General features: G+C 44.4%; 1 protein-coding gene across 1 annotated transcript; it reads right to left on the minus strand.

Moving 5' to 3' along the window:
• Positions 1 to 26692: 26692 nt before the first annotated feature.
• On the minus strand, positions 26693 to 28952 carry LOC126195796 (uncharacterized protein FLJ40521-like). Its single transcript, XM_049934432.1, has 3 exons — positions 28914 to 28952; positions 27872 to 28799; positions 26693 to 26772 (listed from the first exon to the last, which is right to left on the minus strand). Exons 1-3 carry the CDS (start codon positions 28950 to 28952, stop codon positions 26693 to 26695), a joined length of 1047 nt encoding a protein of 348 aa, XP_049790389.1.
• Positions 28953 to 72089: the final 43137 nt, after the last annotated feature.

The raw sequence follows: 72089 nt of genomic DNA on the forward strand, positions 1-72089 counted from the left end.
GCTGTCACAATACTTTTGCATTGTGATGCCTATATCATCGATCCCACTGTCACATAGTCAACTCAGACATGTACACTATCTTCTTTGTAAATTAGACATACATTTCTGCATAGCACCTTAACGCCATCCACAGTATTAAGTGTTCGCTATGAAACACATCAGTCTCACTTGTCTGTGTGTACAGCTACAATGCAGTGAGGCTGGTTCACTGATGCCAGTGGCCACAGATGAATGCCATCAACAGCTATTTGGATGCCCACAGTGCTATGTTTGTCACATTTGCAGTCTGCTGTAGCCACTTGAACTGCAGTAATTCACGACTGTAGTATGGTGGCTAACAGACTGTGTGCTAACACACACACACACACACACACACACACACACACACACACACACACACACACACACACACACACACACACAAAATACATATTTTCACATAGTGGGAAAATAACTTTCTGGATCCGAACCAACACTGTACCTTGAACTGTCTACGTGCATCAGTAAGAAGCAACCTAAAAGGGTTGCATGACCCTCTATCTTAAGTATCCGTGACCACATCATCAACATGCTCCAGGACAGGTAATAGCATGTTAGATTCAAACATATGAACCCTGATGATGAATTATTCTAAGATGCAATACTCTGGGACTGGTCAGTCTGTCCATAAATAGACAAATCCTATAAAATAATAATGTAAAGTTGAGGTCAGTGTCCTCCAGTTGCATAGGTATGCACTCATTACATTATTTGCAAAAAGATAACATTGCTGTGATCGGGATTCACAGTGATCATGTGACCTTTAGTGCTTCTTCTCAGCATCACACTGCCAATAAAAAAGAAAGGGATTGATATATGAAGTTACAGTTCTAAGCTACCAAAACTCTACTACACTGTGTGGCGTATGTCTTGTGATGTCTGCTAAATGGGACTAGAACCACCAAGCCTCAAAAGTTAGGGATCTGTTGGTGATCAGTAACCTGGAATACAATGGAGACAATTATGTGATATATCATCTCCTACTTCCTACCTCCTGACTGACAACCTGTAATTTTATAATGGTCTGTTACTCCTTTCCCTTTTCATGATCTCTTGGACTATTTCACCAGGTCATAGCTGAGGTAGTGTTCATTTTTGCAAACTATACTGTATTTGTCACTGGGAGTATGCTTACACCAACCTTCAAACATCTGGCAGCTGAGGTCTGCATTCCCACCATGCTGACTTGCATTTCCTGGCCACCTTTGTCTGCTCTGTGACAGTGGCTGTACGTGGCAGCTGGCAGCTCTAGTGAATTCACATAATTGAGTTCACTTGAAACTCAAATATTTTGTGATTATTCACTTGGATCATTATGCAGTTTTCATAAATGTCACTTCAATAAACTTTCACATCTATCTACTTGTATCTGCACCTGATTTGTTATCTCCAATACTATTTTAATTTACCATCTTACTAATACAGAGATGAGCATTGCAGTGACATGACATACTACTGCCATGTTCAAAGGCGTTTGATTTACACTTAAATTCAGTTCATATATATTATTATTGTTATTGTTGTTATTATTATTATTAATATTATCTTTTTTTTTCAGCTCCCTAAAAAGATACGGATCGAGGAGCTGTTGGCAGGTGAGGCTTTTTGCTTTCTTCAGTAGCTTAATTATACATTAATGACTGCATGTAAATGTTTTCTTCTGTGGTACTTCCTTTTTAGTCTTCTTCTTTGACTTTAATCCTTTATTTGTGGTATGCTAAATTAGTTTAGTGAAACAGTTGTTCAAAATTTTATACTTAAACTTGACACTGGATATTAATTATCTAGTGCATAATTCATAGTGTATAATTGGCAGTGTCATCATAACTACAACAGATAGTTGTGTCCATAATGTATACTGTGGTAGACTGCGAGGGAAATGTGATCAAAGATAAAGAAGAGAAATTGTTAAGTATCAAACTGACATTTAAAAATAGCTCACAATGAAGGTAAGTAATGATTGCCAATTGGCACACTACGATAAGCAGCAATGTTTAGACCCCACACACTTTATTGTGTAATCATGGCACATATTTAGCTCATCATCTTGAGGTAAATATATTTAAGCATACAACTGCCACTCAACATAGCTGAGATTCTTGAAGAGGATAATTTCCAATATTATTGGGGACTGGAAAAAGTCAACCACATTCATAGCCAGTGATTTGAAACCTCATTGTCATGTCTTGAAATGAAGAATAGCGTCCCTGTAATCCTTCTTCTCTCCCCCAAACCAGTATTTTGCCATGTGACTGATGTCTGAAATAGCCTGGCCCATTTCTGAACCACAATTGCTCTCAATCCGCATACGGCAAGCATGCAATTGACTACGCCGTGACAACATGCTGTTGTGCACAAGATGCCTGACTTGTTGGCAGCTTCACAACCTGTGGCCTGGAGACTCCACTCCCATACCAGCTTTCCTTATTTAAACATACGGGAATTCCCCTTAACCCATCCTTAAGTTACACAATCCTCCTTGCCTCAGTACTCACTATCACCTATCCTGACCTTTCCTGCACATAGCTCCATCCTGACCTTCTCACCTGAACTGCCCAACACAGGTCCTCAAGTTGATGCACAAGAATATAGTGTTGTCTTAAAGTTCAATAAACATGGTTATGCATAATGGAGGCTTCTGTCATCATCAGTAACATAATCTGCTTCACTGTTTACTACAGTCTATAAATACTGGGGTAACATTCTGAATTAGCAACTCTAGAAGTAATGTGGTTTTGTAGTGGAGAACTCGTACAATGATGTTCACAGTGTATTTTCACTTAAAAAGGAAGTTTGGTGAAGGTCATTTGACGGAGCAGAAAAGGTGAAAAAATCAGGTGAAAAAGGTGGGTGCAGAATGAATTCTGAACCCAACTCTGGTATAGTGTTCGTCAGTCTAGTAGAATTCTGGTGGGTGTTATTGTGGACTAGCTAATAGTCTTCCTGGTTGTTGTTCTTGATTGCATCTGCAGGAGGTCTGTTGTAAACAATAAATGTCAGCAGTGAAGATTACACCTCGGGGAAGGAATTTGTAGAAAAAAACATTATCTCTTTTCCACCAGATGCATAACATTATCTTTTGTGGATGCACACCCGTTTTTGTATGGGGAGTTTCTCCTTTGCTCAGACTCAAGCAGTCCTTTCCATTCTTCCACTTACATTAAGCATAAAGACAAAATGTTTAGTCACCATTAATGGTAGAGGATAGGAATGGTCAGTGCTATTCACATTCTAATCAATAACAAGCAAGTGGATAGGTCACATTCGGCCACCCATAGCAACCAGAACACCAGCATGCAAAACAGAAACTCTATGAACTTATGTACCAACCTAATATTGTTAATTTTTTTTGAGGCTGTAACTCAAAGGCAATTAACATTTTAAAGTTGTTTTACCCATTCAGCCATTTTCAGTTAAAATCTAGCAGTGCCTTGTCAACATAACATCCATAGGTTGACTATTTGCTGAAGAGTGTTTGCCCACATTATGTGAGAACAAGGTAATGTAATTTATAAAAATAGTGGAAAAGCACACTGTAACCTTTGGACTGTAGGCATATGAACTTGTTAGATCATGTGTAATGCCCCTAACAATAAAAGCACAAAGAATGGAAAGGCTGACTTCAGGCATGAATAATTTGCTCACCATTATTGGTATCAGCTGCATATATAGCAATAACAGATTTAACAGGATGCACTAAAGATGTATCTCTTCTGTGTTCCAAAACTTGTCAATCTAATGGTGTACCAGCATCATAAAATATTGATGTTTTTTTGCACTAAGATATGTACAAAGGAAATACAATTTGTGACCAGACTGAGGATATATTGGTAGGTAAGACACAGCCTAGAGCTTCACAGAACGTAGTAGAAGTAACTTTAGATGTGCTCTAGGGAAGTGTGTGGCCCTTGCTGTGGATGTATATTAATGATTTGGCACACTATTCTCCCACTTTTCTTTTTCCATTTGGGTCTGCCAGTGACCACATGCAGTCTTAATGCTTCCGCCTTTGTTCTTCTTCTTTCTTCTTCCTCCTGGTTTCTTTCATCTTCTCACTACGTATCCTTTTATCTCCTCAGACAATTATGACCCTGTTCTCTTCTCCCTCCTGCCTTGTATCCTTTCATTTGCAACAATTTCTTCTTAAGACTGTCTTTATGTTGCATCTTTATACTTATGCTTCTTTGCAAATCTTTGCCAACTTCTTGAATCCATGTTGTTGTTGCTTTCTTGTTACAAATATATTTAAAAATCTATTTGGTGAAGCTGCTGCTGTTTATTCAATATAAGTGTCCAAAAATAGCGATCACCTCTTCTGTAGCATTTTAACTATGTTTTCTATGTTGTGATTTAGTTATTTGTTACTTCCCAATATCTACACCTCCATATTTCTTAGCACAGTGAGCATGTTTCAAATGATTCTTCTATCTATGACTTAAAATTTGTGTAATTTGTTATTCAACACTAAACCTTCACCTGGCTCTGCAACTGGGTAGTAGTGCTATATTTTCAAATTGTTAGACAGAGACCTTGTGTTGTAAACATTCATGGTTATACCACATGGTATCTCCATTTATCATTTGTCCCAAAAATTTAATTGCCTTTTTAAAATATATAAATGTTAAAGCTATGCCCTTAGAGTTTGTAAGTGTGGCAGATTATGGACTTGATATTGAAATTCTGTTCTGAGGAAGATCTGCCCTTTCTAAATCCATTCTGATATTCTCACAAGTAGCTATCAAGTGTTGCTTCTACCTGCTCACTGACAGTAGAGACACATCTCTGGAGCTATTTACATTATGCTTATTGCCTTTTTTGTGCACAGGATGGTTAAGAGCCACTTTAGAGCCTTTTGGCATCTTTGCAGTTTCCCATATTTCTTAAAATACGGTCTGAATTCATCTTTTTTGGTTGAGACCATTTTATAATTTTCTCCGCTGGCTTTGTTGTTTTTCAAGGTATTTATTGCCTTTTTTTATAGATTTCCTTGGCTGTAGGTGGTGGATTTGCTTCTGTTTTTCCATGAAGATGTGGAAATTATAGCTGACAGTTCAGTTCTCCAGAGTTCGAGATTTGTTGAAAGTACCATACTTTCTCATTAATTCACAGGTTATTTGCTTATTTTGCTTATTTTACCATTTTATTTTCTGAAGTAAATACTTAAAGCTTGGCAGCCCTTTAGGTGATTTTTAAACATCCTATAGAAATTCTGGGTGTGATTTTTAACAAAGCTGTTTTGCATGTCAAGAAGTTTACACTTCCCAAAAGACCATTTAGCATCCTTTGTTATTCTTTCAGTTTCTTTCCTTTGCACTTCAAATTCATCAGAGTGCTTAGTCTTCCAAGAACATTGCCATTTTGTTTCTGCAACTGCTTTTTCACAGGTTTCATTCCACCAGACTTTCTTCTTTTTTGTTGTACCAATAGATTCTTCACTGCCCTGTTGATTGCTTTGGATAATTCTTCCCATTTTCCTGATTTTCCTATTTTAATTTCTTCTTAAAATGTTGTATTGTCTCTTTTGAGCCTACGTAAATTTTGATATTTTGTCTTTAATAAGTTATCAAATGCTGCTACTTCTCTCATATTTTTCTTATCATCATTAATCGGAATGTGTCAATTAAAAACTATACTGTTTATTTTTGCATTTCACGGTGAGAAGTGTGTCTTTCTGAATGGGATTGAAATTGGCACATCATATTCAAACTTTTTGTGAATATAGAATGCAGTACCAATTATTGGCATACCTTTTATAATTCTTATTGCTGGTTTCTCCTCAAAAAATTTTGTTGTTTTCTTTGATTATGTAACATTTTTGTCGAAAAATTCTGTTTCTTGTACTGCTAAAATTTGTATGTCGTGCTTGTCTAAGAGAATTCAAAGTTACTCCTGTTTACCAAATGTTAGTAATGAGTTCACATTCAAGGTGCCTGTGAAGAATTTCCTTCTGAACTTAAGATTGGAAGAACACCAAGGATGCTCTGACTCATCCTTCATGCTGTCTTTGTTGTTTTTGTTGTTGTTGTTGTTGTTGTTGTTGTTGTTAATGATGTTGTTGTGGTAAATAGATGAGTTTTAGGACTTATTCTTTCATGTACTAAATGATTTATATCTTTGGTTTACACCATAAGGTGCTTCTTTCTTGATATTCAACAAGTTATCCCTGATTTCCAACAGTTGCTATTTTTAAGTAACTAAACAATTTAAATTTTTAATAATTTTAGCTCAAAGATTTAGCTTTATCTTTAGCTTTAGCTTTAGCTTTAATAATTTTAGCTCAGAGCCAAATTATTTCGGAAACGTACGGATGCCACCATGTGCAGAAAATTGCAGACTGCAAGTTATCAGAATTTTAGGAAAGTGTGACAGTGTACAGGGATAGGTGGTGACTTGAAATAGTATCTTAAGTAATTAATGACTTTTGAACTACATAAGTAATGTATACATAATTACTACTTCAGTGTCAGGAACAACTGACTTACAAAGCTGACTGGGTTGTTGTTTCTCAAGATTAAATTGTGACACATGTATTATTTGCTTAGTAACAAATATACAGTATATTGAAATTGTATCTTTTATGAAATAATGAACAAAACTCCACAGACATACATCTAGACATTGTTCTGGGGTCCCTAAGTATTTTGGTATAAGGAACACACTGTCTACAGCAGCTTGTCGCACAGTAAGTTTGATTGATTTAGTCTGTTACCCATATTACAATGGTTTCTATGAAAAACTTTTGCAAAAATGGAAGAGTTTGCGTATTTAAACATCAAAACACAAAACGCAGGTTAATGCCACTACACATTGATGAAACTGTGGTGTGGTGGCCTTTGCTGTGGGAATAGTTCAGCACAGTGTAATCATTCCACAGCATTCAATGAACCCATACCAAAACTACATGTCGGCCAATTCTAAGTGAGCTACGTTATCCATAGTTGTGTGTGTCACTGTTCATGTAGAACTAATAGCGGTGGAAGAACAATCCTGAGACAAAACTGAGCAGTACTGAATGCAAGCTCAAAGATGAAGAGTAAGATATGCATTATGTTGCTAACAGCAACTACTGTTAATGAATGGATCAGATTTGTTTCCAAACACAAGACATGGCAGACACCATTGATATGTGGTGTTGTGCTGATGTATTCAGTACATATGAAGTGCTGAGTGTGCACCTAGATCTATTAATCATTGGCCTAGTTCTTTAAAACCTTCACCAGAAACAGCATTATAAGGACTTGTACCTTTAGCACACATGCCTACACCCTTTGTTGTTAACCTATTGTTTAATATGTTCAGTATCACTGAAGGAGCTGTGTCAATGTGGGTTTTCTTACAAATGCATTCCCTTAAATGAGTAGTTCCTGACTGGAAACACAATAATGCAAAGCAGTATATGTACATAGTTGACTTCCTGTTTCCTCACTTTACATGAGTGGTCACCTTAATTGCTCTGGCTGTCAGATCATGTTTCCTATCTAACCCAAATCTCCATATGATGGACACTACAGCATGTTGTTCCCAGTATGTTGTTCTACTTTGCTTGCAGGTCTATTGTGTTTCTGTGAAATAAGACAACATCGTGCATCTGGACTGAAAGGCAAATATGGCATTAGGCACGTGGATTTATAAAGGTATGGTGTCTGTTGTTATGGATGTGTGACCAAAAGAACAGACACTATATCTTTAAATTATCTAGGTTTGCCACATTTTCTGTGCTTGGCTATGACAGGTGGTGTGTGCAGACTAGATCTACATCTACATCCATACTCCACAAGCCACCTGACGGTGTGTGGTGGAGGGTACCTCTAGTACCTCTATCGGTTCTCCCTTCTATTGCAGTCTCGTATTGTTTGTGGAAAGAAAGATCATCAGTATGCATCTGTGTGGGCTCTAATCTCTCTGATTTTATCCTCATGGTCTCTTCGCGAGATATATGTAGGAGGGAGCAATATACTGCTAGAGTCCTCGGTGAAGGTAAGTTCTCCAAACTTCAACAAAAGCCCGTACTTCCTTTGTTTTCAGATTGCATTTCCTTAGGATTCTTCCAATGAATCCGTCTGGCATCTGCTTTACCAACGAACAGCTTCATATGATCATTCCTTTTAAATCACTCCTAATGCCTACTCCCAGATAATTGATGGAATTAACTGCTTGAAGTTGCTGACCTGCTATATTGTAGCTAAATGAGAAAGGATCTTTCTATGTACTCGCAGCACATTACACTTGTCAACATTGAGATTCAATTGCCACTCCCTGCACCATGCATCGATTCATTGCAGATCCTCCTGCATTTCAGTACAATTTTCCATTGTTACAACCACTCAATATACTACAGCATCATCTGCAAAAAGTATCAGTGAACTTCCGGTGTTATCCACAAGGTCATTTATGTATATTGTGAATAGCAACGTTCCTACAACACTCCCCTGCGGCACAACTGAAATCACTCGTACTTCGGAAGACCTCTCTCCATTGATAATGACATGCTGCATTCTGTTATGTAGGAACTCTTCAATCCAATCACACAATTGGGCTGATAGTGCATATGCTCTTTGTTCATTAAACGACTGTGGGGAAATGTGTTGAACACCTTGCAGAAGTCAAGAAACATGGCATCTACCTGGGAACCCGTGTCTATGGCCCTCCGAGTCTCATGGATGAATAGCGTGAGCTGGGTTTCATACGATGGTCTTTTTCAAAACCCATGCTGATTCCTACAGAGTAAATTTCTTGTATCCAGAAAAGTCATTATACTCAAACATAGTACGTGTTCCATACTTCTACAACTGATAGACGTTAGAGATATAGGTCTATAGTTCTGCACATCCGTTCGATGTCCCTTCACGAAAACGGAGGTAATCTGTGCCCTTCTCCACTCCTTTGGAACGCTATGCTCTTCTAGAGACCTACGGTACACCGCTGCAAGAAGGGGGGCAAGTTCCTTTGCATACTTTGTGTAAAATCGAACTGGTTTTCCATCAGGTCCAGCAGCCTTTCCTCTTTTGAGTGATTTTAATTGTTTCTCTATCCCTCTGTCAACTATTTTGATATCTGTGCAACAATCTAGAGGGAATTACAGTGCAGTCTTCCTCTGTGAAACAGCTTTGGAAAAAGACATTTAGTATTTCAGCCTTTTGTCTGTCATCCTCTGTTTCAGTACCATTTTGGTTACAGTGTGTCTGGACATTTTGTTTTGATCCACCTACCGCTTTGACATAAGACCAAAATTTCTTAGGATTTTCTGCCAAGTCAGTACACAGAACTTTACTTTCGATTTCATTGAACACCTCTTGCATAGCCCTCCTCACACTACATTTCGCTTCATGTAATTTTTGTTTGTCTGCAAGGCTTTGGCTATGTTTATGTTCGCTGTGAAGTTCCCTTTGCTTCCGCAGCAGTTTCCTAACTCGGTTGTTGTACCATGGTGGTTCTTTTCCATCTCCTATGACTCACTTGGCACATACTCGTCTAATGCATACTGTACAATGGTTTTGAACTTTGTCCACTGATCCTCAACACTATCGCTACTCGAGACAAAACTGTTGCATTGAGCTGTCAAGTACTCTGAAATCTGCTTTTTGTCACTTTTGCTAAACAGAAAAATCCTCCTGCCTTTTTTAATATTTCTATTAATGGCTGAAATCATCGATGCAGTAATCACTTTATGATCACTGATTCCCTGTTCTGTATTAACTGTTTCAAATTGTTCGGGGCTGTTTGTCACCAGAAGGTCTAATATGTGATTGCCACGAGTACGTTCTCTGTTTAACTGCTCAAGGTAGTCTTTACATAATGCACGTAAAAACATTTCACTGGATTCTTTGTCCCTGCCACCCGTTACAAACGTTTGAGTCTCGCAGTCTATAGCCACCAAATTAAAATCTCTACCCAGAACTACAACATGGTCAGGAAATCTACTCAAAATATTTTCCAAATTTTCCTTCAGGTGCTCTGCCACAACAGCTGCTGAGCCAGGGGGCTTGTAGAGACATCCATTTATCATGTTTGAGCCCACTTTAACCATGAACTTCACCCAAATTATTTCACATTTCAGATCTCCGTCTATTTCCTTCGATACTTCTGTACTTTTTATCACTATAAACACACCTCCCCCTTCACTGTCGAGCCTGTCTCTGCATTATACATTCCAATCTGAGTTTAAAATTTCATTCCTGTTTACATCTGGTTTAGCCAACTTTCTGTCCCTAGTACTATGTGGGCGTTATGACCATTTATTAATGAGAGCCGTTCTGGGACCTTTCTATAGACGCTCCTGCAGTTTACCATTAGCACATTAATATTGCTGTTCCCCCCTTGCGTTTTGCCTACTACTATAAATTTAGCCTGTGGTCACTTAATATCACATTTTGTGCTCACTTGCTTAGTTGTGCAAGACGCCAGCACCTGTCTCACTCCTCTGTCAACCACAGCTTCAGTTTCATGTCTTTTTTTCTCCTAACACTACAGTCAGATGTGTTGTGGTGTAACTATTTAGTCAAATGACAAACTATCTTCTTTACCTTATCTTCTATACTTTCCTGAAACCCTTTTAATAATTACTTTAAAATACATAATTAATGTCTTTGCTACGTCACATTTTTATAAATAACTTACTGTATTACTTTTGATTTAACAAATTATACTTTCACACACACACACACACACACACACACACACACACACACACACACACACACACACACTCTTTCTCACTCGAAGCCACTGCAATAGGCGTCCACTGCTGAATGTGCATATTGTCCCCCGACATATGTCACCACATACAAAACACAAATAAATCTAATGAACAATATCTGTACATTTATGTATGATATGTTGTTTAAGGTCACTATTTTCATACTGTATTAATAATATTACTTTTTTAAGTATATTGTTAATAGGGCATAGTTCTGCGCATCATTCCTCGGGAGTATCATGTATAAGCACAGTTCATAAAATGTGTGTCCCGGAGAACAATGCCAAAAGCTTTCTTTCTTTCTTTCTATCTTTCTTTCTTTCTTACTATTTCACAAACATGCAATGGTCATGGGTCTCTTTTTCTTAATAATGGCTGCTGAAATGAGTTGTAGGCTCACTACACTTCTGTGTATGATAAAATATGCTTAAAAGAAAGATGATGAGACTTACCAAACAAAAGCGCTGGCAGGTCGATAGACACACAAACAAACACAAATATACACACAAAATTCAAGCTTTCGCAACAAACTGTTGCCTCATCAGGAAAGAGGGAGAGGGAAGGAGAGGGAAAGACGAAAGGATGTGGGTTTTAAGGGAGAGGGTAAGGAGTCATTCCAATCCCGGGAGCGGAAAGACTTACCTTAGGGGGAAAAAAGGACAGGTATACACTCGCACACACACACATATCCATCCACACATACAGAGTGTATACCTGTCCTTTTTTCCCCCTAAGGTAAGTCTTTCCGCTCCCGGGATTGGAATGACTCCTTACCCTCTCCCTTAAAACCCACATCCTTTCGTCTTTCCCTCTCCTTCCCTCTCCCTCTTTCCTGATGAGGCAACAGTTTGTTGCGAAAGCTTGAATTTTGTGTGTATATTTGTGTTTGTTTGTGTGTCTATCGACCTGCCAGCGCTTTTGTTTGGTAAGTCTCATCATCTTTCTTTTTAGATATATTTTTTTCCACGTGGAATGTTTCCCTCTGTTATATTCATATCATTAATTTGAACCCAACAATGACGTTTGTTATTGTCACTGTTACATTTCGAAGTCTTTTCTGTCGTCTTATTTCCTCCTTCTGTTTTTGCCAGTAGTTTCCCTTTGTATTCACCTTCTCCTGGTGTCTGTATGTGTGGATGGATATGTGTGTGTGTGCGAGTGTATACCTGTCCTTTTTTCCCCCTAAGGTAAGTCTTTCCGCTCCCGGGATTGGAATGACTCCTTACCCTCTCCCTTAAAACCCACATCCTTTCGTCTTTCCCTCTCCTTCCCTCTCCCTCTTTCCTGATGAGGCAACAGTTTGTTGCGAAAGCTTGAATTTTGTGTGTATATTTGTGTTTGTTTGTGTGTCTATCGACCTGCCAGCGCTTTTGTTTGGTAAGTCTCATCATCTTTCTTTTTAGATATATTTTTTTCCACGTGGAATGTTTCCCTCTGTTATATTCATAAAATATGCTTATACGCATCATTGGAGGTATAATAGGAACACATCATTAAAGCAGTAGATAAAGATTTTAAAAGAAGTTTTCCTCTGTGTGTTTACAGCTGGAGGTGCTGGGGCTAAGACCAGGCAGCGTCATCTGGAGCCGGAGCCTGGCCCCAGTTCCAGGTCTCCAGCTGCACACACACCAGGTGAGTAACAATAAGAGCCCACAGTTGGAGGTTGGTGTTTCTACTCTACTCTACTCTACTCTACTCTACTCTACTCTACTACTCCTACTCTGGAATCAAATGTGTTTGAGCACCTATTAGTGGACTTCAAGATGAGGTGTGTCCACACTTCTCCTTTAAATGATTGAACTCATGTGGGGAAACTTTCATCCATTTTTCCTCGATAGTCGATACTGAAGAAGACGGAAATAGTGGACATTGGGTTTGGGGTGAAGCCACCTTCATATCTCATCCCTAAGATGAACCATTGCTTTCATGCTGGAACATGGGCAGAAAGGTACACTTCAGGAATGTCACTGTCCAGAAATAATTTTGTCACAATTCTGCTTCATGACAGGTGGCATTGTTGAACTGATTCAAATGGTCATTGTCTCTGCAATCTTCCTCAGCTGTACACATTACACAGAACTGTCAAATATATGCTTATCCTTCTGCATTTAGCATTTTTGAAAGTGCAATAAGGGGAGAACAAGTTAATGTGAATGTCATTGTTTGCACAAAGATAATGGCAGGTAAAATAAACATCAGGTTTTTCAAACTGAACCCAGCCATCAGATTGCCATGGAGCATGATACAGGGCTGGCCGCTATCTAGAAATATAGCAACCGAATTTTATTGACAATGTAACATACTTGGTGTGGCTCTGGAAGCTTGCATAAGTTAAAAATTGATTTTCATGGTATTGTTATACTAACCCAATTTTATTGTTATTTTAAAGGTGGTTTGACATGAAACTTGACAGTTTGAGGAATATTGGAGATAAACAAAATGTGCTCATTGGGATAAAATAAAGAGTATATGTAATTTCTTATTAAAACACTAACCACATCTTTACAATTGCAATCGGTTTATGCATGACGATTTGTATCCCTGTAGGAAGAATTGTGATAGTGCAACTATCCTACAGTACAGGGTAAAAATGTAAACGTTATGCACTTCCTCAAAACCAGGAGATCAAATTGGTTGGTTCTTTTGTCTTAGGTGTGGTATAGACAGGACTTTTGTTGCTTTAATATGCCATCTTTTCCATGTGGGAATCCTGAGAAGCTGCAAAATCCCCAATTTCTTCTGTACGAAAAGAAAAAAACTGTGGGGATGTCCACTTTTGCAGTTTCTTTTGATTGGAAATAAGGGAAAATTTTACTGTTGGTTCTAAAGATGATATTCTCAGGGAACATCAAAACATTTATTTATAACATTACTTGTTGCTAAGAACCAGTGGTTCAGAGTTGTCATACTTTCATTGCAAATTATGCATGTAATTACTGGTCTGATGCATAAATATAGTTTTGTGTGATGCCGTGGACGTGTGGCAAGGGTTGTAGGGTCATGAATGATTACTCAGGTCACAAAATTATTTTTTTAGTCATACTTTTTTCACCAGTTATGCTTCATGGTCAGTCGCTCTAAACAATAGGCACTGGATACTTACACAGATATGGCTAGAGTAGTATTGCAGTAACAAAACATAGGGTAACAAGGATCTTAATATACCTGGGAAGAGAAAGATGGTAAAAATCTTGTAAAAACTGGGAAGACAGGAAATTCAGTAAAATATTTCTAACAATTTTACTCTTGTTTCCTGATTACAATCTACAAATTCCAAAAACCAGTCAAGTGTTTGACATTTATCAGTATCCTTATCACAGTAAATATAATGCAGGGTGAATGTTGTTTGTTCAGTGTGATTTGAATCTGGAGTTGCAGCAACAGTAATTGAGAAATATGTTTTATTTTCTCTCTGTTCCAATATGGCACCAGTGACATGACAACTAGAAATGTGTTCATTGTGAGCATCGCATATCAGATAATGCACATGTAAAATCTTTCCAGACACTTGTTGGTATCTGACCTTGCTTATGTATTGGATCATTGTAGAAATAAGGGTACTAATATTCACAAGAGATTTTCTTTGTTTGTATCTGCTATTTCCTGAGCGGAACCTCTGACTGCCAAGCCTCTTTGACCAAGAAATAATATCACATAAAGTAACATGAGAGCTCCAATGCAAGTTGGCTATTCTACAGATGAACAGAAAACATTACGTCTCCACTACCAAGCACTCTTCCTTGTCATTTCACTCCTTCACTTCCATGATTCTCCCATCAAAAATATTTAGAAATGGGAGTATTCCATTTGAAGTTTGCTCTTGGATGAAAAATATTTTCTATGTACTCATTTTTCATTCATTGAGGACGATTTGAATTTCAAAACAGAATATTTTTGTACAGCCTCTTAGGGGAGAAAATGACATTAAATATTGGGGTGTGAATCTAGTTTGACACGCTGTAGTTGATAAATTCAGCACTACCCTATGAAGTATTTGGTACCAACATTTTCAGAGGCTCCCTTAACTCTTCTGTGAACCATTGGACTTAAGGGACCTGCCAGAATGTTTGTTTCTGAGTCCACACATCTGTAGGAATGTCAAATTTCTGTGTGGGACTGTGATGTGTTGTTGAGTTTGCGTACTATCTGACCACACAGGCTGACAGTTGGTGTTAGAAATGTATATTTCTGCTGTATTTCTACAGAACCGAGCACTGTATGTTTTGTGGAAGGAGCTTCTTATCTTTCCCTTCTTTGTGGGTGGCAAAGTCAGTGAAGGTATTATACTACAATATTTGCTACACTTCTAGTCATGGATGTATATGTTCACTGATGACTTATTATGAAAGAGAACTTATGTCTGTGTCTTGTAAGTAGACTGTTCAGAAAAATTAACATTCTGACCATTTCTTTACATCAAAAACTGTTTCTACATTTCTCATAGCTACCACAGCTAACACTAAGTATCAATGGCTGGACATGTCTGGCATTGCAGTAATAGGCTATAAAAACCAACCTTGCTAACTCACCCGTGTGTCTATTAATGCAAAACCATGTGAAAATCCTGACTGTAGTTTTAGATTAGCCCTCACAAATGTACAGATACTGTATCCAAAGATAATGTACATACAATAACACATCTTGTCCTCTTGATTTATGTGGGATGCCATTGCCTTTGCTCATAAAATTTTTCCCACTAAGCCTTTCTCTACAGTCTGTTCCCAGACCAATGTGTTTGTCATTCTGCCTCATCTTCTATAGGGAGTTAAACAAGGAATTCCCTTGCCCAACCTGCCACCCACACTCATGGTCCGATGTACCACCAATTCTGGATGATCCATGCACAAGAAAGAAATGTGCTCAGGTAGCCATGAACATTAGAATATCATTGCAACACGGAAGGAACAACATAATACTCAGCAAGTGAAACCACTTACTAGCAAAAGCAATGCGTAAATAGTCCTGACAGGCTGTAATGTTGTCACTAAAGAGAATCATTCATGAAGGTGCAAGTAGGGCACTGCAAGGTGCACTGGTGATGTCCTAGATTCCAATGTTGTGTGCTGTACTCAGGGGTAAAGTTGTCACTCAAAGCAGCAAAAAATATGAAAACTGTTATTCCCATGGAGGAGATGGCAGTGCCATCAAGGAGGTGCAGACCTGGAAGAAAATACAGCAATCAGGCCAGGACATCTTGAAGGAGGGATTGTGTGGTGTAATGACACTGGCAGGAAGATACCAGAATGAAGGGATGAAGCGGCACAAGACAGGCACAAGATAAAACAGGTAAGAATGAGGCAAAGAATCACAGAACATGAGAATACAAAAGTGTATAGTCATCTGCAACCCAAAGGAAACAAAAGCAATGTTTTTTTAAACATGGAGCAGAACCATCAAGCTTGGTGTGGAAGCACATGAACACAGATCGGAATGCTACCTGATGGAACACAAGACAATGGAAATAAATTTTCAGAGACAGAAAAGTAAGGAAAAGTGCACAAGAAGAGAGATGTTCCTGAATAGGCTTCATTGCAACACACACATTGTACACGGTAACATGCAGCAAATGAAACAGCTTTCCAGTGAAGGCAAGGTAGACATTGTCCTGATCCACTAAAAGATTGGCACTAATATGAGAACTATTGTTGAAGCTTACATTCCTGCACTCTGTCTTCTAACAACTGACAAACACTGCTGTAGGCACCATCAGTATAGGCTGCACTTGAAATACCAATATTGTGTGCTGCACTGCTAGGAATATAGTCACAGCACTCCAAAGTAGATAACTGGAGTTGTGCCTGGAACTTGGATTGGGTGGTGCTCCACTCTGCAGTGACCTATAAAGGCTGATCATTGGAGGAATGCTTGAAAGTTGTCCAGTGTCACATGGCTCATGGATGGGAACTATGCTGTGGCTGTCACAGGCAAGATCATAGGCATTGAGTTTGGATTTCAGGCTTCTTAACATGGCAGCAACAGACAGCCATCTGTTGTGTGGTATAAGGATGGATTTTAAGGCAGCAGTCAGATGCTACATCACCCACTTGCACCTCAATCCTATTGTGTCTCCTATTCCGTCATGTTGTCATAACCATCCGCTTTTCTTCCTGCCCCACTTCTACAAAGAATCCAGCTGAGAAATACCCCACCCATTTGCCACTCATTCTCCTGGCTGCATCTACTCATCAGTAAGTAAAGAAAGGAGAGTTACATTGTATGTGTTTGGTGTGGCAATTTTACTGTGTGAACAGCAAAAATCTTGTAAGCGATAAACATTTTTCCTATAACTTTGTGTTGGGTATACCTGAGAAAAATTCATGATAGTTTGAAATTGTGGGTGAAGCTTTTTGCTAGTCACTATGTTCTCTCTTTGCAAAAGACTGGATTAATATAGTGTGAGTATATGCATGCAGTGAGTGAGGCTGCTTATACAGTCTTATTCACTGTTTGTAACTGTAGAACTTGGCACAGTGAGTTAACTCTGTAACATAAGGTTGTGTGTTTTAATAGGCAGATGACTACAGGATTTAAAATTTTAAAATTTGTTCAGTACTGTTTTGAAATGTTGATGGTAAATGTTTGTTTGCCTTGAAGGTCTTCAGGTAGCCAGCCTCCAACTGGAGTAAAGTTCTGGCTTTCTGGAAGTTTGTTAGTAATATTGATTCTTGTGTATAATTGAGTAGATTAGATGCTGATCATTCACTTATCAGTAGGGATTTGAAAAGACTGACATAAATGATTCAATTATCTTTCATTTTGTGTTGAAACAATCTTATTTTATTTGGTTGCTTTAGGTTTGCAGGTAAAATGTTCGTTGCATTAACTGCCAATTTCTTTTTCTGTCAATCAGGACCTCTTCAAGAGGAGCTGTCCCCGATACTGGGGAAGAGGGGACAGTCAGGCAGCACCCCTGCGCCTGGCAGAGCACATGTGAGTTTCACCAGGAGCAAGAAAGTTAGATTTTGTAGCATATAATTCACATCACATTGCTTCCTGACCTCTTTCCACAAATTTAATCAGCCCAGAGGTTTCAGCCATTACAATACTTCCTGATTTTGTGTGCTGCCCTGCACACTTCCAACTTACTTAATGAAGTAAACTTCTTTCTGCTCATCCTATTTACCACAACTTCAGTAACATTATGTCCAGCACTCTAGTTGGTTTCCTGACCCCAGAACCTTTGCAACTTCTTCTGCACTGGTAACTGAAATGTTACCTAAAGTCTAAATTCTCTATGAACAATCCAAAATGTTTATCAAAGAATACTGACATACTGCATCTTCATCTAGAAGAGAATCTCTCCTTAACAACTAAAGGCTGTACATAGTATATGGAATCTTAGTGACAATCAACTTCATTTTCATTCTATTGATGTAATGGCAGTACTCACAGTGCTCACAGGTCTAAGGGCATGGCACATAACTGAACCAGATTGAGACGGCATGGAATAAACAACTCAAATCAGCAGATACAGTGAAGCACGATAAAGCAGCTATTGTCCCACCTTGCAGAAATGCTTCATTCACCTGCACCAGATTTCATGCACAAGAGAGAGAGAACTCCGAAAGCATATAAAAGTGTAAATCCTTTATTTGAACTTAAAAATAACTTTATGGTAGCCACTGTCATTCATACACATTGTGAAATATATAACATTACCAAAGTAATAGGTTATATGACAGTTTGTGTTATATATATATATATATATATATATATATATATATATATATATATATATATATATATATATATACACACACAGATTACAACCCATGAGCGAACAAAAAATTTTATTTGGTGGAACTAGGCCACCACTTAATTTTACGGAAAGATAAACTTTCTTCAAAACCAAAAGGTTTCTTCTCCTACCAAAATTTTATAACAAGCCAAAGAATATGCCACCTTATTGAATCGAAATATTAACAACTGAACTGAATTTACATTCTTTTGTTGGGGTTTTCTCACAATGTTTTCTGGCAGATGACAAGGAAGTACAGGGGTGCAGTGTCTGGGGTTGGTGGCTGGCATAGTAAAGATGTGGCACCTGGATGTTCTGGCTGCATTGAAGTATATTCCAGGTGACAGTCTGCGGCAGGTTGAAGGACGCCGGTTTCCCTTTCTTGCGGCTATTTAACCCAGCAGCTCCAGTCTTCCTCCGCTGATTCCAGAGTGATGATTGGCAGCCGTTGGTGAACCCTGACTGGCAGATGGTCATATCATAGTGTGTTTGTGTGCCTGCGCACGTCACGACAGTTAGTATTCATTAAACATGCCAATTGCCACTTACAGTTTACAAAAATATTTATATGTATTGCAATTACACACCCAAGTACTTTTCTAAAATGACAGAAGAGCCACTCCTCTTGATACATTTGTGGCCGGACAAACTTCCTAAAATCTTCTTAAAATACTTCACTGGTTTTTAAATCAATATCGCACACACTTCATAGACAGGTCTTATTGTCTCTGGGTATCAAGAGTTTCACACACATGTTGCTTAGTAATTCAATAAAACTGCCTTCATGTTTTTAAGCTCATGTATCACAGCTTGTGCAGTATAATGTAAAAGTAACTTTGTAGCTATGTAATATTCAGATAGGTCTCTGGTACATGAAACAGAATCAAATGATGATTCTTTTGACAATCCACCAGTTCTTGTACTGACTTCTTTATGCTGACAGGTGTCCCTCCAGCAATGACTCTATGATCAACACAGCTGCTGTCTGTCATAAAAATTACACTGTATAGTGTCTGCCACAAGGAGTGCAATTCTAAAGGCAAGGGCTCATTCCACATTAACTTAAATTGCCATAGTCAATGTCAAATATCTTGCATGTGCTCACAATGTGCCTAATTAATCCAAATGAATAAAAATGTGACAAAGTGACAAACAATACAGTGCATTTTATGAAGCTGTAGACATCAGGGGGTGGTTTGACACTGTTCACAAGATGCTGGATGCTAGAGTAAACCTAAAGTTTTAAATCCTCATTGTTGTCAAGCAGTAGAGGTAATTGTGTTTCTTGCGCCACTGAGGGGATATTTTCGAGTAGTCACACTGTTGCTGCACCATTTCTATAGTGAGGATCCACCTTTCATAAATATCCTTGTGAGATCTTGCTGGAGCTTGATTGCTGGCCTTACTGAATCACAACGAAAGATTGTCCACAGAGAAACAATTAGTGATGATGTTTGCTGCTTCAATGTGGTCACTCTCTTTGTGAGCTGGTTGTAACAGACACCATTCTGCAAGAAAGGTTGCACAAGCCGTTTGTCATGTGACTGTCTTCAGTTGGTATTCCTGAAGTGTTGCACATACCACTATTCCACAATATTTGTTGGTAAGCATGATCTTAACCTGCTACCAGAACTTGTCAATATGTCTTCTCTATATCTGCTGTGAAGGCAATGCAGTGCATTCAGAAACACAATATTATGGATTACAATTCCTGTTGAATGATTGGTCCTGTCATTAGCAAACTGTTTAGTTACTAATCCATGTTCAATATGGTAGAAAAATCAAACACTACTCTGTCAGTAGTTGATCTGTCTTCCTCAGAGACAGTACGATGCACCATGTAACACAAAATGGCATCTGTAATGACTACTGGTAGCTAAGTCTTTGTTCTCCCTCATAAACTCGGCATAGCTTTCTTTAAACTTTGGTTGTCTCACAAGTTTCTATTCAGTCTGAGAGAAGCATTTTGCTGCAGTGTGAAAAGAATTGCGTACTGACTCATCTCTTCCCAAAACAGAAGACAAACAATGAACCTGCCTGTGGAATCTATATTTGTGTGTTTTTGCATTGCTGCTCTTCTCATCATTACAACATGATTTAGTTCTTCTGACTCCAAGAATCTGTTCAAGGAAGTTTGAGCATCAGTGTAAGTTTTTGCAAAGCATAACATGACTGAACACCTTGATGAAATGTGCTCTACCATTTGATACTGCCCTGACATATACTGAAGCACAGGACGATCACTTCCCATGGAGACAATCCTTGCCTTCTAATAGCAACTTAGATTTGTCTCCAATGACCTAAGTGCTTGGCATTGGAGGAATACTGCTGTTTGTTCCCAGGTGTGCTGTGCCATGGTGGTACTGTAGTCTTGTGATCTGCAATGATTCACATTTATTTTTGAGGAAAGCACTCTCTCTTCAGATGACCGGGAGCTATTGGGACTCAGACTGGCTTCAGATTTTGTTCTTACAGACTGGTCAACTTTTTCTTTCAGGGGCTGAAACATAATCATGTCTTGCAGGGATGCATCTAGTTGTAATGCCACCGGTGCATGCACAATTGCTTGGAGCCTTGTTAAGCATTGCATGAAATGCACTTGCACATGCCCTTGTCATTGATGGGAGTGCTAAGTTTCTTCCCACGTGTTGATGCAAGAAACTGAGTGTTATTGTATCTGTTGCAAACCATATTAAAGGCCACATTAAAGTAAGTGCTAGTCACTAGAATATGAGCAGTGGCATTGTGAGCTTCACATTATTTAACTAAGCAAATGATAATGCTTAGCAGTGCCCTGTAATTCCTCATTATTTACCACAAGACTCAAAATGTCATAAAAATGCCTGAACTGCATTACATCATCATTAAATGGTGGCAGTTAAGTGATGGGCAACTTGATGGTACTTTCGATGTACTCAAGTCAGATCCACCATCTAACGGAACCTTGTCACATGCATTGGCACAACACACTCACTGCAGTCTCGGGTAACTGAGACCACTCTGATACCATTACATCCTACCCTAGATTTTCATTGTTTGAATGTAGATCTCTAATAAGACCCCGATGGTTCATTGTAATAAGAAGAATTATGTTTCTTTTACTGGGGATTTCTTCATATTGTGCTCTGCCATAATTAATTATTGTTTTTGAGACAGCTGACACCTGTGAACACCTCATTAGCAGGTTCATATGGGTAGATCCACAATATAAACCTTGGAACCAGAACATATCTTTTGGCAGATTGTTTAGCTTTTGCTAAATGAATAATATTTAAATAACATTCAAAACGATAAATTACTAGCTTGCAGGACAAGGCTGACAATATTTATTTCACTGATATTGCCAAAAAGTTGGCACAAGTTGCAAATTAAATAAAGGATTTATTGGTAAACACTAAAATATATTTAGTGTGGACAAGGTGTATTGCCACTTGACCCTTTTTCAGAGACAAAAAGAGTTCAGATTATTGCTGGTGATCATGGTGAGAATGTAACAATAGTTGAATGTGGAGATGCTGTAATTGCAAGTATAATTCTGTTCAGAGGAATGCTGTGTAAAGATGAAAAGCATTAAAAGTTCTGTGATGACACCTGTTTCAAAATAACAGAAAAAGCTCAATGACAGCCAGTATCCTTGCAAAACCTTCCTACTTCTTAATGGAGCTAAATCACATCAGGATGCCTAGTATTGTTGCTGCTGCTTAAGAAAACAAAATATTCTATTGCCTATAAAGGAACTAAATGTGAATGTATGCCAATTGATAAATGTGTTTTCAAAACATGTGAATCTTCTGGGATGTTGCTGACCTAATTCCTGGACATCTGGAAAAGTTAATAGTTATAGATGTGATATTTGTAAGTGCCTGGCTGAGAGAAACTACACAAATGAGCCTGACTGCTGTTTCGAAGAAACAGAAATCTTTCCTTCCAATCTCGTAAGTGATTCACAAGTCTAGATTTGCACCTTCAGTTTTTGCTGAGCATTCTATTGAAACAAATTTCAGCCAAGATGCATCTAACTTACCATGTGATGATTCAGCAGTTGACAGTTCTCCCTAAGCTATTGATCTAATGTAGGGGGTACTCAATAGAATCACGCAGGGAATACTACCAAAGTAGTAGTAGTATTTAGTAGTAGTAGTATTTAGTAGTATGGTATTCTGCCTTACAGCAGCTCTTATCGTGGATTAAGCCTCTTCCACTTTCGTCTGTCGATAGCCAGTCTTTTCATTTCTGAATATTTGCCTCCTTTCATATTGTCCAACATTTGATATCTTCTTTTTCCTCTTCCCCTTGTTCCCTCCATTATTCCTTCTATTCCTTCCTTCAATAAACAGTCCCTCCTTAAACAATGTCCAATCCAGTTCCGTTTTCTCTTTCAGCTGACTTTGAGCATGTTTCTTTCTTCTCCAACTCACCTTAATACTTCTTCATTCCTTACTCGGTCTTCACAGTTCACTTTTTCCTTTCTTCTCCATATCCAGATCTATAGTGCCTCCAATCTTCTTTCAACTTCCTTCCTCAATGTCCAGGTCTTCGCACCATATAGTGCAATGCTCCAGATGTGACATTTGGCAAGTCTTTTCCTCAGATCTTTGTTGAGTTGTCCATAAAGTAATTTGTTTCCTCTTGAATCCTTCTTTTGCCATTGCAATTCTTTTCCTAATTTCTGTTGAGCAATACATATCATCCATTATTACAGTTTCCAAGTAATTGAAGTTATTCACTTGCTCTATTTCCTCTCCCCCTATTTTCATACAGAGTTTTGTCCCCTTTTCTCCAATTACCATGCTTCTTGTTTTCTTCTTGTTAATTTTCATTTGATATTTTCTAAATTTGTGTTTAGATTATATAACATTTGTTCCATCTCTCTTGTACTCTCTGCCATCACAACCATGTCATCTGCAAATCTTATACGCTCCACTCTCTGACCCCCTATATAAACTCCTCCCTGTCCATCAAAACTTTCATTAATAATTTCCTTCAGGTATATACTGAACAGTGTTTGTGATAAGCAACCACCTAGTCTTACACCTCTTCAGAGTTCAATTTCTTCATTCATCACACCTACTGTTACTCTTGCTCTCTGGTTCAAATATAGATTTTAATTAGCCATCTATCCATTCAGTCAGCTCCATGTTTCCTTAAGATTTCCATCAGTTTGTCCCATCTGACAGTGTCAATAGGCTTCTCAATATCAATGAATGCAATATACACCTTCCTTTTCCTCTCCATGTACCTTTTCCCTATCACCTTTAGTAGCACAATGGCACCTGTAGGCCCCACTCCTCGCCTGAAACCAAATTGTTCATCTCATAGTATGCAATTCAACTGTCCACATAGCTTTGTGCTGAGCATCCTCAGCAAGACTTCCGCTGCATGTGTATCAGGCACACTGTTCTATGTTTCTCACACTTTTTGCTGTTCTTTTTCTTTTCTACAGGTATTAAGATTCTTTCTGTAAAGTCCATTGGCTATTTTCCTGTCATGAATATTTGATTACTAGACTCTTAAATCTCACTAGTTAGTATTGCATTTCCTTTGTCATCATCTGCATCTTCTTCTTCTTCTATCCCAATGTCTTCTTCACTTTGTCAGCTGTTTACAGCATATAGCCATTTTATATATTCTTCCCATTTTATCATAATTTCTTGGGGTTCACTCACCATTTTACCATCTGCTGCCTCTACTTCCTTCAGTCCATTGTCGTTTCTCTTTTCCCCTGAATGTCAAATCCAATCCTTCTTTGTACATGAAATCATATTTTCCTTCTTTCTCTAATTTCACTGTCTTGTCACACTCTCCTGTCAGCCATTTGTCCTTTGCTACTTCTGTAGTTATGCTTCCCTTCTTCTGTGTCTACAGTTTTCCATTTCCTGCAATCACCAATCTTGGTTATCATAACTGGTGTTACCCATTCTTTTTTTTATTATTTTCCTCTCCTTGACTCAGTGTTTCCTTAGCTGCATTTTTGATCCTATTTTTAAAATGATCCTGCCTTCCTTCTGTGCATTCCATTTCCTGACTTTTTATTATGATTTCACAATATGCATTCTCCAATTTTTCACAATTGCCTTTGTCTTTGTTTCTCAAAGTTAATGTGCTCTCTCTTCTGTCCTTCCAAGGTTCCTTTCAATTAAACTAGAACATCAGCTATTACTAATATATGATCTGAATAAGTATCTGCCCCTGGATAGCTTTTGAGACTCTTTAGGCAATTTTGGTGTCTTTGTTGTATCATTATGTAATCAATTTGATACCTTTTGTTGTCAAATCGAGGTATCCAAGTACACTGTCATCTTTTGTGGTTACCAAATAGAGTATTTCCAACTACCATGAAATTTTCATTGCAGTATTCCAAAAACATTTGCCTTTTCTCATTTCTTTCACCCAGTCCATATTTTCCCAGAGCTTCTCCTTCTGGTCCTTCACCAACTACCACATTCCAATCGCCCATTATAACAATACATGCATTTCATTTCTCTCTCTGCTAAGTTTTCTATCATCTCACAACATTCTTATACCTCTTCATCTGAATGATCACTTGTTGGCATATAGACCTGGATGATAAGTAAGTCTTTCTTTTTCTCTCTGTCTCATCATCAATATTCTTCCACTAACATATTTAACCTTGATTACCTTGTCCTCCACCTGTCAAACTTTCAACCTCATTCATTCCATTTTTATCTTCACTTGAATAGTACAATCAGAAGTCATCACTTTCTAGTTTTCCACAACCACCCCATCTCACCTCACACATACAGAGTATACCCAATTCGTTTCTTGTCACTTCATGTTTGGCGTTTTCTAATTTCCCTTCCTGGAGAAGGGTTAAAACATTCCAGGTACCAGTCCTCAATAAGTCTTCCTTCTTCTCCTTCCTTCCTTTTCCATTTTCCCAAATCTCTGGACTCCTCATTGTATTCGCCTCCTGGAGAACCGATTGAGGGGAAGCTTTACCTCTGGAATATTTTACAAAGAGATCAAGCCCAAGAACATCTAGGGAAGCAATTCCAGTAGTGGTTTCCCATTTCCTTCCACTGTCCTCCATATCCTGTCAGCTTGCTGACCCAGTTCACCACTGGGGTTGGTTACCCAACCGTCCACTGGGTTGCTCAGCTTAACAGGACCATGATGTGTAGGTAGGATTGTGGAGAATTAAGGTGAGAGAGGCTAAGAGAACTCTCTTGTGGCATTCTTGTATTTGCATCTCACCCCCATTTTCAGCCAGAGTCACAAGGTTGTAGCAGTGATTGGCCCAAGTAATCTCCCAGGTCTACCAAAGGATGACAGATAACTTCACTTCTCCTGATAATGAGGATGACCTATAAAATAAAGTTGCACATTGCGTTATCAACTTAACCTGGAACTTTCATTTTTCTGCTTCCATAATTATTTTCCTCTGTAAATTCTAACTGAAATTAGTATCCTTTAAGTAAGGTCCATGTGATGAATAACTCTGTTGTTTGTACCGGAACAACTATGAAGTTCATAATTCACCTTCTCTACCCATCAAAGAGAGAGAGAAATTGACTGGCTAGTACCGTAGGAGGATTGCCATGAATTTCTAAATTAAAGAGTCAGAATGTACTGGCCTCAAAGTTCCTTGCTGTATAATGTCGAGACTTACAGAAGGGGTAGATTGCTGCTCATTGTAAATGTGACACATGACCTACTACAGGAAAGTGGAACACCCTGCACAACATGGAGATAAACATAGCATGCCCAATTTCAATGGCTGCTTCACAACCCAGGCAATCTGTGTTGTCGCATACATCACCAGCTTTTCTGAACTCTGGAGACTGGAGTTACCCTTAAAACACATACTCTGCTCCTGAAACCATCCCTGCCTCAACCTACAGTAACCTACTGTCTCCCTTCTTCTGCCAAAATGTTCCCTCCCACCCTCACCCCACTGTTCTATCATCTCCCAATTCACATCCCCACTGTGCACGGCTCTCTGCAAGTGCATCAACCAGTCCCTTCTACTTTCGTGTGCTCCTTTCCTTTCTGCTCAGTTTTTCCCCTCCCTCCCTCCCTCCCTCCCTCCCTCCCTCCCGATTCTAAATCAGACAGCCTCATCTGCCACCTCTAGTCCCTGCACACTCTGCTAAGTTGCACTGTTTCCTCCTCTTCAACCTGTGTGGGATGTCCCTCTACCTGCTCTGCTCCACTATGGATTGTTAGTTCTGTTTAATATATTGGTCTGGCCTGAGCAGCTAGAGATGTGGTGGTGGTGGTGGTGGTGGTGGTGGTGGTGGTGGTGGTGGAGCTTCTTTTTCAGTAGTTGTAGTGGCAACTGCCTGTAACACAATTTTGTTCTTGTAACATCTGTGAATATGGCCTTGATGTGCTGGTACCATGAACAGCTGAAATCGTGGAGAAACTACAGCCATTCCTTTTTTGTTGCTGTGTAGCTCTTCTGTGTGACTTAACCCATCAAACCCAATTTATTTTTGGTCCTTATATATTCTGTATTTTTAAGAAACTGTGTCCTCACATAAAGGTATCAGTAACACTTTCTATCATGACGACCTCATTGTTGGGCACCCATGAGATTCGCACACACGAGGGGACCAGAGTAAGTGTTCAAACTCAAAGGAGTGTTTTCGGAGTCACTCAGCAGCAGTTCCGGGTATGTGGAGTGTCACATTTACCTGCTGGAATTGCTGAAGTCTGTTGGAATGCACAATGGACATGAATGGATGCAAGCGATCAGCCAGGATTCTTAAGTACATGTCACCTGTCTATCACATCTAGACATATTAGGGGTGTCCATCCCTGGTATTTCCCCCCTGCGGATCCGGGGATTAGAATAGACCCGAGGTATTCCTGCCTGTCATAAGAGGCAACTAAAAGGAGTCCCTCCCCCTCAAGGGGGTAGTTAGCGCATGCGTCCGGAGACGGACGGTTCCACGACCTCTATTTGCTGTCATTTTGCTTTTTCACTTCTCGTTTCTTCCTTCCTTTGGTTGGTTCCTTCCTTTGGTTGGTTCCTTCCTTTGGTTGGTTCCTTCCTTTGGTTGGTTCCTTCCTTTGGTTGGTTCCTTCCTTTGGTTGGTTCCTTCCTTTGGTTGGTTCCTTCCTTTGGTTGGTTCCTTCCTTTGGTTGGTTCCTTCCTTTGGTTGGTTCCTTCCTTTGGTTGGTTCCTTCCTTTGGTTGGTTCCTTCCTTTGGTTGGTTCCTTCCTTTGGTTGGTTCCTTCCTTTGGTTGGTTCCTTCCTTTGGTTGGTTCCTTCCTTTGGTTGGTTCCTTCCTTTGGTTGGTTCCTTCCTTTGGTTGGTTCCTTCCTTTGGTTGGTTCCTTCCATTGGTTGGTTCCTTCCATTGGTTGGTTCCTTCCTTTGGTTGGTTCCTTCCTTTGGTTGGTTCCTTCCTTTGGCTGGTTCCTTCCTTTGGCTGGTTCCTTCCTTTGGCTGGTTCCTTCCTTTGGCTGGTTCCTTCCTTTGGCTGGTTCCTTCCTTTGGCTGGTTCCTTCCTTTGGCTGGTTCCTTCCTTTGGCTGGTTCCTTCCTTTGGCTGGTTCCTTCCTTTGGCTGGTTCCTTCCTTTGGCTGGTTCCTTCCTTTGGCTGGTTCCTTCCTTTGGCTGGTTCCTTCCTTTGGCTGGTTCCTTCCTTTGGCTGGTTCCTTCCTTTGGCTGGTTCCTTCCTTTGGCTGGTTCCTTCCTTTGGCTGGTTCCTTCCTTTGGCTGGTTCCTTCCTTTGGCTGGTTCCTTCCTTTGGCTGGTTCCTTCCTTTGGCTGGTTCCTTCCTTTGGCTGGTTCCTTCCTTTGGCTGGTTCCTTCCTTTGGCTGGTTCCTTCCTTTGGCTGGTTCCTTCCTTTGGCTGGTTCCTTCCTTTGGCTGGTTCCTTCCTTTGGCTGGTTCCTTCCTTTGGCTGGTTCCTTCCTTTGGCTGGTTCCTTCCTTTGGCTGGTTCCTTCCTTTGGCTGGTTCCTTCCTTTGGCTGGTTCCTTCCTTTGGCTGGTTCCTTCCTTTGGCTGGTTCCTTCCTTTGGCTGGTTCCTTCCTTTGGCTGGTTCCTTCCTTTGGCTGGTTCCTTCCTTTGGCTGGTTCCTTCCTTTGGCTGGTTCCTTCCTCCGGCTGGTTCCTTCCTCCGGCTGGTTCCTTCCTCCGGCTGGTTCCTTCCTCCGGCTGGTTCCTTCCTCCGGCTGGTTCCTTCCTCCGGCTGGTTCCTTCCTCCGGCTGGTTCCTTCCTCCGGCTGGTTCCTTCCTCCGGCTGGTTCCTTCCTCCGGCTGGTTCCTTCCTCCGGCTGGTTCCTTCCTCCGGCTGGTTCCTTCCTCCGGCTGGTTCCTTCCTCCGGCTGGTTCCTTCCTCCGGCTGGTTCCTTCCTCCGGCTGGTTCCTTCCTTTGCTCTTCTCCACCTCACTGTCTTCCTTACTCTTTCCCCTGCAACATCTCATTGCCTTCTTCTCCTTGCCTTCTCATTGCCTTCTTCTCCTTGCCTTCTCATTGCCTTCTTCTCCTTGCCTTCTCATTGCCATCTTCTCCTTGCCTTCTCATTGCCTTCTTCTCCTTGCCTTCTCATTGCCTTCTTCTCCTTGCCTTCTCATTGCCTTCTTCTCCTTGCCTTCTCATTGCCTTCTTCTCCTTGCCTTCTCATTGCCTTCTTCTCCTTGCCTTCTCTGGTCTCCGCCTCGGCGTTTGAGACAGTCTGTCCTCTCCCTCCCTCTCTCTCTCTCTCTCTCTCTCTCTCTCCTTTTTCCTCTTCTTCCTTCCTCCCTGTGCGTGCCTGAAGGCCGACCCACGTGTTCGCACGCGTAGCCGGTGACGGGGTAACGCGTAATTCCCCGCCCTGGGTAGTCATGTAAGGCACGCGCGTACCCCCTGGTAAAGGCCAGGCCCGGCCCGGGGTGGGGTGATTGCCTGAGCTGATACCTTCTGACCATGCCGATTGGTCCCTCTGTCTGTTTCTCGGGAGGTGTGACCTGAGGTGTAAACATTCACCTAAGGTGGGAGTGCCCTCTGAGAGGGTCCCCACAAGGAAGGAGCACGCCATCGGAGATGCTGGCAATCATGGGGGATTCCTCCGCAATGGATTTCACTCCATCTCTCTCGACTTCTGTCCAAAAAGGGAAACTTGACCAGCTACCAGTGACAAAAGTACTACCGCCTGCCCCACAGTTCCTCGTCGTTTCTCAATCTGAGGAACGAAAGGGTTTTTCCTCTGTCAACCCTTTCGTTTTCCAGAAGGGCGTCGATGCCATAGTCGGATCTGTCAAATCTTGTACCAGGTTGCGTAACGGTACCTTATTACTCGAAACTGAGAGCGCCTTTCAGGCACAAAAACTGCTTCGGGCTGCACTCCTGTACACATTCCCTGTCCGGGTGGAGGCTCACCGAACTTTGAATTCGTCTCGTGGTGTGGTCTATACTAGATCCCTCGACGGCTTGACTGACGAGGAGATTCAATCTTTCCTCGCTGAGCAGGGCGTGACGGCTGTCCATAGGGTCATGAAAAAGGTCAACAATGACCTTGCGCCGACCCGGACACTTTTCTTGACCTTCGATAGTGTTCAGCTGCCATCGCGCATCAAAGCGGGCTACGAGGTTATTTCTGTTCGCCCCTATGTCCCGACACCTACGCGCTGCTACCAGTGTCAGCGTTTCAATCACACTCGCCAGTCTTGTTCCAGTGCGGCTAAATGTGTCACTTGTGGCAGGGATGCCCATGAGGGTGACTGTCCACCTCCGTCTCCTCGTTTTGTGAACTGTCAGGGTGACCATGCCGCATCCTCCCGCGACTGTCCTGTCTATAAGGAAGAACGCTGTATCCAAGAAATTCGGGTCAAAGAGAAAGTGTCCACCTCGGCTGCTCGCAAGCTATTGGCTAGTAGGAAGCCCACGCTGCTCCCAGCGGGGAAATACAGTACTGTCCTCGCCTCTCCTCGGACTACCAGGGAGGTGGCAACCCAGACATGCGATCTGACCTTCAGCACCACGGTCGTCCGTTCGGCCAGTGCTAAGATCGCACGGTCGACGTCTCCTCTTCCTTCCATCACCCCACAGACACCAGCCCCTTCATCAGCTTCTGCTAAGACGAAGACCCAGAAGTCAGATGTACGGGCCTTCAAGAAGGAACCGTCCCGTGCAGACTTCCTACATACCTCAACCTCCCAGCCTTCGACCGGTATTTCCACCAAACGACCTTCCAAGAAGGCTCATAGGAAGCACAGTTCTCCTTCTCCGCCACGGCGCATTTATTCTCCTGCGCCACCCAGCGGTTGCTGCCCCAGGCCGTCCTCCGTTTCGCCCGGCCGCATCGCTGGTAGCCGAACATCTGGCCGTTCACCGGCGGAGGAAGCTCCCCCTCCCGGCCATCTTCCCAAGATGGCCGATGAACCTACAGACCCAATGGACGATGACTGTCCGCCTACTGATAGCGGTGGCAGTGCTCGCTCGAAGCCAGGCCCTCAGCGGCCTTCGAGGTGAACCCCTCTTTCATCTTTTTTTTTTTTTTCTTATGATGGCACTTATTCACTGGAATATTCTCAGCATTCGCTCCAACCGAGAGGACTTGAAGTTGCTGCTCCGCTTGCACCGTCCGCTCGTCGTAGCCCTCCAGGAAACGAAGCTACGCCCATGCGATCAAATTGCCTTGGCACACTACACCTCTGTGCGTTTTGACATACCCCCTGTGGTGGGTATCCCAGGTCATGGAGGGGTTATGTTGCTGGTCCAGGATGATATTTACTACGATCCCATCACGTTGCACACCGGCCTGCAGGCAGTTGCCATCCGCATTACTCTCCCCACTTTCACCTTTTCCATTTGCACCGTTTACACTCCATCGTCGTCTGCCGTTACCAGGGCAGACATGATGCAGCTTATTGCTCAGCTACCTGCACCATTTTTGTTAACTGGAGACTTCAATGCCCACCATCCCCTTTGGGGCTCTCCAGCATCCTGCCCGAGGGGCTCCCTGTTAGCAGACCTTTTCAACCAGCTCAATCTTGTCTGCCTCAATACTGGCGCCCCTACTTTTCTTTCGGACACATCTCACACCTATTTCCATTTAGACCTCTCTATATGTACTACGTAACTTGCATGCCGGTTTGAGTGGTATGCACTTTATGACGCATATTCGAGTGACCACTTCCCGTGTGTTATCCATCTCCTGCAGCATACCCCCTCTCCGTGCTCATCTAGTTGGAACATCTCCAAAGCAGATTGGGGGCTCTTCTCTTCCAGGGCGACCTTTCAGGATCAAACCTTCACAAGCTGCGATAGTCAGGTCGCACACCTGACTGAAGTCATTCTCACTGCTGCTGAATATTCCATCCCTCACCCTACTTCTTCTCCACGTCGCGTACCGGTCCCCTGGTGGACCGCAGCATGTAGAGGCGCTTTACGTGCTCGTCGACGTGCTTTACGCACCTTTAAACGCCACCCTACAGTGGCGAATTGTATCAATTATAAACGATTACGTGCACAGTGTCGTCGTATGATTAAAGAAAGCAAGAAAGCCAGCTGGGCTGCTTTCACAAGCACCTTCAACAGTTTTACTCCTTCTGTTGTCTGGGGTAGCCTGCGCCGGCTATCTGGCACTAAGGTCCACTCACCAGTTTCTGGCTTGACGGTCGCGAATGACGTCCTTGTGGCCCCTGAGGCTGTCTCCAATGCCTTCGGCCGCTTTTTCGCAGAGGTTTCGAGCTCCGCTCATTACCACCCTGCCTTCCTCCCCCGCAAACAGGAAGAGGAGGCTAGGCCACCCAACTTCCGCTCCTCGAATCGTGAAAGTTATAATGCCCCATTCACCATGCGGGAACTCGAAAACGCACTTGGCCGATCATGGTCCTCCGCTCCCGGGCCTGATTCTATTCATATTCAGATGCTGAAGAACCTTTCTCCTGCGGGTAAAGGTTTTCTTCTTCGTACTTACAATCGCATCTGGATTGAGGGCCATGTTCCCGCATGCTGGCGCGAGTCTATTGTTGTCCCAATTCCTAAGCCGGGGAAGGACAAGCACTTGCCTTCCAGTTATCGACCCATCTCGCTTACCAGCTGTGTCTGTAAAGTGATGGAGCGAATGGTTAACTCTCGATTGGTTTGGCTGCTCGATTCTCGACGCCTCCTTACCAATGTACAATGTGGATTTCGTAGGCGCCGGTCTGCTGTTGACCATCTGGTTACCTTGTCGACCTTCATTATGAAGAACTTCTTGCGGAAGCGCCCGACCGCGGCTGTGTTCTTTGATTTGGAGAAGGCTTACGACACCTGTTGGAGGGTGAGCATTCTCCGCACCATGCATACATTGGGCCTTCGCGGTCGCCTCCCTCTTTTTATTCGTTCCTTTTTAATGGATCGACAGTTCAGGGTACGTGTGGGTTCTGTCCTGTCAGACACCTTTCGCCAGGAGAATGGGGTGCCACAGGGCTCAGTTTTCAGCGTCGCTCTCTTCACCATAGCGATCAATCCAATAATGGATTGCCTCCCAGCTGATGTATCAGGCTCCCTTTTCGTAGATGATTTTACCATCTATTGCAGCGCGCAGCGTACGTTTTTCCTGGAGCGCTGTCTTCAGCGTTCTCTTGGCCGTCTTTACTCCTGGAGTGTCGCCAATGGCTTCCGTTTTTCTGCCGAGAAGACGGTTTGTATTAACTTCTGGCGCTACAAAGAGTTTCTCCCACCGTCCCTACGACTCGGTCCCGTTGCTCTCCCATTCGTGGAGACAACAAAATTTTTAGGTCTTTCATTTGACAGGAAACTTAGTTGGTCTCCACATGCGTCATATTTGGCTGCCCGTTGTACCCGTTCTCTAAATGTCCTCCGTGTTCTCAGTGGTATGTCGTGGGGAGCGGATCGAACAGTCCTACTTCACCTATATCGGTCGATCGTCCGCTCCAAGCTGGATTATGGGAGCTTCGTATACTCCTCTTCACGGCCATCCATCTTACGCCGCCTCAACTTCATACAACATCGGGGTTTACGTCTTGCGATCGGAGTATTTTATACTAGTCCCGTCGAGTGTCTTCATGCTGACGCTGGTGAGTTGCCACTCACCTACCGGCGTGATATACTGCTTTGTCGGTATGCCTGTCGGCTACTGGCAATGCCCGACCACCCGTCTTATCGTTCCTTTTTTGATGACTCTCTCGACAGTCAATACGGGTTGTATGTCTCTGCCCTGCTACCCCCTGGAGTTCGCTTTCGTCGCCTCCTTCAACACCTTAATTTTTCACTCCCTGCAACCTTTCGAGTGGGCGAGAGCCACACGCCACCTTGGCTCCAGGCTCAGGTTCGCGTGCACCTTGACCTCTGCTCGCTCCCGAAGGAGGTTACCCCCGGTTCAGTCTACAACTCCCGTTTTGTCGAACTTCGTTCGAAGTTCATTAATATGACATTCATTTATACAGATGGCTCTAAGACCAATGACGGGGTCGGGTGTTCTTTTATTGTCGGGGCACAATGTTTCAAATATCGGCTCCATGGCCATTGTTCGGTCTTCACAGCTGAGCTCTTTGCCCTCTACCAGGCTGTCCTTTACATCTGCCGCCACCGACATTCTGCATATGTCATCTGCTCCGATTCCCTGAGCGCTATCCAGAGCCTCGGTGATCCGTACCCGGTTCACCCTTTCGTGCACCGGATCCAATGCTCTCTTCAGCAGCTGGTGGACGTCGGTTCTCCGGTTAGCTTTATGTGGGTTCCTGGCCATGTCGGTATCCCTGGGAACGAAGCTGCAGATGCCGCGGCCAAGGCTGTGGTCCTCCAACCTCGGACAGCTTCTTGTGGTGTCCCTTCGTCAGATTGTAGCAGGGTAATTTGTCGGCGCATTTTATCGCTGTGGCATGCCGATTGGGCTGCACTTACAGACAACAAGCTTCGGGCCTTGACTCCTCTTCCCGCGGCGTGGACGTCCTCCTCACGCCCTTCTCGGCGGGAGGAGGTCGTTTTGGCACGGTTATGAATTGGACACTGCCGGTTCAGCCATCGCCATCTGCTGACGGCTGCGCCGGCGCCGTTCTGCCCATGTGGGCAATTGCTGATGGTCCGCCACATTTTAACATCCTGTCCGGATTTTAACACCCTGCGTCTTGATCTTGGCCTGCCATGTACTGTAGAAGCCATTTTAGCGGATGACCCACGAGCAGCTGCTCGCGTTCTTCATTTTATCAATTTGACAACCCTCTCAAAGGACATTCGATTATGCGGTTTTCCTTTTTTTAATCCTATGCCTGTCAGTCTTTTATCGTGTTTTCCGTTTCGTTGCTGTTTTAAACTTGTGACTCGCGGTGCATTCCTAACGTAGTCTGGGCACTAATGACCGTTGAAGCTGTGCACCCTAAAACCACAAAATAAAAAAAATAAAAAAACCCTGGTATTTGAGTGGTCAGTTCGACAGAATATCATACTTAATGGCCCAGGTTCGATTCCTGGCTGCGTCGGGGATTATCTTTGCTCAGGGACTGGATGTTGGGTTGTCCTTACATTTATAATTTCATCCCCATCAACACACAAGTCACCAGAGTGGTGTCAACTCGCAAGACTTGCACCAGGCTAACTGTCTACTTGATGGGAGGCACTATCTACGTGGCATTTCCATATCCCCCTGCGGGTTCGGGCGTTAGAATAGGCCTGCGGTATTCCTGCCTGTCGTAAGAGGCGACTAAAAGGAGTCTCAAATGTTTCGGCCTTATGTGATGGTCCCCTCTCGGGTTTGACCTCCATCTTTCTAAATTATTCCGAAGAGCGAGCCAATTGGGGAAGGGCGCCTTACATGGTGCACTGTATCCGTCGTGCATTGAGACCTTTAGCCGGCTTTTTCGTCGTTGCAATGGTGTCCCGCTCGTTTTCCATCTCTTGGGCGAGGATACGTCCCTGGGTGCGATTCCCACGCTGCGCTCTGCAGTGTTTCTTTTAACTGCGACGACGACCTTGGACAGTTTTGCACCTAAGATCCAGCACGGTAGCCAGTCCGTTGTGGTGGGGCCGCCATGTACCCTCTTGGTTGTAGCCCCCTGACAACACAGGGATCGCTCTACTGATGCCTGCGCCGTTAACTCCCCACGTATGCCAAGGAGTAGATGCCCGTCTCCCTGTGGCATCAGGACTCCCGGCAATGGACATCCTGCCAGGTGGCTATTGCTGCGGCTGGGTGGCGCCCGTGGGGAGGGCCCTAGGTCGGAGTAGGTGGCATCAGGGCGGATGACCCTCAATGAAGCGTGGTACATCATCTCTCGCTGGCGGCCAGCCGCCAGCAGTCTCTAAGCGTTTTCGGGCTCAATTTAGGCCCTCCGCGGCCGTCGAGGTGACCAGCTCTTCCCCCGTCTCGTTCCCCCAAATTTGACTAGCGATGGCGTTGTTTCATTGGAACATAAGAGGTATTCGATCTAATCGGGAGGAATTACAACTGCTCCTCCGCCTGCACTGTCCGCTCGTCCTTGGTCTCCAGGAAACAAAGTTGCGCCCGACTGACCGTATTGCCTTTACCCACTACACCTCGGAGCGGTATGACCTCACCCCTGTGGACGGTATCCCAGCTCATGGTGGGGTCATGTTGCTCGTTCGGGACGATGTCTATTACCATACCATACCATCCCATCCCATTGACCACCCAAGCAATAGCTGTCCGCATTACTCTTTCTGCTTTTACTTTTCAGTTTGTACCATCTACACTCCACCGTCATCTGCTGTTAGTTGGGCTGACATGATGCACCTGATCGTTCAGCTTCCCCCGCCGTTTTTATTGTTTGGCGACTTCAATGCCCATCATCCCCTTTGGGGCTCTCCTGCATCCTGTCAGAGGCTCACTCTTGGCGGATGTCTTCAACCACCTCAATCTTGTCTGCCTCAATACCGGCGCCCCGACTTTCCTCTCGGACTCTACTCATACCTACTCCCACTTGGACCTCTCGATCTGTTCTACCACTCTTGCCCGTCGGTTCGAGTGGTATGTCCTTTCTGACACCTATCCGAGCGACCACTTCCCCTGTGTCGTTCGTCTCCTGCACCACACCCCATCCCCACGTCCTTCGAGCTGGAACATACTGAAACCTGACTGGGGACCTGACTCCTCCCTGGCGACCTTTTCGGACCACGATTTTCCCAGTTGTGACAGTCAGGTCGAAGACCTCAAGCCTGTTATCAATGCTGCCGAACGTTCCATTCTTTGTACTACTTCTTCTTCCCGTCGCGTTTCCGTCCCCTGGTGGAACGAGGCTTGTAGGGACGCTATCCGTGCTCGACGACGTGCTTTACGCACCTTTCGCCGCCATCCTACGTTGGCGAATTGTATTGCATACAAACGACTCCGAGCGCAATGCTGTAGTGTCATCAAAGACACCAAAAAAGCTTGTTGGGCCTCCTTCACCAGCTCCTTTGACAGTTTTACTCCCTCTTCCGTCGTTTGGGGTAGCCTGCGCCGGCTGTCTGGCATTAAGGCCCACTCCTCGGTACCTGGCCTGACCTCAGGTAATGAGGTCCTTGTTGATCCTGTGGCTGTCTCCAACGCCTTTGGCCGCTTTTTCGCGGAGGTTTCAAGCTCCGCCCATTACCATCCTGCCTTCCTTCCCAGGAAAGAGGCAGAAGAGGCTCGGCGACCTTCCTTCCACTCGCTGAATCTGGAAACTTATAATGCCCCCTTTACTATGCGGGAACTCGAACGTGCGCTTGCACTGTCCCGGTCGTCTGCTCCGGGGCCAGATGCCATTCACGTTCAGATGCTGGCACACCTTTCTCCGGCGGGCAAAAGCTTCCTTCTTCGTACCTACAATCGCGTCTGGACCGAAGGTCAAGTCCCCATGCGTTGGCGTGACGCCGTTGTTGTTCCTATACCCAAACCCGGGAAGGATAGACACCTTCCTTCTAGTTACCGCCCCATTTCTCTTACAAGCTGTGTCTGTAAGGTGATGGAGCGCATGGTTAATGCTCGGTTAGTCTGGATTCTTGAATCTCGACGGCTACTTACTAATGTCCAATGCGGCTTTCGTCGCCGCCGCTCCGCTGTTGACCACCTTGTGACCTTGTCGACCTTCATCATGAACAACTTTTTGCGAAGGCGCCAAACGGTAGCCGTGTTCTTCGACTTGGAGAAGGCTTATGATACCTGTTGGAGAGGAGGTATCCTCCGCACTATGCACAGGTGGGGCCTACGCGGTCGCCTGCCCCTTTTTATTGATTCCTTTTTAACGGATCGAAAGTTTAGGGTACGTGTGGGTTCAGTATTGTCCGACGTCTTCCTCCAGGAGAACGGAGTGCCTCAGGGCTCCGTCTTGAGCGTAGCCCTTTTTGCCATCGCGATCAATCCAATTATGGATTGCATTCCACCTAATGTCTCAGGCTCTCTCTTTGTCGATGACTTCGCGATCTACTGCAGTGCCCAGAGAACATGCCTCCTGGAGCGCTGCCTTCAGCGTTGTCTAGACAGCCTATACTCATGGAGCGTGGCAAATGGCTTCCGGTTCTCTGAAGAGAAGACGGTTTGATCCAACTTCTGGCGATATAAAGCGTTCCTTCCACCATCCTTACATCTCGGTCCCGTTGTTCTCCCATTCGTGGAAACAACTAAGTTTCTAGGGCTCACGTTGGACAGGAAACTGTGTTGGTCTCCACATGCCTCTTATTTGGCGGCCCGTTGTACACGTTCCCTTAATGTCCTCAGAGTTCTTAGCGGTTCATCTTGGGGAGCGGATCGCACTGTCCTGCTTCGCTTGTATCGGTCCATAGTCCGATCGAATCCCCCAGGGGGTCCACAACTCTTTTGTGGACACGTGCGTAGCGAGCACGGGACCCCGAGCTAATGTGGCCCTCCTTCCTTTCCGGGCTGCACACCTTCCCTTTCCGCATCCTTCCCCGTCCCCCATCTTCGCCCCCCCCCCCTCACCTCTGGCTCTTTCCTTCCCTTTCTCCCCCTCTGGGAGTATATTTTGTGCCTACGTCCGGAGACGGACGCTCGAAACTGTTCCAAATTCCTTGCTTTCTACGCTTGCAAGTCCTCGTCCTTCCTCTGTCCTTCTCTTTTCCTTCCCTCTTCTCTTTGCCCTTTTCTCCGCTGCGGCGTTTGAGACCCCCTCTTCTTTCCTTTCCATTTCTCTTTTTTCCTCCCTGTGCGTGTCTGAAGGCCGACCCACGCACTTCCATGCGTAGCCGGTGACGGGGTAACGCGTAATTCCCCGCCCCGGGTAGACAGGTAGGACACGTACGTACCCCCGGTAACGGCCAGGCCCAGGGAGGGGTGATTACCCGAGCTGATACCTTCCGAAAGTGCCGATTGGTCCCTCCGTCCGTTTGTCGGGAGGTGTGACCTGAGGTGTGAACAATCACCTAAGGCGGGTGTGCCCTCAGTGAGGGCCCCCACAAGGGAGGAGCGCGCCATCGGAGACGCCGGTAATCATGGGAGATTCTTCCGCAACGGTTTCCTCACCTTCCACTATGTCAGCTCACAAACGTAAGTTCACTGAGTCTCAGCCACAGACGGTTCTTCCATCGTTGACACAGTTCCTTGTTGTTTCTCGGTCTGACGAAGGTCACGACTTCTCCACGGTCAACCCTTTCATTATTCAGAAAGGTGTCGACGCAATTGCAGGTCCTGTAAAGTCTTGATCCAGATTACGGAATGGCACCCTGTTGTTAGAAACAGTCAGTGCCCTCCAGGCACAAAAATTGCTGCGTACGTCACTACTACACACCTTCCCTGTCCGGGTGGAACCGCACCGCACCGTACCTTAAATTCCTCGCGTGGAGTCGTTTATACACGCTCCCTCGATGGACTGTCTGACGAAGAAATTCAGCACTACCTGTCTGACCAGGGCGTAACGGCTGTTCATAGGGTTATGAAAAGGGTTGTCACGAACATCATTCCAACCCGCACTGTCTTCTTGACATTTGACAAAGTTCAACTCCCATCGAAAATCAAAGCCGGCTATGAGATAATTTCCGTTCGCCCTTACGTCCCGAACCCTACGCGTTGCTATCGGTGCCAGCGGTTCAATCACACCAGCCAGTCCTGTTCCAATCCGGCCAAATGTTACGTGTGGCAGGGATGCCCATGAGGGTGCTTGTCCACCTCCATCCCCTCGCTGCATCAACTGTATGGGTGACCACGCCGCTTCCTCTCGAGATTGTCCCGTTTTTAAGGACGAAAAGCTCATCCAGGAAATTCGAGTAAAGGAAAAGGTGTCGACCTTTGCTGCTCGAAAATTATTCGCCAGTCGACAGCCCACCGTGCCTCAGAAAGGAAAATACAGCACTGTCCTTGCTTCTCCTCGGCCAACAAAGGAGGCGGCCACGCAGACTTGCGACCTCACCTTTAGTGCCACGGTCGTCAGATCGGCCAGCGCAAAGATCGCCCGTTCAACCTCACCACTTTCGCCTGCCCACTCTCTGGTTCACCCTTCGTCGAGTTCTGCTAAATCTCGAGCCCAAAAGTCAGACACCAAGTCTTCGAAAAAAGAGCATACTCGTGAAGAGTTTTTACGTACGGCAACTTCGCAACCATCGGTTCCTCCTTCCTCTAAACATCATACTTCCAAGAAGGCTACAAAGAAACCCAGTTCCTCTCCTCCTCCGCCAAGGCGTGTCCCATCTACAGCACCACCTGGCGGAAGTCGCCCTCGGCCGTCTTCTGTGTCGCCGAGGCGCACTGCTGGCGGCCGATCAACCGGCCAGTCGCTGGTGGCAGGAGCTGCTCCTGACCAACCTATGGATCAGGATCTTCTGCCTTCGGCTGAATGCCATTTCGTGCCGTCGGTCGCAAGCTCAGAGCAGTCGTTGAGTTGACAGCGACCTTGGTCACATTCCTCCATTTCCAGTTCACCCTATGTCCATTATCCACTGGAATATCCGCGGTATTCGAGCCAATCGGGATGAATTGTCGATCCTCTTAAAATACTACTCGCCGGTCATCTTTTGTCTTCAGGAAACAAAGCTGCGTCCCCATGACCGCTTTGTTCTCCCTCATTTTCAGTCCGTCCGATATGATCTCCCTCTGTTGAAGGCACTCCAGCACATGGAGGACTCATGATTCTTCTCCATGAAACTCTCCATTATCACCCAATCCATTTAAACACTTCCTTCCAAGCTGTCGCCGTCCGTCTTTCCCTTTCCGGATACACGTTCTCTCTTTGTACTGTATACATTCCATCGTCCACACCAATGGCACGAGCTGATCTCCTTCATCTTCTTGGTCAGCTTCCACCCCCATATTTGCTGGTTGGGGACTTCAATGCCCACCACCCGCTTTGGGGATCTCCACATCCTTGTCCACGTGGCTCACTATTGCTAGACATCTTCCACCAAGCAGATCTCGTTTGCCTCAACACTGGGGTCCCTACGTTTTTGTCTGCCTCCACGGCAAATTTATCTCATTTGGACCTTGCGGTCGGTACTGTTCCACTAGCTCGGCGCTTCGAATGGTTCGCCCTTGATGATACACACTCCAGTGACCACTTTCCATGTGTCCTTAGACTGCAGCCTCAACAGCCATATATGCGCCCGCGACGCTGGAAGTTTGCTCAAGCCGATTGGACACTTCTTTCGTCTCTAGCGACATTCGATGACCGTCACTTTCCCAGCGTCGACGATGAGGTCACACATATTACCGACGTTATTCTTACAGCTGCGGAACATTCAATACCACGCACCTCCGAATTGCCCCGGCGCCCCCCAGTTCCTTGGTGGAACGAGGCATGCCGTGATGCACTACGTGAGCGGCGACTTGCTCTCCGCGTTTTCCGCCACCATCCTACTTTGGCCAACTGTATCCGCTATAAGCAGCTCCGAGCGCGATGCCGTCGTGTCATCCGCGATAGCAAGAAGGCAAGCTGGAAATTCTTTATTAGCTCATTTAACACCTTCACTCCCTCCTCGGAAGTTTGGAGTCGGCTTCGACGGTTCTCAGGCGCGCCTGGTTTCTCCCCGGTCTCTGGGCTCACTGTCGCGCATGACACATTAGTGGACCCCGTCGCAATTTCTAACTCGTTGGGTCAGCACTTTGCAGAGATTTCGAGCTCTTCAAATTACCCGGCAGCGTTTCCCCCGAAGAAACGTGCAGCGGAAGTGCGACCTCTTGCTTTCTCCTCTCAAAATCGCGAAAGCTACAATACTGTTTTCTCCTTGCGGGAACTCCAACATGCACTCTCTTCTTCTCGCTCCTCCGCCCCAGGACCAGATGGTATCCACGTCCAAATGTTGCTACATTTATCAACCCATAGTCTGCGTTACCTCCTTCGCCTTTATAATCGAATTTAGACCGACAGTACTTTTCCCAGACGATGGCGGGAAGCTATCGTCGTTCCTGTTCCGAAACCTGGAAAGGACAAACATCTCCCCTCTAGCTATCGCCCCATTTCTCTCACGAGTAGTGTCTGTAAGGTTTTGGAGCGTATGGTGAATTACCGTTTAGCGTGGTGGCTGGAACCCCGCAGTCTTTTAACACCTGCCCAATGCGGATTCCGAAAGCATCGTTCTGCAGTTGACCATCTTGTTGGTCTCTCCACTTATATCATGAACAATTTTCTCCGGAAACGCCAAACGGTAGCAATATTTTTTGATCTGGAGAGAGCATACGATACCTGTTGGAGGACAGGCATCCTCCGCACACTGTTCTCATGGGGCTTTCGAGGCCGGCTGCCCCTTTTTCTTCGCGAATTTATGGCAGAGCGCACATTTAGGGTGCGGGTGAACACTACTCTCTCCCGCACTTTCTCCCAAGAAAACGGGGTACCCCAGGGCTCCGTGCTGAGTGTTGTACTGTTTGCCATCGCTATAAATCCAATTATGGATTGTCTCCTTCCCGATGTCTCGAGCTCCCTCTTTGTGGATGGTTTTGCGATCTACTACAGCTCTCAACGGACCAGCCTTCTTGAACGACGTCTTCAAGGATGTCTCGATCGCCTCGACTCTTGGAGCATCGAAACCGGCTTCCGTTTCTCTCCCGGTAAGACCGTTTGTGTTAATTTTTGGCGACGTAAGGAGTTTCTTCCGCCCTCCTTTCATCTAGGACCTGTCAACCTTCCGTTTTCAGACGTCGCTAAATTCTTGGGTCTTATGTTTGACAGAAAACTGTGCTGGTCCTCCCACGTTTCCTATCTTTCGGCTCGCTGTCTGCGATCGCTTAACACCCTCCGTGTCCTGAATGGTACCTCCTGGGGAGCGGACCGAGTGGTCCTTCTCCGCCTCTATCGCGCCTTAGTGCGCTCGAAATTGGATTATGGAAGCATAGTCTACTCCTCTGCTCGGCCGTCTATTCTTCGGCGTCTCGACTCTATCCACCACCGTGGATTACGTTTAGTGTCTGGAGCTTTTTACACTAGCCCTGTGGAAAGCCTTTATGCTGAGACTGCTGAACCTTCGTTGTCCAATCGGCGAGCAGTCCTTCTGAGTTGTTATGCTAGCCATCTGTCTTCCATGCCTGCTAATCCAGCCCATGCCCTTTTTTTCGACTCCTCATTTGATGTAGGGTATGCAGGCCGCTCCTCCTCCCTACTACCCTGGGAGTCCGCTTCCGTCAACTGCTCCATTCTCTTTCCTTCCGCTTTCCTAAAACCTTCTTGACAACTTAGGGTACAGCACCGCCTTGGCTCCGTCCCCGGATCTGCCTGCTCCGTGACCTTTGTCGATTTCCCAAGGATGGTACCCCTACACTTGTTTATCGTCGGGCATTTGCTGCTCTACGTGCACAAATGACGGACGCCACATTTATTTACACCGACGGCTCGAAAACATCGTTAGGTGTAGGGAGTGCCTATATTGTTGGCGACACCCCAAATGAATTTCGGCTTCCCGACCAGTGTTCGGTGTATACTGCGGAGCTTTACGCTGTTCTCCAGGCTGTCCACTACATCCGCCGCCATCGGCGGATACAGTACGATATCTGCTCGGATTCTCTCAGCTCTCTCCTCAGTCTCCAAGCTCTTTACCCTGTGCACCCTCTGGTCCACCGGATTCAGGACTGTCTGCGTTTGCTCCACCTGGGGGGCGTCTCGGTGGCGTTCCTCTGGCTCCCGGGACACGCTGGTATCTGTGGGAATGAGGCGGCCGATATAGCGGCCAAGGCTGCAGTCTCTCTTCCTCGGCCAGCTATTCAGTCGCTTCCCTTCACCGATCTACGGAGCGGTTTATGTCGCAAAGTTGCTCATTTATGGCATGCGCATTGGTCAACACTTCCCCCTAATAAATTGCGGGAAGTGAAAGCCATTCCTTGTGCTTGGACCTCTTCCTCCCGAACGCGTCGTCGGGAGGAGGTAATTTTAGCTAGACTCCGGATAGGGCACTGAGTTTTTAGCCATCAACATCTTTTAAGCGGCGATCCTCCCCCAATCTGTCCCCACTGCTCTCAGCTGTGGACGGTAAGACACCTTTTAATTGAATGCCCCTATTTTAATCCGTTACGCGCCCGTCTACAGCTATCGCCTGATATATCGTCAATTTTAGCAGATGACACGCGCTCAGCCGACCGCGTTCTCCAGTTCATTAGTGACAGTGAAATGACGTCAGTCATTTGAAGCTTTTTTTGGGGATAACAAACCCCTTTCTGTAGTGGATTTTTAAGCCTTCCTTCTGCTTTTAGTTTCTCCAATTTTATGACTTTGTTCCCATTGCTGCTTGTTTTCAATTTCGGTTTTTTACTGTTTCCTAAGTTACGGGCTGGGCGCTAATGACTATAGCAGTTTTGCGCCCTAAAACCAAACAAAAAAAAAAATCCCGATACTCCATGTGCCCCGCCTCCCATCTGTGTCAACTGCGGGGTGCACCATTCACCTTGCTCACCAGACTGCAGAATCTTCCAGAAAGAACGCAAAATCATGGAATATAAGACCTTGGACCGACTGACTTATACTGAGGCCAAAAGGAAATACGACCGATTACATCCCGTGAGAATGACTTCTTCCTATGCCGCTGCTACAACACCTGTGCTCGCCCCCCATCAGTTTCGCGACTTCCGGCCGGATCGCTGAGTGGTACAACTCCTCCTGCCCCCTTGCCAGTGGGGGGCTCTACCCACTGGGTTGCTCCTGCGCCACCGACCTCAGGGGCAACACCATCCCCCCCATCAGGGACGTCCGTCCCCGCTTCTAAGCCGGAGAAGTGTCCAACTTCTTCGGCTTCTCACGCTCGCAAGGGGTCCCTTGGGTCCCTCCCTTCCCAGGTTTCCACCAGCGGGAAGGATGACGACCGACAGTTGCGTAAGTGCCCACAATCCGCTGGTCGATGGGCTTCACGATCCTCCTCAGTCCCGGAGACTGAATCTGTGAAGCCCTCCCAGCCAGTTAAACACAAGGAGCAGCGTGAGAAATCAAAGAAGAAGAGCTCTAAGCCCAAGGAATTCGCGGTGGCAGCCACCCCACCGCAACCTTCCCGCTCTGCGTCTGAGGACGAGGTGGAGATCCTGGCGTCCGCTGAGGACCTCGATCTCGCCGGTCCCTCAGACGCCATGGATAGCACTAGCACGGGTGCTCAATCGGAGGCAGCAGGTGACCCAGTGGCGTAATCTGCCTTCCCAGTCCCGTCACGCCTTTCTCCGCCATGGACAATACCATCCTCCAGTGGAACTGCAGCGGTTTCTTCCACCATCTAGCTGAGCTCCGCCAGCTTATCAGCCTTCATCCTTTGCTTTGCATTGCTCTGCAGGAAACTTGGTTTCCGGCAATGCGAACCCCCGCCCTCCGTGGCTATCGGGGTTATTATGAGAACCGGGCGGCTTATGAAAGGGTGTCTGGTGGCGTCTGCATATATGTCCTTCACACTCTGCACAGCGAGTCTGTCCCTCTCCAAACACCTTTAGAGGCTGTCGCTGTTCGGGTGTGGACGCCACAGGCTGTTACCGTTTGCAGTCTTTACCTTCCACCGGATGGTGAGGTCTCGCAGCATGTCCTGGCTGCACTGGTAGCCCAATTGCCGCCACCTTTCTGCTATTGGGCGACTTCAAGGCCCATAACCCTCTGTGAGGTGGGTCAGTGGCAACAGGTCGAGGCGCCATCATTGAGCATTTATTGTCGCAGCTCGATCTCTCGCTGTTAAATGATGGTGCCTTCACCCACTTCAGTGTGGCGCATGCCACCTACTCCGCCATTGACCTTTCCACCTGTAGCCGTAGCCTCTTACCGTCTGTCCAATGGAGTGTGCATGACGACCTGTGTGGTAGTGACCACTTTCCGCTCTTTTTGTCACTACCACAACGTCACTCTTCTAGGCGCCCTAGCAGATGGGCTATGAATAAGGCTGACTGGGACTTGTTCTCCTCCACTGCCGCTTTTGAGCCTCTCTCCACTGATGCCATTGATGCGGTGGTTCAATCGGTCACCACCGGCATCGTTACTGCCGCCGAATCTGCCATTCCCCGTTCTTCTGGGTCCCCTCGGCGGAAGGCTGTGCCTTGGTGGTCGCCTGAGATCGCTGAAGCGGTTAAAGATCGCCGGCGGGCGCTCCAGCGTCACAAGCGACATCCCTCCATAGACCACCTTATAGCCTTCAAACGGCTGCGTGCGCGGGCCCGCCTCCTTATCCGCCGAGGCAAGGAGTGGTGCTGGGAGCGGTATGTGTCCACCATTGGCCTCCATGTCACTCCATCGCAGGTCTGGGCCAAGATTCGACGCGTCTACGGCTATCGGACCCCTGCCAGCGTCCCTGCGCTCTCTCTGAATGGAGCAGTTTGTACTGACTCAGACGTCATTGCAAATCGCTTAGCAGAGCATTTTGCTATGAGTTCCGCTTCTGCTAATTACCCCCAGGCCTTCCGCTCCATTAAAGAGCGGATGGAACGTCGCAGCCTTTCGTTTCGCACCAACCACCCAGAATCTTACAATGCTCCATTCAGTGAGTGGGAATTTCGCAGTGCCCTAGCTGCTTGCCCTGATACCGCTCCTGGGCCAGATGGCATCCACTGTCAGATGCTGAAACACCTTTCAGTGGACTGCCAGCGGCGCCTCCTCGATCTTTACAACTGTCTTTGGGTCGAGGGGGAGTTTCCGTCGCAATGGCGGGAAGGCATTGTCATCCCCGTTTTGAAACCTTGAAAGAACCCTCTGGAGGTGGACAGCTACCGTCCCATTAGCCTCACCAACGTTCTTTGCAAGTTGCTTGAACGGATGGTGAGCCGGCGCTTGCATTGGGTACTGGAGGCTCGGGGCCTTCTGGCTCCGTCTCAGGGTGGGTTCCGTAAAGGCCGCTCCGCCACCGACAATCTCGTAAGCCTGGAGTCGGCCATCCGTACTGCCTTTACCCGCCGTCAACACCTGGTCGCTGTCTTTTTCGACATGCGGAAGGCGTACGATACGACATGGCGTCATCACATCCTTTCTACGCTTCATGGATGGGGTGTTCGGGGTCCTCTGCCGATTTTTATCCGCAATTTTCTGTCGTGTCGTACCTTCCGCATGCAAGTCGCGGCCTCGTATAGTTCGTCCCACGTCCAGGAGAACGGTGTGCCACAGGGTTCTGTTATAAGTGTCTGTCTGTTTTTAATAGCCATTAACGGGCTTGCTGCGGCCGTGGGAAATTCTGTCTCCGCTTCCCTGTATGCTGACGACTTCTGCCTTTACTTCAGCTCTACTGGCATTGCAGCTGTTGAACGTCAGCTACAGGGCGCTATCCGTAAGGCGCAGTCTTGGGCTGTAGCGCATGGGTTTCAGTTTTCGGCAGCCAAGACCCGCGTTATGCATTTCTGCCGGCGCCGAACAGTCCATCCTGAACCGCGGCTTTATCTTGCCGACGAACTCCTTGCTGTGGTGGAGACCCACAGGTTTTTGGGGGTGGTTTGCGATGCCCGGTTGACTTGGCTGCCTCATATCCGGCAGCTTAAACAGACGTGTTGGCGGCATCTAAACGCTCTGAGATGCTTGAGCCACACCCGCTGGGGCGCCGACCGCTCTACCCTGTTGCGGCTCTACCAGGCGTTAATCCAGTCCCGTCTGGATTATGGGAGCCTGGCTTATGGCTCAGCATCCCCATCTGCGTTACGGGTGCTGGACCCAATTCTCCACAGTGGGATATGCCTTGCCACTGGTGCTTTCCGCACCAGCCCTGTGGACAGCGTACTAGTGGAGGCAGGTGTACCTCCACTGCGGTTCCGACGCCAACGTTTGCTGGCCGCTTATGCTGCCCATGTTCTAAGCTCGCCCGGGCATCCAAACTATCGTATCCTGTTCCCGCGATAGGTCGTCCGTCTGCCAGAACGTCGGCCCCGGTCTGGTTGTACAATAGCGGTCCGCGTCAAAGAGCTTCTCTCTGGGCTTCAGGTTTTCACTGTTCCACCTCCTTTCCGGGCTAATTTGCATACACCCCCATGGTGTGTTCGTCGCCCTTGCCTTCGGCTCGACTTGGCACAGGGCCCGAAGGACTCAGTCCCTCCAGAGGCCTTCCGCCGCCGCTTTTCTTCCATCCTGGCCACGTATCAGGGCTCTGACATTGTTTACACTGACGGTTCGATGGTTGCTGGTCGTGTCGGGTATGCGCTCACTCAAGGGGACCGTTCCGAACAACGTTCTTTGCAGGATGGCTGCAGCGTTTACACTGCTGAGCTGGTCGCCATCTCTCGTGCCCTAGAGTATATCCGCTCCTGCTCAGGTGAGTCCTTCGTTATCTGTAGCGATTCCCTGAGCGGTTTACGAGCTCTCGACCAGTGTTTCCCTCGTTCTCGTCTGGTGATGGCTATCCAAGAGTCTCTGCATACTCTTGCCCGTTGCGGCTGCTCTGTGGTCTTTGTGTGGACCCCCGGTCATGTCGGTATCCCGGGTAACAAACATGTTGACTGCCTGGCGAAAGAGGCCACCAGTAAGCCATCTCTGGACGTTGGCCTCCCAGAGACTGATTTGCGGGCAGTCTTCCGCCGCAAAATCTTGGCGCTATGGGACGATGAATAGCGCGAACTGACTCAGTAGTTCTTTGCCGGCTCCGCATTGGCCACTCCCGGCTGACACACAGTTATTTACTGCGCCGGGAGGACCCTCCTCTATGTCGATGTGGGGCGGCTTTGACAGTGGCCCACATTTTGATGGCCTGCCCCCTTTTAGCTGTGGTCAGGCAGACATTTGCGCTGCCTGATACGCTCCCTGCCCTTTTAACAGACGACTCCACTATGGCTGACTTAGTTTTACGTTTTATTCGGGCAGGGGGATTTTATCATTTAATCTGAGTGTTTGTTTTATTTTTTGGTTTGTGTTGATTCTGGCCTTTGGCCTATGATTTTAAACTGTTTTTTTAATTTGTTTCTAAGTGGTTGGCTTTTCCTTTTTTATTTCTATGGTCGGCCAACCACCGTCACACTCTTTGTGGTTTTAGTTCGTTTTGTCTTGTCTTTGTCTCAGTTTCTCTTGTTCTGTATCGTCTGTGATCTATTCTATTCCTCGTTTTTATTCTCTGTCAGTGTTCTTTGTATTTGGAAAAAGGGACTCATGACTGTAGCAGTCTGGTCCCTTTCATCCCCCAAACCAACCAACCATTTCCATATCAGGGGTTCAATATCACTCAAATTGCACATGCCCCACACCATTGCAGAGCTTCCACCTCCTGTCTTGTGGGGTCTATGGATCCGTGAGGTTGTCTCCATACCCATACACTTTCATCCACTTGATACAGCTTGAGATGACTCATCCAACAAGGCAACAAGTTTCCAGTCAAGTCCAAGACCAAGGTTTGAAGTGCAATTACTGATGTAGACATACGATGGATTTTCACTTTTATATAACTTGTTGAACACAAACCAAACATCATGGTAAAGAATAGAAACACTAAAACCAATAATTCACAGTATCATTCAGTTGCTGGCCTAATTAAGCAAAATGATGCAACAAAATACTTGATTATATTCCAACAGGTCTCATCTGTCACAAGTGCCAAACTATTAGTTTACTTTCCATTACCATGCTTGTGTATGACCCAGTGCAATATAGACATTGTGAAGTGCAGATCCACAGACAATTTTATGGCAAAAAATGTCCAATTCCTTCACAGGATTTACAATATTATTCAGGTCACACATGGTTTCTACTGAACGAGAGTTCTAGCATACTGTATATCATGTGGATGCATGTGCAATTATTTACAAGCAAATTAACAACAGACTAATTGCTCCAAAAAGAAACAATGAGAAAGGGAAGATCAGGAAGATGATGGTGAGGTGAGCAGTCTTGCGATGGACCATCATAGCAACAATAGTTTGGGGCACAGAGGAGTGAAGATGTCATGGGAGGGCTTTGCACACCTGCAAGGCCCTAATTACTAGTGACAAACATAACAAATAAACATAGATGAACAAATACACCATTGGCTGTCATCACTCATGACTTGGGTACAAATCAAACTGCTGATGTCTGCTTCACTGCGATATCCTTTTGGTGCTGATGGTGAAGGGATGATTGTAACTGAGGTATTGTCAAAGGTGATTGACTTACATACAACAAATAGCATATTGATCCAGTTTTGATTTTGCTCGCATCATGCTAATAATGTTGACAACAATTAAAGAAATTTTCTTGTCCAAATGGCCTGACCTCTAGTGTAAGCTGTTAAGGATTCGGCAAATATCTGAAGTATGCAGATGAATTGACTTTCGATCAATGCAGGTCATGTATCTGGCACATTAATGAATTTCTAGGTATCCTCCATTCACACAAATACTATTATTTGGTGGGGACAGGTAATGTTAAAGCTATACAAATTCATCTCAAGGTCCCCCTGCAGGTACGGGGGTTAGAATAGGCCCACAGTATTCCTGCCTGTCATAAGAGGTGACTAAAAGGAGTCTCAAATGCTTCAACCTATATGTGATGGTCCCCTCTCGGGTTTGACCTCCATATTTCCAATTCTTCTGAAGAGCGAACCAATTGGGGAAGGGCACCTTACATGGTACATTGTGCCCATTGTGCATAGAGACCTCTAGCCAGCCTTCTCATCGTCGCACTGCCATTCTGTTCATTCCCCATCTCTTGGGTGAGGTTACATTCCTAGGTGCAATTTCCCTGGGGTACCGGGACTCCCGGCAATGGCCATCCTGCCAGGTGGCCCTTCTAGAGGCTGGGTGGTGCCCGTGGGGAGGGCCCTTGGTCGGAGTGGGTGGCATCAGTGCAGATGACCCACAATGAAGCGTGGTACATCATCTCTTGCTGGTGGCCATCTACCAGCAGTCTCTAAGCATTCTTGGGCTCAGTTCAATGCTCAGAAATACAATCCCAAATCATTCCCCTCCCTGGCCACACTGTGGGAGGAGTGTCTCAGGATGGCAGTGACACTTATTTGCTCTGGTTCCTAGTTTGTACAAGAGCTGAAGTCTTTCATGTCAAAAAAGTCTAAATTCTTCATAGAGCATTTAGAGGACATGTTTGGGGAGGTGGAGGGCTTGTCCAAAATGCGCTCTTGGTCAGTATTGACAAAAACAGCATTCTATGCCCAGTCCTGGAGATTACTTGCTTGTGACAAGTTGAGGGATGTTTCAATTACCATAACACACCATAAGAGTTTAAATATGGTCCAGGATATTATTTTCTGTAGGGACCACCTTTTTAGTCTAATGACTAGCTGTGCGCCAATTAAGAACATCAAGGTGTTCATTTCATCTGGCACATACATTGGGGTCTGAAGGATAATCAGATTGCTACTGGTGCCTTCATCTTAGCCTTCAAGGGTGATAAATGACTGGAGAAGGTCAAGGTGATAGTCTACCACTGTGACATCAAGCCCTATATCCCTCCCCTGACAAAGTGCTTTACGCGCTGCAATGTCGGCCATATGTCTTCCTGCTGTACTTCCAGCCTCACATGTCGAGATTGTGGATACCCATCATATCCCAATACTCCATGTGCCCCACCTCCCATCTGTGTCAACTGCAGAGAGCCTCATTCACCTTGCTTGCCGGACTGCCGGATCTTACAGAAGGAGCAGAAAATCATGGACATAAGACACTGGACCGACTGACTTATACTGGGGCTAAGAGGAAATATGAATGACTCCATCCTGTGTGAATGGCATCCTCATATGCCACCACAACCGTCACCGTGATGGCCCTGTCAGCTCAGAGAATTTCAGTCGGCTCACAAAGTCATCAAATGCAAACACCCTCTTGACAATGGGGGCACTACCCACCCTGCTGCTCCTGCTCCACCTACTTTGGGAGCAACCATCCCCTCCCCACACACCTATTGGGTATTGGGGATGTCCGTCCCCACTTCTAAGCTAGAGAAATGTCCAACTTGTTCAGCTGCTCTCTCTTGCAAGGGGTCCCTTGGGTCCCTCCCTTCCCAGGTTTCCACAAGTGGGAAAGATGACGCCCGGCAATGGCATAAGTGCCCACGAGCAGCTGGTTGTAGGGCTTTGTGATCCTACTCCATGCCGGAGACTGAATTGGTGAAGCCCTCCCAGCCAGTGAAACCCAAAGGGCAGAGAGAAAAATCCAAGAAGACCACCTCTAAGATGAAGGAACTTGTGATGGCATCTAGCCCACCGCAAACTACAAGCTCTGCATCTGAGGGCGAGGTAGAGACTCTGGCGTATGCTGCGGACCTAGATCTGGCCTGACTCTGACACAATGGATTTCACTCACACAGGTGCTCAATCGGTGGCAGCAGGTGACCCAGTGGCGTAATCTGCCTCTTCGGTCCCTTCACACCTTTCTCAGCCAGGGGCAATGTCAGCCTCCATTGGAACTGCAGTGGTTTTTTCCGCCATCTTGCTGAGCTCAGTCAACTTCTCAGCCTTGACCCTTTCCTCTACATTGTTCTTCAGGAATCTTGATTTCTGGTGACGCGTACCCCTGCCCTCCATAGCTACAGGGATTATTATAGGAACAGGATAGCTTATGAGAGGCTACCTGGTGGTGTCTGCATCTATTTCCATCACTCCCTTTACAGTGAGTCTGTCCCTCTATAAATGCCTTTAGCGGTTGTCACTGTTCGGGTGTGGATGCCTCTGGCTGTTACTATCTGCAGTCTCTCTCTTCCACCAGATGGTGATGACCTGCTGCATGTCCTGGCTGCGCCGATAGTCCAATTGCTGCCATCTTTCTGTTACTCGGCGACTTCAATGCCCATAAACCTCTGTGGGGTGGATCAGTGGCAACAGGCTGAGGCACCATCGTTGAGCAAGTATTGGTACAGCTCGACCTTTCTCTTTTAAATAGTGGTACCTTCACACATTTCAGCGTGGCACATGGCACATAGTCGGCAACGACCTTACCAGCTGCAGTCCTAGCCTATGACCATCTGTCCCATGAAGTGCGCTTGACAACTTGTGTAGTAGCGACCACTTTCCAATATTTCTGTCACAGCCACAGCATCACCCTTCTGGGCGCCCCTGCAGATGGACTATGAATAAGGCTGACTGGGACCTGTTCACCTCCATTGCCACTATTGAGACTCATTCCAATAACGCCATTGACGCCGTGGTTCACTCGGTCACCACCGGCATCATTACTGCCGCAGAATGTGCCATTCTGTGTCCTTCTGGGGCCCCTTGGTGGAGGACTGTGCCTTGGTGGTCGCCCGAGATGGCTGAGGGGATTAAAGATCTCAGGCGGGCACTCCAGCATCACAAGTGGCATCCCTCATTGGAACACCTCATCGCCTTTAAACAGCTTTGTGCGCAAGCTCACTGCCTGATTCGCCGATGCAAGCAGGAGTGCTGGGAAAGGTATGTCTCCACCATTGGCCTCCGTACCTCTCCATTGTGGGTTTGGGCCAAGATTAGGAGACTCTGTGGCTATCATACCCTCGTCAGTGTACCTGCACTTCCACTGATTGGAACAGTCTGCACTGACTCAGACACAATTGCAAACCACTTAGCAGAGCATTTTGCTCAGACTTCCACTTCTGTGAATTGCCCACTGTCCTTTTACTCCCTGAAGGAGTCGTTGGAACGTCGGAGCCTTTCATTTCACACGCGCCACCCTGAATCGTACAATGCTCTGTTCAGTGAAAGGAAATTCCAAAGTGCCTTAGCCACTTGCCCTGATACGGCTCCCGGGCCAAATGGCATCCACTGTCAGATGCTCAAACACCTCTCAGTGGACTGCCAGTGATTCCTCCTAGACCTTTTCAATGATATCTGCATTGAGGGTTAGTTCCTGTCACAATGGTCAGAAAGCATCGTAATCCCCGTGTTGAAACCTGGCAAGAACCCACTGGAGTTGGACAGCTACCGCCCCATTAACCTCACCTACTTTCTTTGCAAGTTGCTCGAACCCATGATGAGCCAGAGATTGAGTTGGCTAGTTGAGTCTCAGGGGCTTCTGGCTCCATCTCAGGGTGGGTTCCATAAGGGCCGCTATGCCACCAATAATCTGGTATGCCTGTTGTCTGCCATCTGTACAACCTTTGCCCACCATCAGCATCTGGTCGCCATCTTTTTTGACATGTGGAAGGCATATGATAGGACATTGCAACATCACATCCTCACTACGCTTCATGGTTACGATCTTTGGGATCCCCTCCCAATTTTAATACAAAATTTTCTGTCGCTTGGTTCCTTCCGTGTGCAAGTTGTGGCCTCCTATAGTTCCTCCTGAGTTCAGGAGAATGGGGTCCCACAAGGATCTGTATTAAGAGGCTGCATCTTTTTGATAGCAATTAATCGGCTTGCTGTGGCGGTGGAATGCCTGTCTCATCTTCCTTGTAGGCTGACGACTTCTGCCTGTACTATAGCTCCACTGGCATTGCAGCTGATGAACAGCAACTGCAGGGTGCTAACCAAAATGTGCAGTCTTGGGCTGTAGCACATGTCTTCCAGTTTTCGGCTGCCAAGACCTGCGTTATGCATTTGTCAGTGACACGCTGTTAAACATGAGCCATGGCTTTATCTTGACACCAAACCTCTTGTGTTGTGGAGACGCATCAGTTTTTGGGATCGGTTTTCGATACCTGGTTGACTTGGCTGCCTCATATTTGGCAGCTTAAACAAATGTGCTGTCGGCATCTTAATGCTCTTCATTGCTTGAGTCACACCAACTGAAGTGCCGATCGGTCTACCCTTCTACGGCTGTACCAGGCGTTAATTCAGTCCTGCCTAGATTATGGAAGCCTGGCTTATGGTTCGGTAACACCTTCCGCATAGTGGTTGCTGGGCCCAATATTTCACAGCGGGGTCTGACTCACCACTGGTGCTTCCCTGACAAGCCCTGTCAACAGTGTACTTGTGCAGGCAGTTGTCCCTCCATTGTGGTTCTGGCGCCAACAATTACTGGCCGCTTATGCTACACACATCTGTAGCATGCCCGGGCATCCCACTTATCGTCCTCTGTTCCCTCATTCAATCGTCCACCTTCCGGAATGGTAGCACAGGTCAGGGTGTACGCACACAGTTTCCGTCAGAGCTCTTCTCTCTGGGCTTTAGGTTTTCCATCTTCCATTCTTTTCTGGGCCCCCAGTGTATACCCCCAGGATGTGTGTGCCACCCATGGTGTTGGCTCGATTTGGCACTGGGCCTGAAGGACTCAGTCCTTCCTGAGGCCCTCTGTTGCAGCTTTCTCTCAATTCTTGCCACGGTTCAAGGCTGTGACATTGTCTATACTGATGGTTCAGTGGTTGCTGGTCATGTCGGTCAGGCTCTTATTCTACAGGAACATTATGAACAACACTCACTGCCAGCTGGCTGCAGTGTTTTCACTACCAAGATGGTCACCATCTCTCGCGCTCTAGAGCATTTATGCTTCTGCTCAGGTGAGTACTGCATTATCTGTAGTGACTCCCTGAGCGGTTTACGAGCTATCGACCAGTGTTTCCCTCACTCTCGTCTGGTGATGGCTATCCAGGGGTCCCTCCATACACTTGCCAGTAGTGGCCGCTCTGTGGTCTTTGTGTGGTCCCTGGGTCCTGTATGCATGCTGGGAAATGAATGTGTTGACACAGTGACCAAACAGGCTGTCGGTGCACCGGCCATGGAGATTGGCCTTTGAGTGTGACCTCTGGTCAGTTTTGCAGCAGAAGGTACTTCGCACCTGGGGTGAAGAATGGCGCGCCCTTCCTTCACCCAACAAACTTCGGGCCATCAAGGAGGCTACCGGTGCATGGCACTCCTCCTTGCGGGTCTCTCACATGGACTCTGTTGTCCTCTGCTGGCTGAGCATTGGTCACACCTGGATAACGCACAGCTATTTATTGCAGCATGAGGACCCACCTTTGTCGCTGTGGGTCACCTTTGACTGTGGTCCTCATCTTGTTGGACTGCTCGCTTTTAACGCTGCTCAGGCAGATGTTTGTACTTCCTGATACACTTCCTAAACTTTTATCAGATGATGTTGCTATGGCAGATTTAGTTTTGAGTTTAATTGATGCAGGAGGTTTTTATCGCTTGATCTAAGAGTGTGTCATTTTTTTTGTGTAGAGTCTGGCATTTGGTCTACGATTTTAGACTGGGGTTTTTAGTGGGTTTCTTGGTGGTTGGCTTTTCCTTTTTTTTTGTTTTTTTATTTGTTTTTATGGTCGGCCGACCACTGTCCCACTCCGTGTGATTCTAATTCCTTTTGTCAGGTATCTGTCTGTGTCTTTCTTGTCCTGTTTGTTGTCTCTTGTCATCTCCATTGTTTGTTTTTATTCCTTGTGGTGGTTTCAAGTTAATGGAAAAGGGGACATATGGCCCTAGTAGTCTGGTCCCTTCAATCCCACAAACCAACCAATCATCTCAAGGATGACAATAGGAATGGAAGTTGCTGGAGTATTGGGAACTGTAGATTAATATCAACTTGTGTGATGGATGAATCTTTGGAATGTCACTCGTGTCCCAATAAATGGATGGTATTAAGGACAAGCCATCAGCAACTAACATACATTATATGGGTTACATTACATGTGTATCTGCTGTAGCTGCTTCCGTTCTTCCTTTTGTTTAAGAATTCAAAATTGGACACATGTATATTAAAATGGTTCATACTTGGATCAAATTCAAACTAGCTGCCTATGTCTTCTCAACTTAGTTCCATTTGCAACAAGTCAACCAGACAAACTTTTTCCCTTTATCTATATATCTTCTGAAGCATCAGACTCTGACACATCTGCTATAGTAACTGGCATTCAGAGACTCATCAGTACAGTTATCAAGTAATTGTTCAAGGTAAGATAAGTTTCTTAAGAACTGGTTCATAAATTTTTATTTAGGGAAACAGATACGAATAGATGTGCAAAAACTCGAGGAAGCATCACCTTTGTCAGAGGTGGGATTAAGACCCACAACCCCTGGGAAAGCATCTATCTTTCCCTACACAGCCTCCACAGGCAGGCACCTCAGCGGTTATGCCCAGACAGTGATCAGCCAGTCACCAGTCACACCTTTTCATGGCAATATATTTACTTCTTCCCCAGGCATCAGCATGAAAGTGACAAGAAGACATAACATTGCAAGCAAGTAGTTGCAATGACTCACTGGTAGCATTCAGTTGGAGACAGTTGACACTCTGATTCAAGAATACAAGTTTTTGGTTTCAGATGCATGTGGGAGATATGGCACTCCACTGACTACTGTAGAGATATTGGAAGAATTATGTTGAAACAGGCACTACCAGCAGAATTCCTTGCTCGAGCAGGAAGAGACTGAGTGCAAAGCAGGGCCATATGGAGCTTGTGTGTAAGAGCTGTCCTCTTGTTTCCTAAATATGAAGCAGTTGAAGTGAGTGACCAACTTCAGTTCGAATGACACAGTTAACTGAAGGCTGAGGAAAGCTGTACTGCTTGCCCAAAGATCAACTGTAAAACAGGAACTCAGTGAGGAAAATGTGCCACATTGGCTGGCAGTTGCAGAGTTCTGTCTGAATGCAGCATGGGAAGATGTATTTTTCACACATAAGGTATCTAATGATTTTTCATCTTCTGCTGCTTACTTTTCTGTCTGAGGGCCAGTGGAAAATCCCTTGGTGACGGGAAAACATCAAACATGAGATGAGAAAATTTGAGCTAGTTCTAGTTCACTTCATTCTTGTAACTGAAATAAACTGCTTCCAGTTATGTTTTGATTTTTACATTCTGTTTACTTAATCTGAACCGACATACATGAATAGATATAAATCAAGAGAGCACTGTTTTAAAGCTATTTTTTGTTATTTTTGATTTGCCCGCCTTCCACTCTATTGCTATCCACAGGACTTGCCCAAAAATAATCAAAACATTTCTTCTAACATTCTCTCTCTCTCTCTCTCTCTCTCTCTCTCTCTCTCTCTCTCTCTCTCTCTCTCTCTCTCTCTCTCTCTCAGGAACCAGGCTATGAGAATGGCTTGTAGTTTCTAAATAGTGTTCAAATATTGAAACTGGCCTGTGTGCTGTAGTTAATTGATGGAGTGTGCTCTTCTTCCTATGGTGGACATAGGATAATAAAGAATGTCATATTTGTTTGCATTGGACAAATTTTTCTGAAGGGTGGACTACAGCATTGAAATTGTTCTTCCTGTAAATGGAGACCAAATGAAACTATTGACACTGCAACATGTAATTTCCATCGTGCTTGCTTCATAGCCTGATAAAGCACAGCATTGTTAAGAGGCTATCTGATCTCAACAATTGACCATTTTGCCTAGTTGGTGCTACATAACAATAGCAAGAGCAGGCACTAAATTTTCTTGCTAAGTGGCAATCTGTCTTTCATTCCTGCACCTTTCAATAGGAGCAAATGATATGAGGAGTGGGGAGTAACCATAATGCCACTTGTCTCTGACACTTCATACCGTCATCTCTCCACAAACATTGATAAATTGATTATCATATATGTAAATCTGGCAGGAAGCATAGTATGATCACAACACAGCACACAGAGATGGCTCCCACAAGGAAGGAGCACACCATTGGAGATGCTAGTAACCATGGGACATACTTCTGCAAGGGTTTCATCATCATCTACTATGTCTGCTCACAAGCGAACATTGAATGAGTTACAGCCACAGACAATTCTTCCATCAGTGCCACAGTTCCTTGTTGTTTCTCATTTCGACGAAGGTCAAGACTCCTCGAAAGTCAACCCTTTCATTATTCAAAAAGGTGTCGACATGATTGCAGTTCCTGTAAAGTCTTGTTCTCGATGACGAAATGGCACCTTGTTGTTAGAAGCAGTCAGTGCTATCCAGGCACAAAAATTGCTGTGAACTTCACTGCTACACACCTTCCCTCTCTGGGTGGAAGTGCAATGCACTTTAAATTCATCATGCAGTGTGGTTTATACACACCCACTCAATGAATTGTCCAATGAGGAAATACGACCTTGTCAGACTGGTAGTTTTGTAACAAATGTACATAGTCACGAAAAGGGTTGACAAGGACTTGTTACCAACCTGTACTATCTTCTTGATATTTGACAGAGTTCAACTTCAATCAAACATTAAAGTGGGCTACAAGATAATTTCATTTCACCCTTACATCCCAAACCTAGGCATTGCTAACAGTGTCAGTGGTTTAATCATACCAGCCATTCGTGTTCAAATCCGAGCAAATGCTTTTCATGAGGTAAGGATGCACATGCTGCTTCCTCTCGAGATTTCCTGAGTAAGATGTTCATCTTTGAAAATGGGGCAATCAGAGGGAAGGAAAAGGTGTTGACACTTGCTGCTCGTAAGTTACTCACAAGTCACAAGCCCACTGTGCCTCCCACAGGTAAATATAGCACTGCCCTTGCATCTCCTCAGCCTACTAAGGAGGCAGCCCCGCAGACTTGTGATCTCACCTTTGATGCCACAGTCATCAGATTGGCCAGCGCAAATATCGTCCGTTCAACCTCCCCATTATCACCTGCTCACTCTAGTGACATTCGATGACAGTCACTTTCATAGCGTCGACGATCAGGTCACTCATATTAAAGAAGATATTCTTACAGCCATGGAATGTTCAATACCTCAGACCTCAGACGTCTGATTTATCTGCCCCCCTGGGCAATTCCTTGGTTGAACGAGGCGTGAGTGGCAACATGCTCTTTGGGTTTTCCGCCACCATCCTACTTTGGCCAACTTTATCCACTATAAGCAGTTATGTGTGTGATTCTGTTGCATCATCCGCAATAGAAAGAAGGCAAGCTAGGACTTCTTTACTAGCTCTTTTGACACCATCACTCCCTCCTCTGAAGTTTGGAGTCAAATGCGACAGTTATCTGGTGCACCTAGTTTCTCCCCGATCTGGGCTCACTGTCATGCATGATACCTTAGTGGACCCAGTCGCTATTTCTAACTCATTGGGTCAACACTTTGCTGAGATTTCAAGCTCTTCAAATTACCTGCCAGCCTTTCCCCTGAAGAAATGTACAGCAGAAGTTCGACCCCTTGCTATCTCCTCTCAAAATGGCGAAAGCTAGAATACTGTTTTCTCCATGCGGGAACTTCAGCACGCACTCTCTTCCTCTCTCTCTTCCACCCCGGGACCAAATGGTATTGATATCCAAATGTTGCTGCATTTACCATACCACAGTCTGTGCTACCTCCTTCGCCTTTATAATCGAATTTTGACGGAGAGTACTTTTCCCAGAAGATGGCAGGAAGCTATTGTCGTTATTGTTCTGAAACCTGGAAAGGACAAACATCTCCCCTCTAGCTATCCCCCATTCCTCTCACGAGTAGTGTAAATAAGGTTTCAGAGTGTATGGTGGATTGCCGTTCAGCCTGGTGGCTGGAGCCCTGAGGTCTTTTAACACCTGCCCAGTGCAGTTTGAAAAAGCATCGTTATGCAGTTGACCACCTTGTTGCTCTCTCCACTTCATCATGAAAAATTTTCTCAGGAAACTCCAAACAGTAGCAATATTTCTTGATCTGGAGAGAGCATAAGATACCTGTTTGAGGACAGGCATCCTCCGCACACTGTTCTCTTGGGGCTTTCGAGGTCAGCTGCCCCTTTTTATTTGCAAATTTATGGCAGAGTGCATATTTAAAGGGCGATTGAACATTACGCTCTCCCGTACTTTCTCCCAAGAAAACAGGGTACCCCAGGGCACCATGCTAAGTGTTGTACTGTTTGCCATTGCCATAAATCCAATTATGGATTGTCTACTTCCTGATGCTCGGGCTCCTTCTTTGTGGACCATTTTGCGATCTACTACAGCTCTCAATCGACCAGCCTTCTTGAACGAAGTCTTCAAGGATGTCTCAATCGCCTCCACTCTTGGAGCATCGAAACCGGCTTCTGCTTTACTCCCAGTATGACCGTTTGTCAATTTCTGCCGTTGTACAGAGGTTCTCCGGTCTTCCCTACATCTAGGTCCTGTCAACAATCCATTTGTGGAGGTCGCTAATTCTTGGGTCTTACGTTTGACAGGAAACTGAGCTGGTCCTCCCACATATCCTATCTTACGGCTCGCAGTCTGTGATCTCTCAGCATCCACTGTGTCCTGAATGGTACCTCCTGGGGAGTGGACTGAGTGGTCCTTCTCTGCCCCTATCGCACCTTAGTACACTCTAGTACACTTGAAATTGGTCTGTGGAAGCATAGTTTACTCCTCTGCTTGGACGTCTATTCTTCGGCGTCTCTACTCTGTCCACCACTGTGGATTGCGTTTAGCATCTGGAGCTTTTTACTCCAGCCCTGTGGAAAGCCTTTATGCTGAGACTGCTGAACTTCTGCTGTCCAATTGTTGATCTGTCCTTCTGACAATGAGTCATTATGCTAGCCATCTGCCTTCCATGACTGCTAATCTGGCCCATGACATTTGTTTTTGGCAACTTCTTTGATTTAGGGTATGCAGGCTGCCCTTACTCTCTGCTACCACCAGGAGTCTGCTTCTGTCAATTGCCATGTTCTCTTCCCTTCCACTTTCCTAAAACTTTGTTGACAATTAGGGTAGAGCACCACCTTGGCTTCGCCCCGGACCTGCCTGCTCAGTGACCTTTGTCAGTTTCCCTAGGAAGGTACCCCTCCCTCTCTTGTTTATCATAAGGCATTTTCTGCTCTATGTGTGCAAATGAAGGATGCCACATTTATTTACACTGACGGCTCCAAAACATCATTTGGTGTAGGGAGTGCTAATATTGTTGGTGACACCCCTAATAAATTTCGGCTTCCCGACCAGGGTTCAGTTTTAACTGTGGAATTTTACGCTGTTCTCCAGGCTGTCCAATACATCTGTCACCATCAGCAGATACAGTATATTACATGCTCAGATTCATTCGGCTCTCTCCTCAGTCTCCAAGCCCTCTACCCTGTCCACCCTCTGGTCCACCAGTTTCAGGACTGTCTTCACTTGTTCCACTTGAGGGCCATCTCTGTGGTGTTCCTCTGAATGCCAGGACACGTTGGTATCCATGGAAATGAGGTGGCTCATATAGCAGCCAAGGCTGCAGTCTCTCTTCTTCAGTCTGCTGTTCGCACGGTTCTCTTAACTGATCTACAGAAGGGTTTATGTCATTGTGTTGCTCTTTTATGGCACTCACATTGGTCTGCAGTTCTCAATAATAAACTCTGGGACGTGAAAGCTCTTCCTTGTGCTTGGACCTCTTCCCCCAGATCTCATCATCAGGAGAAGGTAATTTTAACTAGACTCTGGATAGGGCACTGTCTTTTTAGCCATCGACATCTGTTAAGTGGTGGTTCTCCCATGCTTTGTCCCCACTGCTCTCAACTGTGGACGGTGAGACACCTTTTACTTGAGTGCCCCTATTTTACTCTGTTATGCACCCATCTACAGCTGTCACCTGATATGTCTTCCATTTTAGCAGATGACACGAGCTCAGCTGATTGCGATCTCGAGTTTATTAGTATCAGCGAGATGACATCAGCCATTTGAAGCTCTTTTTGGGATAAAAAACCCCCTTTTATAGTGGTTTCCTAAGCTTCCCTTCTGTTTCTTAGTTTACCCATTTTTTTGAGTTTCCACTCTCATTGCTCCTGATTTCCAGTTTGGTTCTTTACCTTTTCCTAAGCCACAGATTGGGCACTAATGACCGTAGCAGTTTTGCATCCTAAAACCATAACAAAACAGGCTGTTGCAACCAAAATGGATATGCTTCCCATTCAGAGGATTAATAACTTACCACTGCTGCAACCCCACGGCAAACTGTGGACATTCATGGACCTGATTAAGATATGTTGCTTTTATCTATTTTTCCACTTTTTGTTCCCATTTTAATTTTTCTTATTTATTGTGTATGTCATTCAGACCCCTAGCCCTTTGCCTGCCCCAGTCAAATTATGCCCCTGCTCATGCCACTACTCCACAAGCATTTCTTACTTGCAGTTTTGTGTTTATTGGACATGTTCACATTGGTCACATTGTGCTGCTGCTGTCACATCACCTTCCATCTGTATTAGTCATGATCACAGAGGATACACCAGGCCAAAATACAAAGAAGCTTCGAAATTGCCCACATCAACTGCTCTAGCATCTTCCTGATCAAATGCTACAGTGTATCAAAAATGGAGTATGGATGCATTGTCTGTAGCTCTATCGAACAGTGATCTTACAGACTATTTTAAGCCTTCCATTTTGACACTTTGTATCTCCTCCATGTGATGTAAGATTTCCCTTTTGCACATCACAGAATCCAAAATTATATTGCAGTTGGATTTTGTATAAATGTTTAATTAGCTACTTGTAATAGTTCTAACTACATATAAGGACTGCCTAATGTTAAATCATGACTACTGAGTACCACACTTGTTCATGGTAATTTGCTGGATAAGCTGTGTATCCACATGGACATGTGGTTCATTTCGTTGCAGGATATAAAATTTTGGAGATGTTGGAACTCCCATACTGGTGTGCTGTTTCCTCACTCCCACTGTTCCTCTCTGCAGTGTCAATATGAATACATGTTAAGCTGTCACAATACTTTTGCATTGTGATGCCTATATCATCGATCCCACTGTCACATAGTCAACTCAGACATGTACACTATCTTCTTTGTAAATTAGACATACATTTCTGCATAGCACCTTAACGCCATCCACAGTATTAAGTGTTCGCTATGAAACACATCAGTCTCACTTGTCTGTGTGTACAGCTACAATGCAGTGAGGCTGGTTCACTGATGCCAGTGGCCACAGATGAATGCCATCAACAGCTATTTGGATGCCCACAGTGCTATGTTTGTCACATTTGCAGTCTGCTGTAGCCACTTGAACTGCAGTAATTCACGACTGTAGTATGGTGGCTAACAGACTGTGTGCTAACACACACACACACACACACACACACACACACACACACACACACACACACACACACACACACATTTTCACATAGTGGGAAAATAACTTTCTGGATCCGAACCAACACTGTACCTTGAACTGTCTACGTGCATCAGTAAGAAGCAACCTAAAAGGGTTGCATGACCCTCTATCTTAAGTATCCGTGACCACATCATCAACATGCTCCAGGACAGGTAATAGCATGTTAGATTCAAACATATGAACCCTGATGATGAATTATTCTAAGATGCAATACTCTGGGACTGGTCAGTCTGTCCATAAATAGACAAATCCTATAAAATAATAATGTAAAGTTGAGGTCAGTGTCCTCCAGTTGCATAGGTATGCACTCATTACATTATTTGCAAAAAGATAACATTGCTGTGATCGGGATTCACAGTGATCATGTGACCTTTAGTGCTTCTTCTCAGCATCACACTGCCAATAAAAAAGAAAGGGATTGATATATGAAGTTACAGTTCTAAGCTACCAAAACTCTACTACACTGTGTGGCGTATGTCTTGTGATGTCTGCTAAATGGGACTAGAACCACCAAGCCTCAAAAGTTAGGGATCTGTTGGTGATCAGTAACCTGGAATACAATGGAGACAATTATGTGATATATCATCTCCTACTTCCTACCTCCTGACTGACAACCTGTAATTTTATAATGGTCTGTTACTCCTTTCCCTTTTCATGATCTCTTGGACTATTTCACCAGGTCATAGCTGAGGTAGTGTTCATTTTTGCAAACTATACTGTATTTGTCACTGGGAGTATGCTTACACCAACCTTCAAACATCTGGCAGCTGAGGTCTGCATTCCCACCATGCTGACTTGCATTTCCTGGCCACCTTTGTCTGCTCTGTGACAGTGGCTGTACGTGGCAGCTGGCAGCTCTAGTGAATTCACATAATTGAGTTCACTTGAAACTCAAATATTTTGTGATTATTCACTTGGATCATTATGCAGTTTTCATAAATGTCACTTCAATAAACTTTCACATCTATCTACTTGTATCTGCACCTGATTTGTTATCTCCAATACTATTTTAATTTACCATCTTACTAATACAGAGATGAGCATTGCAGTGACATGACATACTACTGCCATGTTCAAAGGCGTTTGATTTACACTTAAATTCAGTTCATATATATTATTATTGTTATTGTTGTTATTATTATTATTAATATTATCTTTTTTTTTCAGCTCCCTAAAAAGATACGGATCGAGGAGCTGTTGGCAGGTGAGGCTTTTTGCTTTCTTCAGTAGCTTAATTATACATTAATGACTGCATGTAAATGTTTTCTTCTGTGGTACTTCCTTTTTAGTCTTCTTCTTTGACTTTAATCCTTTATTTGTGGTATGCTAAATTAGTTTAGTGAAACAGTTGTTCAAAATTTTATACTTAAACTTGACACTGGATATTAATTATCTAGTGCATAATTCATAGTGTATAATTGGCAGTGTCATCATAACTACAACAGATAGTTGTGTCCATAATGTATACTGTGGTAGACTGCGAGGGAAATGTGATCAAAGATAAAGAAGAGAAATTGTTAAGTATCAAACTGACATTTAAAAATAGCTCACAATGAAGGTAAGTAATGATTGCCAATTGGCACACTACGATAAGCAGCAATGTTTAGACCCCACACACTTTATTGTGTAGTCATGGCACATATTTAGCTCATCATCTTGAGGTAAATATATTTAAGCATACAACTGCCACTCAACATAGCTGAGATTCTTGAAGAGGATAATTTCCAATATTATTGGGGACTGGAAAAAGTCAACCACATTCATAGCCAGTGATTTGAAACCTCATTGTCATGTCTTGAAATGAAGAATAGCGTCCCTGTAATCCTTCTTCTCTCCCCCAAACCAGTATTTTGCCATGTGACTGATGTCTGAAATAGCCTGGCCCATTTCTGAACCACAATTGCTCTCAATCCGCATACGGCAAGCATGCAATTGACTACGCCGTGACAACATGCTGTTGTGCACAAGATGCCTGACTTGTTGGCAGCTTCACAACCTGTGGCCTGGAGACTCCACTCCCATACCAGCTTTCCTTATTTAAACATACGGGAATTCCCCTTAACCCATCCTTAAGTTACACAATCCTCCTTGCCTCAGTACTCACTATCACCTATCCTGACCTTTCCTGCACATAGCTCCATCCTGACCTTCTCACCTGAACTGCCCAACACAGGTCCTCAAGTTGATGCACAAGAATATAGTGTTGTCTTAAAGTTCAATAAACATGGTTATGCATAATGGAGGCTTCTGTCATCATCAGTAACATAATCTGCTTCACTGTTTACTACAGTCTATAAATACTGGGGTAACATTCTGAATTAGCAACTCTAGAAGTAATGTGGTTTTGTAGTGGAGAACTCGTACAATGATGTTCACAGTGTATTTTCACTTAAAAAGGAAGTTTGGTGAAGGTCATTTGACGGAGCAGAAAAGGTGAAAAAATCAGGTGAAAAAGGTGGGTGCAGAATGAATTCTGAACCCAACTCTGGTATAGTGTTCGTCAGTCTAGTAGAATTCTGGTGGGTGTTATTGTGGACTAGCTAATAGTCTTCCTGGTTGTTGTTCTTGATTGCATCTGCAGGAGGTCTGTTGTAAACAATAAATGTCAGCAGTGAAGATTACACCTCGGGGAAGGAATTTGTAGAAAAAAACATTATCTCTTTTCCACCAGATGCATAACATTATCTTTTGTGGATGCACACCCGTTTTTGTATGGGGAGTTTCTCCTTTGCTCAGACTCAAGCAGTCCTTTCCATTCTTCCACTTACATTAAGCATAAAGACAAAATGTTTAGTCACCATTAATGGTAGAGGATAGGAATGGTCAGTGCTATTCACATTCTAATCAATAACAAGCAAGTGGATAGGTCACATTCGGCCACCCATAGCAACCAGAACACCAGCATGCAAAACAGAAACTCTATGAACTTATGTACCAACCTAATATTGTTAATTTTTTTTGAGGCTGTAACTCAAAGGCAATTAACATTTTAAAGTTGTTTTACCCATTCAGCCATTTTCAGTTAAAATCTAGCAGTGCCTTGTCAACATAACATCCATAGGTTGACTATTTGCTGAAGAGTGTTTGCCCACATTATGTGAGAACAAGGTAATGTAATTTATAAAAATAGTGGAAAAGCACACTGTAACCTTTGGACTGTAGGCATATGAACTTGTTAGATCATGTGTAATGCCCCTAACAATAAAAGCACAAAGAATGGAAAGGCTGACTTCAGGCATGAATAATTTGCTCACCATTATTGGTATCAGCTGCATATATAGCAATAACAGATTTAACAGGATGCACTAAAGATGTATCTCTTCTGTGTTCCAAAACTTGTCAATCTAATGGTGTACCAGCATCATAAAATATTGATGTTTTTTTGCACTAAGATATGTACAAAGGAAATACAATTTGTGACCAGACTGAGGATATATTGGTAGGTAAGACACAGCCTAGAGCTTCACAGAACGTAGTAGAAGTAACTTTAGATGTGCTCTAGGGAAGTGTGTGGCCCTTGCTGTGGATGTATATTAATGATTTGGCACACTATTCTCCCACTTTTCTTTTTCCATTTGGGTCTGCCAGTGACCACATGCAGTCTTAATGCTTCCGCCTTTGTTCTTCTTCTTTCTTCTTCCTCCTGGTTTCTTTCATCTTCTCACTACGTATCCTTTTATCTCCTCAGACAATTATGACCCTGTTCTCTTCTCCCTCCTGCCTTGTATCCTTTCATTTGCAACAATTTCTTCTTAAGACTGTCTTTATGTTGCATCTTTATACTTATGCTTCTTTGCAAATCTTTGCCAACTTCTTGAATCCATGTTGTTGTTGCTTTCTTGTTACAAATATATTTAAAAATCTATTTGGTGAAGCTGCTGCTGTTTATTCAATATAAGTGTCCAAAAATAGTGATCACCTCTTCTGTAGCATTTTAACTATGTTTTCTATGTTGTGATTTAGTTATTTGTTACTTCCCAATATCTACACCTCCATATTTCTTAGCACAGTGAGCATGTTTCAAATGATTCTTCTATCTATGACTTAAAATTTGTGTAATTTGTTATTCAACACTAAACCTTCACCTGGCTCTGCAACTGGGTAGTAGTGCTATATTTTCAAATTGTTAGACAGAGACCTTGTGTTGTAAACATTCATGGTTATACCACATGGTATCTCCATTTATCATTTGTCCCAAAAATTTAATTGCCTTTTTAAAATATATAAATGTTAAAGCTATGCCCTTAGAGTTTGTAAGTGTGGCAGATTATGGACTTGATATTGAAATTCTGTTCTGAGGAAGATCTGCCCTTTCTAAATCCATTCTGATATTCTCACAAGTAGCTATCAAGTGTTGCTTCTACCTGCTCACTGACAGTAGAGACACATCTCTGGAGCTATTTACATTATGCTTATTGCCTTTTTTGTGCACAGGATGGTTAAGAGCCACTTTAGAGCCTTTTGGCATCTTTGCAGTTTCCCATATTTCTTAAAATACGGTCTGAATTCATCTTTTTTGGTTGAGACCATTTTATAATTTTCTCCGCTGGCTTTGTTGTTTTTCAAGGTATTTATTGCCTTTTTTTATAGATTTCCTTGGCTGTAGGTGGTGGATTTGCTTCTGTTTTTCCATGAAGATGTGGAAATTATAGCTGACAGTTCAGTTCTCCAGAGTTCGAGATTTGTTGAAAGTACCATACTTTCTCATTAATTCACAGGTTATTTGCTTATTTTGCTTATTTTACCATTTTATTTTCTGAAGTAAATACTTAAAGCTTGGCAGCCCTTTAGGTGATTTTTAAACATCCTATAGAAATTCTGGGTGTGATTTTTAACAAAGCTGTTTTGCATGTCAAGAAGTTTACACTTCCCAAAAGACCATTTAGCATCCTTTGTTATTCTTTCAGTTTCTTTCCTTTGCACTTCAAATTCATCAGAGTGCTTAGTCTTCCAAGAACATTGCCATTTTGTTTCTGCAACTGCTTTTTCACAGGTTTCATTCCACCAGACTTTCTTCTTTTTTGTTGTACCAATAGATTCTTCACTGCCCTGTTGATTGCTTTGGATAATTCTTCCCATTTTCCTGATTTTCCTATTTTAATTTCTTCTTAAAATGTTGTATTGTCTCTTTCGAGCCTACGTAAATTTTGATATTTTGTCTTTAATAAGTTATCAAATGCTGCTACTTCTCTCATATTTTTCTTATCATCATTAATCGGAATGTGTCAATTAAAAACTATACTGTTTATTTTTGCATTTCACGGTGAGAAGTGTGTCTTTCTGAATGGGATTGAAATTGGCACATCATATTCAAACTTTTTGTGAATATAGAATGCAGTACCAATTATTGGCATACCTTTTATAATTCTTATTGCTGGTTTCTCCTCAAAAAATTTTGTTGTTTTCTTTGATTATGTAACATTTTTGTCGAAAAATTCTGTTTCTTGTACTGCTAAAATTTGTATGTCGTGCTTGTCTAAGAGAATTCAAAGTTACTCCTGTTTACCAAATGTTAGTAATGAGTTCACATTCAAGGTGCCTGTGAAGAATTTCCTTCTGAACTTAAGATTGGAAGAACACCAAGGATGCTCTGACTCATCCTTCATGCTGTCTTTGTTGTTTTTGTTGTTGTTGTTGTTGTTGTTGTTGTTGTTAATGATGTTGTTGTGGTAAATAGATGAGTTTTAGGACTTATTCTTTCATGTACTAAATGATTTATATCTTTGGTTTACACCATAAGGTGCTTCTTTCTTGATATTCAACAAGTTATCCCTGATTTCCAACAGTTGCTATTTTTAAGTAACTAAACAATTTAAATTTTTAATAATTTTAGCTCAAAGATTTAGCTTTATCTTTAGCTTTAGCTTTAGCTTTAATAATTTTAGCTCAGAGCCAAATTATTTCGGAAACGTACGGATGCCACCATGTGCAGAAAATTGCAGACTGCAAGTTATCAGAATTTTAGGAAAGTGTGACAGTGTACAGGGATAGGTGGTGACTTGAAATAGTATCTTAAGTAATTAATGACTTTTGAACTACATAAGTAATGTATACATAATTACTACTTCAGTGTCAGGAACAACTGACTTACAAAGCTGACTGGGTTGTTGTTTCTCAAGATTAAATTGTGACACATGTATTATTTGCTTAGTAACAAATATACAGTATATTGAAATTGTATCTTTTATGAAATAATTAACAAAACTCCACAGACATACATCTAGACATTGTTCTGGGGTCCCTAAGTATTTTGGTATAAGGAACACACTGTCTACAGCAGCTTGTCGCACAGTAAGTTTGATTGATTTAGTCTGTTACCCATATTACAATGGTTTCTATGAAAAACTTTTGCAAAAATGGAAGAGTTTGCGTATTTAAACATCAAAACACAAAACGCAGGTTAATGCCACTACACATTGATGAAACTGTGGTGTGGTGGCCTTTGCTGTGGGAATAGTTCAGCACAGTGTAATCATTCCACAGCATTCAATGAACCCATACCAAAACTACATGTCGGCCAATTCTAAGTGAGCTACGTTATCCATAGTTGTGTGTGTCACTGTTCATGTAGAACTAATAGCGGTGGAAGAACAATCCTGAGACAAAACTGAGCAGTACTGAATGCAAGCTCAAAGATGAAGAGTAAGATATGCATTATGTTGCTAACAGCAACTACTGTTAATGAATGGATCAGATTTGTTTCCAAACACAAGACATGGCAGACACCATTGATATGTGGTGTTGTGCTGATGTATTCAGTACATATGAAGTGCTGAGTGTGCACCTAGATCTATTAATCATTGGCCTAGTTCTTTAAAACCTTCACCAGAAACAGCATTATAAGGACTTGTACCTTTAGCACACATGCCTACACCCTTTGTTGTTAACCTATTGTTTAATATGTTCAGTATCACTGAAGGAGCTGTGTCAATGTGGGTTTTCTTACAAATGCATTCCCTTAAATGAGTAGTTCCTGACTGGAAACACAATAATGCAAAGCAGTATATGTACATAGTTGACTTCCTGTTTCCTCACTTTACATGAGTGGTCACCTTAATTGCTCTGGCTGTCAGAGCATGTTTCCTATCTAACCCAAATCTCCATATGATGGACACTACAGCATGTTGTTCCCAGTATGTTGTTCTACTTTGCTTGCAGGTCTATTGTGTTTCTGTGAAATAAGACAACATCGTGCATCTGGACTGAAAGGCAAATATGGCATTAGGCACGTGGATTTATAAAGGTATGGTGTCTGTTGTTATGGATGTGTGACCAAAAGAACAGACACTATATCTTTAAATTATCTAGGTTTGCCACATTTTCTGTGCTTGGCTATGACAGGTGGTGTGTGCAGACTAGATCTACATCTACATCCATACTCCACAAGCCACCTGACGGTGTGTGGTGGAGGGTACCTCTAGTACCTCTATCGGTTCTCCCTTCTATTGCAGTCTCGTATTGTTTGTGGAAAGAAAGATCATCAGTATGCATCTGTGTGGGCTCTAATCTCTCTGATTTTATCCTCATGGTCTCTTCGCGAGATATATGTAGGAGGGAGCAATATACTGCTAGAGTCCTCGGTGAAGGTAAGTTCTCCAAACTTCAACAAAAGCCCGTACTTCCTTTGTTTTCAGATTGCATTTCCTTAGGATTCTTCCAATGAATCCGTCTGGCATCTGCTTTACCAACGAACAGCTTCATATGATCATTCCTTTTAAATCACTCCTAATGCCTACTCCCAGATAATTGATGGAATTAACTGCTTGAAGTTGCTGACCTGCTATATTGTAGCTAAATGAGAAAGGATCTTTCTATGTACTCGCAGCACATTACACTTGTCAACATTGAGATTCAATTGCCACTCCCTGCACCATGCATCGATTCATTGCAGATCCTCCTGCATTTCAGTACAATTTTCCATTGTTACAACCACTCAATATACTACAGCATCATCTGCAAAAAGTATCAGTGAACTTCCGGTGTTATCCACAAGGTCATTTATGTATATTGTGAATAGCAACGTTCCTACAACACTCCCCTGCGGCACAACTGAAATCACTCGTACTTCGGAAGACCTCTCTCCATTGATAATGACATGCTGCATTCTGTTATGTAGGAACTCTTCAATCCAATCACACAATTGGGCTGATAGTGCATATGCTCTTTGTTCATTAAACGACTGTGGGGAAATGTGTTGAACACCTTGCAGAAGTCAAGAAACATGGCATCTACCTGGGAACCCGTGTCTATGGCCCTCCGAGTCTCATGGATGAATAGCGTGAGCTGGGTTTCATACGATGGTCTTTTTCAAAACCCATGCTGATTCCTACAGAGTAAATTTCTTGTATCCAGAAAAGTCATTATACTCAAACATAGTACGTGTTCCATACTTCTACAACTGATAGACGTTAGAGATATAGGTCTATAGTTCTGCACATCCGTTCGATGTCCCTTCACGAAAACGGAGGTAATCTGTGCCCTTCTCCACTCCTTTGGAACGCTATGCTCTTCTAGAGACCTACGGTACACCGCTGCAAGAAGGGGGGCAAGTTCCTTTGCATACTTTGTGTAAAA

The sequence above is a fragment of the Schistocerca nitens genome, chromosome 7 (genome assembly GCF_023898315.1).
Source record: "Schistocerca nitens isolate TAMUIC-IGC-003100 chromosome 7, iqSchNite1.1, whole genome shotgun sequence".
NCBI lineage: Eukaryota > Metazoa > Arthropoda > Insecta > Orthoptera > Acrididae > Schistocerca > Schistocerca nitens.

Coding starts and splice junctions, on each gene's coding strand:
- LOC126195796 (XM_049934432.1), bottom strand. CDS start 28,952: ATGGCAATGAGAAGGCAAGGAGAAGAAGGCAATGAGAAG. Junction 28,800..28,913: donor GAGAAGAAGGCAATGAGAAG/GCAAGGAGAAGA, acceptor AACCAGCCGGAG/GAAGGAACCAGCCGGAGGAA. Junction 26,773..27,871: donor CCAGCCAAAGGAAGGAACCA/GCCAAAGGAAGG, acceptor TGTTACAGGCAG/TTGCCACTACAACTACTGAA.